Raw genomic sequence first — 72,089 nt, 5'->3', positions numbered from 1 at the left:
GGACAACTTAATTGTTTGATAGTGTCTAATATGCCGGTGTTCTCCCTACAACACCCAATTTTTAGATAAAAACACAATGTAAAAATAAACATAACACACAACTAATGCTGTGTGGCGTGCTTTATTTTTTTAGAAAAACATCTACCTCTTAGGCATATGACATCTTTCATATTTATCTCTCTTGACGTTTACCCTTCCTTGTAATAGTCTACATATCAGCTCATGCCATGGGAAACCAACCTCCAGCCTTCAGTTTGTGAGCAGTCGGTAAGAGAATTAAGGTCTGAATAGACTGAGTATCTCCACAAGTTAAATGTCTGAACTTGCTCCAGTTTCAGGTGAGGTACTTTACCATGATGATATACAGAAAGCACTATCCATGTTACATTTTTCTTCAGAAAAAATGGACTATTTTATTATTTTTTTTATGAAATAAAATTAAACATACCAGGCTAGTTAATTGTATGTTTTATAAATTTGCCATTTAGGTTTTCAGGAATTTTAGCTGGAACCTGGTAGATCAGACCTTTGGTTCTAGAAATTTATTTTTTTTTTAATTAAACTTTTTTTCCAGTATATAGCTTTGAAGTTTTTTTACTCAAACCACAAGACATTCGAGCTATTTTAAAGAAGAACTCTGTCTTCTGTTCACAAGCTGGTTGTCAAATAATTATAAATTTGTTTCCTTTTTGAAACACTCTGCGACTACATTTTGCTAATGAAACCTTCTCAGCTTACATTTTCAGAATGTGAAATCTCCTTGCATTTCACAAAAAGAAGAAAACCAAGAAGCCACCCCACCCCGCGAGTTCTCCGCGATCGATAGGGCACATTTCCTCCCACACACGGCGAATGGGGAGTTCACGCTGCATTACCAGCCGTCTGCTATCCTCACGCTATGCCTGCTGCTTCTTCAATAAGAATGCTCTCTGACGCCACCTGATACAAGCATCCTCTGGTAACATTTTCATAGCTTATCTCCTGCATCATTCTAGCTTTCCCCCTGTTAGAGGCCAGAGGCTGATGTATTTTGAATAAGCTTAAAGAATGGAACAGGCAAAGCTGAAGTTCAGCCTTTCACAAGACTTAAAATTTTGATCCGCTGATAGAAAAGCCTGGAGTGGTAGGGGTGCTGTAGCAGCTCCCACACCAAGCTTAACCAGGGGCACTGTCAGTGAGGCCAGTCCATCAATTGTACAGTGAAGAGTGAAGGTACAAAACAGTAGTCATCTGGGTTCTCTGCAAAAGGAGACAACAACGTCTCTCTGACAAATATTGGAGAAATAGAAATGAAAAGGCTTTGTAAGTTTGCTTATAAAAGTAAAAAATAAGCATGGTAACCTTTAGACGACTGAAAAATAAGCATACTCATGGTGGAAGGCAGATTATAGAAGAAAGCATTTAACAGGTGGGATTTAAAATATGAAAAATTACATGCTTAGAAAAATTAGCATGTAGTTATGTATCTTGAATCAGAAATACAACAATGGGTTGAGACCATACAAGTCAAAGCAAGAAATAAATATACACACGGTGCAAGGAACAAAGGGGTTCCCATGGAGCAAGGGAACCACTACCAAAACCTCAAATCCCCAAGGCTTCCTGAACTCCGGTGTGAAAAACACAGCATTGGAGGACACAAGGCAAATAACTCAGACCATCTTGTGAAAAAGCCTGCAGGGAATGCAAGACAGAAAAGATGGTGGAAACATATGTGGAACATTTTTTTGTTAAAGCGAATGAATTGAGGAGAAACCATATTCTGGGATGATTCTGAAGCACCCGGCAATGGCCTGGCTTCCAAGACAGCATTCAGCAGCAGCATGATCTGTGCACTGAAGGATGGGCATAGGGATGATTTCAAACAGATTCTGCAGTATAAGAAATTGACTGATAAATCTCCTGATCTCTGATCGGTACACTATGCAGTTCCTTTAACTTTTCTATCATTTTGCAAAAAGCTACGTTTTGACTTACAGTTTGGGTTTAACTTCACCAGAACTTTATTGGCAGGGCAGGAAAGAACCAACACACGGACATGCCAAAAACCCCGACAAAGGCATCAGTCTGACCCTTCAGAAGTGCTTAAATAAGATCTAGGAGACACTTAAAAAGAAAGGAAAATTTGAGCAAGGCAATTCTTGTTTTACTTTGTTCCTTCTGTACTATGGGAAACAGGATACAAACCCCAGAATTTCAGCTATCTGCAGATCAAAGGTGCTAATAACGTTACAAAGCTTTTCAGTTGTCGAGCTTGTTTGCCAGCTTGTGATGGAAGGAGTAAAGAATGAAAAATGCTTCACAACTTCGCCTTGCAATGCTCCACCTCAGAGTGAGGGACCTCACAGCTGCCTGTGCTCAGATCCTCCAGCATAACTGGACATGAAGCATCAGACACCTCTAGCAGTAAAGCCAGTAAATACATGATACCCTCTAGGGACTGAACTTCTGAGGTGCCCAGCAGAGATGAATGAGACTGTCAGGCACCTTCCCTGTGTAAGGTAATATTTTATTCTGCTTAATGACCAAACTGAGAAATCTGTCCCTGCATGGCTCCACAGCCACCAGCCTTTATCTTTGATACCATGCAGAGAGCTTGGCTTGCCCTGAGCAGAACTAGGTAGTTGAGAAGGTCAGTCTATCACCCTGCAGATGCCTATTACCACATTAAATATGTGGTAATAAATCAAGCCACTAACAAGAAATCAAAAAACTGATAGCACAGACAAGTAGGTTAAACACAGCTATGCTCATGTTGTATATTTAAAACAATTTAGGTTTATGAATCATCAACGTTCTTTATACTACCCACTTCTCTGAAAAGGAGCTGGAGACTGTGGCTACTTTCCACTTGTAAAGCAAAACTATTCTTGCAATCATTAAAAGTTGTTGCTCCAATCCCACGGGCTAGAATGAGAAAAATAAGTATTATTCTTCACGGTGACTGGACCTTTCCTAAAAACAAGGGTTAACACAGCTGAATTTTCAAAGCTCAAAACTCTGAAGTCAAAACCTTAACCTGGTTTCCTGTACAGCATCTTCAATACGAACCAAGTGCCCTATGAAACAGAATATAGATTTTTCTGTTCAAAGTTAAATTTTAACAAGGTAATTTATTCATTGACCAATGAAGAGTGTGATTAAAGCTATTTTCGGAACTTCTGAAATGGAAAGATGCATGAGGAGGACACAGCTTTAAGCAGTGACTGAATTTTTACTATTGCCATATTTGCTGCTTTAGTTCTTCTCATCTTCAGGTTAACGAGCCCATTGCTTGAACTGTTTCATCACAAATCAAGTTCTCTAGGTCTGTGGTATTCTTATTGCTCTTCTGCAGACTCAATCCTGTTGATCTTCATCTTTTCTTGAAGAGTAATGCTTAAACCTGGATACAATGCCCCAGTCAAAGCCTGCCTTTAGTCCATGCCTTACTTCTTGTGTCTTACAGGTGATAACCTTAGTTGTCTGCCCTTTTTTGCAGTTGCATGACAAATGTCTCACATTCAGCTTGTGATTCCCTGTAGCCTTGCGTGCATTTCTGCAGACATGCTACTTAGCCATCATCCATCATCTTGGAATTGTGCAGGTGTTTCAGACCTGTATCTTACTCTTTTCGCCATTGAGCTGAATCCCATGGTTTAGACTGTTCTGTCAGTGTTCATGTAACTTTGAATTTGGGTTAGAATCTGGACTGGAGTCCAAACTGCAGCCTAAGATGGTACATCTGTAATTCCTTCCAGTTTAGCCTCCTTGCAGGAGTCGCACAGTAAGCACACTCCATTTCACTTATTAGATGGACAGGCCTATGAACTCCTCAGAGACTTGTTTCAGGTTTTCTGCAGATACAAGGCAAGAATCTCTGCCACAGCGCACATTGATCATGTTTTCAGAGATAACTCCATAACCAGCTGGCTTCTAGAACTATAAAGGTTATAGTCTAAGGCGAGGGGAACAGCAGGGAAAGGAAGTCAACACCCAGCGACAGCAGCAACAGAGACTAACTAGATTATTTGAATTGTAAACAGAACAAAATGACACAGAGATTTTTAGTAATGTAAGAATGATCTTCACACACATACATCCACATCAAAACCAAGAGATAAAATTGTAGCATGTGCAAGAAAATTAATATAGAAGCAACGAGTATCAAAGACTAATACCCGCTTTACTGCAAAAGATGAGTCACAACCATGGAAGAAAATGTGCACGTAAATGCAGGTACCAGGAGAACATGGCAAAGAAGATTAAGGAGGACAAAATTACTGGACAGGGAGGCTACTCAAGCTTTCATTCTGTTCCATTGTGTTTCCTTAGATCCTGAACAGTAATAACTTGTACGAGATTTAAAGTAAACTGTCCAAAAAGTGTAACAGCAAAACATTCATTAAAAGTCACAGTAATATTTCCCTCCAAACCTGATACACTTTGGATAACCTGCTATAAAAGTGATAGCAAACACATAAGACAACTCCATTTCACATCACAAATGATAGCAAGAATGTGGAAAACTGGCAGGGATCTCAGTGTAATAACATAGAGCAACTACAGGTGGTCAGAACTTAATCTGAAAGCAACTCCGAAGTTTGGTGGACGAATAAGCTAAGGCACATGACGTGCCTTATAATCACTGGAGCCACAGAGGGGTTTAAAAGTCACAATACAGTCCTTTATGATGCCTCATGGTACCCACAGCCCTGAGTTAGATGCCAAGATTCCTCCTACAAACCATGAAAAGTCCTCAGCACCCATGAAAGGGATTTACACAATCCAGCATGCCAAGCAAGGAGCATGCACAGCTAACCGTCAGCTAAGCCTTGTCCTTCAGAGATAGTTATGCGTGTAACTCCAGGACAGAAGAAGATACCAGCTTCCACTTGAGGTTCTTGGCTGTAAACCCTCTCCTGTGGTTTGTTGCCTAAGCCATTTTGTTTCCTTCTCATGATCCTCTCTCCCAGCTGTTTCCCTACCCCAAACAACCAACTAGGGAGAGCTCCAAGTATGAAATGCAGCTAGGAAATGGGAGATGTATCTGAAAATGCTCCCTCCTCCCCCAAACTGGGGAAAGGACTTTGTTCTCCAGCAGTCATTCTCTCAGTCTCTGCAGAGGTGTTCCTTTTTAGGACTTATTGCACATAAAGATAAATGAGTCCATATCAGCCTCTCTCTCCTCCATTGAACCCCACTGAATACCACAGAATAGTTTGGGTTGGAAGGGACCTCATCATAAACAATTTCTTCCTTATACCTAGTTTAAAACTGTAAGAGGGGGGACTAAAACCATTAGCTCTTGTCCTATCCCAACAGGCCCTGCTAAAAAGTTTGTCCTCTTTCTTATAAGCCCCCTTGAAGTACTGAAAGGCTGCTGGGCTCCAGAGCTGAATGCAGGACTCCAGAGTAGAGGAGCAGAATCACTCTCCTCAACCTGCTGGCCACGCTTCTTGAGATGCGGTCCAGGATGTGGCTGGCTTTCTGGGCTGTGAATGCACATTGCTGGCTCACGTCCAGCTTTTTATCCCCAAGTCCTTCTGGGCAGGGCTGCTCTCAATCCCTTCATCCCCCAGTCTGTATTGATACCAGGGGTTGCCCCAACCCAGTGTAGGAACCTGCACTTGGCCTTGCGGAACCTTGTGAGGTTCACAGGAGCCCACTTACTGAGCTTGTCCAGGTCCCTCCGGATGGCATCCCGTTCCCTCAGGCGTATCAACCGCACCACCCAGTTCGGCGTCGTCTTGAAACCTGCTGAGGGTGCACTCGATCCTACTATGTCATTAACGAAGATACTAAAGGGTGCTGGTCCCAGCACAGACCTCTGAGGGGCACCACTCACCACTGATCTCCATCTGGACGTTGAGCTGTTGACCGCTACCCTCTGGATGCATCCATCCAACCGATTCCTCATCCACCCAACAGTCCCCCATCAAACCTGTATCTCTCCAATTTGAAGAAAAGGATGTGTGGGGGGCCATGTCAAATATTATTTGTCCAAAGTAGCCCCCTGAGGAAAGATTAGGGGGGTACTAGTACCCCCAAATATCCATGTGTAACCGAGGCACTCGGCTTTGCCAGCCTTTACCCTCCTATAAGCACGGGGGATCTTTAACGAAGTCACTGTGAAGGAGAGGTGGCACAAGTGGAAAGTCTAAAGCAGGTGTCACATCCCAGTCAGGCTTCATTACAGCAACATGGATCTGGCTGCACAAGGAAGGCCACGTTCCAGCTCCATTCTGCCGAGTGCTGTGCTGCCAAGCACTGGCCCAGGGGGTGGCTGGCACCAGCTGTCCCCGCACACCGGGACAGGCACTGCCCTGCCAGCGTCCGGGGGCCAGAGCCGGAGCTAGCCTCAGCCCGGCCAGCCTTGGGATAGCGGCCGTTCAGCTGCTGCACTGCACCCACCGCACCATGGTCTGGGGAGCTACCTCCACATCAGTGTAAATATACGGTATAAATATACAGGGGGGGATATGAGTGCATCTCTATATACATCCCAGTAATATTTCCAAAAGCTTCTACCAGCTCAGGGGACAGCGTGGACCTGCGCTGCAAGTGCCCAGGGCGAGGAGCATCTCTGTGGCACGGCGCTGGGCTCGGCACGCTGAGCAGGGACACGCTCTCCAGCTGCTGCAGGGACAGCGGGGAGCTGCTGGCAACCCGAGGGCTTGTTGTCTCCGAGCTCAGTAAGAGGGTCAGAGCAACGCGTAGTTTGCAACAGGTCTGCAAAGTACATCACCCCCCATGAAACTGAAGCACATGCAGGGTTTGAGATCCTAATTGCGACGGAAGGTTTCTGAAGCTGGTCTCTGATCTCCCATCCCCAGACGTGCAGTAACATAAAAAGCACGTCTATGTTCTCTTGAAACTTCCGGCGTTTTACTTGATTTTTTTAAAAAAACGCATCTTCCCTATATAGAAGCCTGTCTCCACGTTAACAAAAAATAACCACCCTAGCACAACCCACACCGGTATTTTACTTCCGAAATGAGAATCCCTTGTTGTGATCCAGCTCCATCAGCTGCAAGGGAGAACATCCCGGTCCTCGCCCCCCAGAACGCCCCCGCCGGGGGCTGCCCGCCCGGCACCCGGACCCCGCTCCCCCGCGATGGGTTTGCGGTACCGGCGTGCGGTATCCTGGGAGAAAGCGAGGGCTGTCGGGGGACCTGCCGCAAGCCGGTGCCGCCGGGACACGGAGCTCCCCGCGCCGTCCCCCCGCGGGCCGGGGAGGGGCGTCGGCGGGGGCAGCCCCCGGCATTGATAACCCCCGCGCCCGCCGCCCGAGAGCGCAGGCGGTCGCGCAGCGCGCCGTGAGTGCCTCGGGACGCAGCGGGAAGCAGCAGGGTGCGTTGAGGGGAAATCGGGGCGGGGGGAACCGGCGGGGCTCTGGGGGAAGCGCTTTGCCCGGGGCCGGGTCTGGCCGCTGCTTCGGTGCGGCGGGCTCCCGCCTCCCGCTGCCCTGCCCGGGGATCCACACGGCTTCCCGGCCGGGCCGGCCCCGGGGAGCCAGGGTGGGGGAACAAGCTGAAAGCCCCCGGGGTTGTGACCCTGGAGGGACGAGCCCGCCCTGCGCCCCTCCGCCGAGACGAGCCCCGCCGGCCCAGCCCCGGGGCGGGCAGCGGGCGGCGGCAGCACTGTCCGTGTCTCCGCAGGGCGCGGAGGATGCGGCCGGCCGGCGGGCCCGGCGCCGGGACGCTCCGTCGCTGAGGCACCGGAGGAGGCTCCCGCGGCGCCGAGGAGATGAGGCTGCCCCTGGCGCTGCTGGCCCTGGCCGCACTGGGGGCCGCCGCCGCCGGCGGGACGGGTCGGGAGGCGGCGCAGGCGGGCCGGTTCTCCACGCCGGAGCGGCACCGGTGCCGCTGGGAGCTGCGCTGGGCGGCGGGGGCCAGCGAGCTGCGGCTGAGCTGCTGGCCGCCGGCGGGCGGCGGGGCGGCGCGGAGCTGCGCCTACCGCGGGGAGCCGCGGCGCTGCCCCGCCTACGGCGCCCGCAGCCGCCAGTACTGGCGGCAGGTGCTGGGCAGGCTGCGGCGGCGGCGGCACCCCTGCGCGCCGGGCGGCCCGCTCAGCGCCCGCCTCTGCGGCCCGGGCCGGGCGCCCCCCGAGGCGCAGCTCCGCCTGCTGCCCGGCCCCGGCGCCTCCCCGCCGCCCGCCACCGCGGGGCCCGGCCAGCACCCGGCGGAGACCTACTGCGCCGAGCGGTGGCACTCGCTGTGCAGCTTCTTCGTCGGCTTCTGGGAGGGCTGAGCCTCCGCCGGCCGCCGCGCCCCGGCCCCCCAGCCCTCCCCCGCCCGCCTCGGTCCGCGCCCCTCTGTCCCCCTCCAATAAAGCGGTGACTTTTGTGACTGACAAGGAGCGCACGTACGTCTCTTCTCGTCCAAGCCCCGCCACACCTGCGGCGCCGTCACGCTGCCGGGCGCGACACCCGCCAGCCGGGCGACAGCACCCGGGAATGGTGCACCGCGCACCCAAGGTTCTCCAAGGGTGTAAACACCGGGGTACAGCTACTCCCTCCCAGATCAGGTCCTGTGAGACTTAAGGTTAAAGTGGCACTGACACTGCCCAGCTAGAAAACCAGGTATTTGTACCAAAACAAGGAACAACCAAGACTTCACTAAGCAGTAAGTCCTGGGGAAAACATCTCTCTGGCTTGCAAAGATTTCACCGGCCCAACAAGCCAGCCCAGGCTGTCCCCACAGAGCAGAGGGTCACTGGCTGACCTCAGGCACATACACACAGAGCACTGGGCAAGAAACCAGCTGTGGCAAGATTCAGAGTCTGGGGAGCAGCTGGGTACGCAGCCGGGTTCAGGGGACTTGGTGCTCCACCTAGCTAATGAGCCAAGGCCACAGTCACGCTCAGAGGGACATAGCGTTGAAGCAGGCACGCTGTTTTGCCAAGGGGGAAGGGGGCTTCGAGATGTTACCTACTTTATCCACTTACTGAAGCACAGTTCTGTGGTGCATTTTGGTACGGAAAGCTCAGGTTTTCCTCAGTTCAGATTTCTGTTCTTCAGACACAACCCACTCAGTTTCTAGGAAGAGGGGCTGCGATTCCTGCAGCCCACAGCTGGCTGCACGTCAGCTCCTCTGCCCCACTGCCTAGCACAGCTGTGCAGAAAGCAGGGGTGCACCAGAGGTGAGTGTGGTTAGGACCTAGCCCCCTTCTTTAAAAAAGCTTCTGGAGTCTCACTTGTGCAGAAACTGGAACAACACCTGTCTACAGAGGCATGTTTGGTTAAGGCTTACATTAATTTAATCATTCTGCAGAGAGACTTTGAAATTGCCCCTGCAGTCACTCAGAGGGCTGCTACTCATACGTTGTTCCAGAACCAGAACGCTTCAGTGCATCAGCAGACCAAGCACAGAGGAGCGGCATCCCAGCAGCAGCAGAGCACCCATCGTCCTCATACCAGTGATTAAACATCATTGTTTACACACCTGACGGGTGCAGTAAAAGAACGACATAAGCCACGGATAAAGCAGACAGGGTAACGTCAGAAAGAAAACCCAGTCCCCCTCAAACAGGAGGGTTCAAAGGAGCAGTCACATCAGGAGGCATTAGATGCTTCAAGTTAAAAAGAAAATATATCATTTGGGAAAGCTCCTGGATTAGAAGAGGACACTGGCACTATTTTCACAAGGCTAGCACTCGCTGCCTAACCAGCTCTCTGCCTTGGGAAAACACACCCCTGTCAGAGCTCCAGCATTACAGATGAGTTTAGCCATATATATTCTTACAGCAGCATTATTTACCTTGCTGGATTAGAGCACTTTACAGACCCAATGCAACTGAGCTAAACCAGAGCTTTAACTATTTCAAATTGAACTTAACCCAGAGAAGAGAGAAGAAATAGTTTCTGGCTTACAGTCCTTACAACCTGGATGCTCAAAATCTGGCAAGATAACAAGTAGTGTTCACTTTCCTTTATGTAAGTTCATAACTTCATAATTGATTGGAGTTGTTTGAGACTGATGAAATACCGCCCAGGGACAAATTCAGTATTACTTTAAAAATTATTTTTTAAAAGCTGAACTAAAGAGTGTTCAGAAAGGTTATGCAACAAGCGTTGCTTATTGCTAGTCCTAAATGCGCCCAACCTAGAATGTAACAAGCTTGAAGAAAGGCACAAGAAAAGGGGAAAAGCCAACAAAAGCACCAAACCAGAACTGTGACCTGCCTAGCTCTGTAAGTGCATGTGTACCTTCACAACTTCTCCTTTAGCCCTTCTTTTGCACCATTAACCCCCATGTTTAACAGAGTATTTGACTTGACCCTCTACTTTGCAGTCCCTGGACCTGGTTCGTGTGTCGAGTACGGTCCCAGTGTAGGTGAGAGGGGTGGAGGTCAGCCGTGAGCGTGCCCCACTGTGCAGCCCTCCTCCGCTGCCCGGGGCGCATGTAAGCGCCTCTGGTCCTACACAGCCCCAGACACCTGCCCATGACTGGGGGCACTCACGCTCTAGATGTTTTTAAGGATGGCTATGAGGAGGCCACCAAGAGGCAATAAGGATCTGCCCAGCGTTCTCAAGAGGATCTGGGCTGTTACATGCAACTTTTAGTGCCAAGGTGTATTTTCCTTTACGGCAAGTGGCTTGGGTAATCCTCAGCAGCACTATGCAAAAGCTCGATCATCAATATGTGTGACTTACACATGTGGGAAAAGCTAGCTGTCATTTTAAAAATGAATTTGTGTGTGTCCTACAAACAGCAGTTTTGTGCAGTGCCCTTAGAGCTTGCATTTCACACCATCAGATGCAAAGGTGGAACACCATGGCAACTGATCTGATTACCCACATCATCCTGCATTTAAAAGCCCAACTAGGAACTCTAAACAAATTCATTGTTTCACTCAAAAGGAATAAGAAAGAGAGAATCCCTCGCTCAGTGTTTCACCACATTATTCCCCTGCCTCTTTAAAAAAGCTTGAAGTCTTTCTTATGAGCACCACCAAGTAATGAAACACAACAATCTAAGAACCTGTATTCGTTGCATTTACTGTGGTTAATAACACCAGTGCCTACAGCTGAATAGTAACAAATTTCAGTTTTCATACTTGGGGTACTGCAGACCCCAAAGGCTGGAAAACCACAGTCAGATCATCAGATTTGTCTTTAAGGGTGAAGACCATGGCTTTTTGCTTGCTAACTCAACATTTTTATCCTCTTCCATGGCTAGGTGAGAGCTAACACCACCAGCTAAGCCAACCATGCACAGAAAGGCTTTGTAGCCAAGATCTTCACCTCCAACAGAATCTGTTCCTTTCCAGCCCCTGTGACAGCTCCACCACAACGCATATTTAGTTCAGCCACTCAAACCTGCCCACACACCCACTCTGCAGCCAGCCTTACCTCTGCTCTCCCACTGCAGCCGTAGTGGTCCTTCACCACTTCTCTGCTGGCTTACCTGGCTCCTGCCATCTCATCCTTCCCGTCTCAGCTCCGTCCTGGCCACCCAATGTCCTTAGCAAGAAGAGCCAGCTTAGCCAGCTACCAGGAGCAAACCCTAGGTGCCTGCCCCACCAGCCTGATAAGCTTTCCCAGCGCAGGGGCAGGTGTTCCCAGGCATGATTAGTGAGGAAGCACCTTTGCCAGGTGCAGCTGCAGGCTGGGTTATCATCATGTGTGCTGCCAGCTAAATGTATCCTATACTAGACCTATACTGGGTCTGTCTTGCAAGGAAATGCATGAGCTACCTTAAAAAACAAAAGAATCAATTGACTTTTTAGCGTCTGGGTTTTGAATTCTGGGAGCCCTAACTCCTTGGAAGTTTTCAGGGTTAAAAAAAAAATAAAATCAGCTTTGTGCCATATTACACACACATCATTGTTTTCTTTCCTTTAGCTCAGGGGTCCTCAAACTTTTTTAACCAGGGAGCCGGCGTGCGGATGAAGTGGCAGGCAGCCATCTGCGGCTGCTTGGTTTCCCCCCCAACCCCGGGCAGGGGGGTTCTGTAAATACCGGGGGTCGGACTGAGGACCCTGGGGGGCCGTATCCAGCCCGCGGGCCGCAGTTTGAGGACCCCTGGTGTAGCTGCTCAGTAGAGATGGTAGCCAGTTTGAACTGACATTTCAGCATGTATTTGTGAGACCACACAAACATTATCTCAGTGTCTGGTGGTTCCAACAGAATCTCTAGAGCTGGCAATACCATTTTGTGATTTCCCTTTGGAGAGAGATCAGTGATGCTGAATCTGGATATTTTTTCAGTGCAGCTCACATTAATCACTTTTTTTTTTATACATAGAAAACCCTTGACGTTAATAAATAGCAAATTAATAATCTCTCTTTCACCACGTTCTGATTTTGAAGGGATGATTACAAGATGTCACTAATCTGCAAGGCTAAAGCAGGCAGTAAGCTGTCTTGCTGTTTGCAACAATTCCTTCCTATAAAGTGACATGACAAAATAAATTAAATATTTTTTCACTATCTGAGCAGAGCTGAACTAGGAACAGAAATCTCCAAAGGTGCACCCTAGGAGCGATACAGTGACAGCAGCTTTAGACAGGCATGGCTGTCTTTATTTGAAAACATTTCCATTTCTGTAAGTCAGCTTAACGCCTGTGAGTTATGCTGGACTGAGGTGAGACAAAAGTCCAGCATCCACAAAAGGCTACTACACTCAGCCCTGTCCGGACAACAGGATTAGCTCTTGTCCTCTGAACGACCATCCATCCATTTATCCTTGGTTTGTAAAGGGAAACTGGAACTAAAATAAGCCAATGTATGCCAATATACTGCTACATATAGTACACCTATTGCAATTTAAGGTGCCACAGTGTTATTATCATAAACATATTCCAAATACTTACATTTTTGGCTTAATGGGCACTGGCTGTTGTACATCCTCGGTGGATTAATAATGCAGCAGTGCACACAAGTACTCTGGCACACACCTACGTTACTAATGCTGACCCCACAAATTACTTTCTCTGTCCTGTGTTCGTTTGTTACATGCTCAGGACCTGCAGGCAGAGTCCCCAGTGTTGCTTCTGCTTCTGCTCCTGCTCCCCTCTTCCCAGCCTATTTCAAGACATGCAGTTAGACACAGTGTCGAAAGGCAGCGAGGCTGTGCTGTCTCAGCGCTGACAAGTAAAGGATGATGCTCCTACAAGTGGTACTGGGTCGCTGCTAGCACGAGAATCGCAGTCTGTGGAGGTCTATTTAAAAAAAAAAACCACCCAAACCACCCTTGAAATGGCTGAGCCACAGAGAATGTCACCCAGAAATATTGGTGGACATGAAACTTAAAACAAAGTGGGGGACTGCCAGAGGAGGATGCCAGGAGAAGTGGCGTGGGGACCGGTGGCACACACATCCCTGGCACAGCTGCCAGCCCTGAGGTGGCTGCTCCTGGGAGGGCTCTGAGGTTGCAGACCCCAAACTTTGAGTGGGTCGGTCTTTTGTCCCAGCACACAACAAGAGTTACTCTTCCTGGGTTCTGCGCTAGGCACTTCCATGTGAGAATGCCCAATATTAGGGAAAAAAGCAGGAGGGTGGAGTAGGAGAGAGACACTTGAGCAAGATGTCATCGTTTAGATGTGCAGCAGTGCAAAAATACACTTAGTACTATATATTGTGACATGTTTGGTCCCAGCCAGACCGCAGACTGCCCCCAGCACCCCAATGCCCTGGCCAAGGGGTAGGTGCCGTGGGGTTCGGCACCCACGTGTCCCCCCATCTCTCTGTGGGAGCCCTTAGCGCTGCCCCCCAGCACCGGCACTCGAGGCCCTGTGCAACTAGTGAGGATACGTGTGTAAATCTGGCTTATTCCAAAAGCTGGTTAAACTGAGACCTCAGCTAGGCTGGAAAAGTCCTTTATTACATATATTTGTGAGAAATTGTTTTTTGGAGAAGGGCATGTGGTTAGTGTTTCGGGCTACTGGGATTTACACTTATTAGCCTGCCACCCGCACACACCACCCCCCCCACCCCCCCGTGAGGCTGAACATCACACAGGCTGTGAGAAAGTTCAGTTTCTTATGAGATAACAAGAGGTAAAGAGAGTCCAGCACAAACTGAGCTTACTTGTCAGGTGTTTGACACAAACTGGGATTTAACCTGCCTTCCTGCACTGCCGAGGGAAGAAGAGAGCTGGATTTCTGCCTCACTCATGCCTTCACATTCCTCGGAACACTTCACAGTTTCAGCAGGTGAGATCTGGCCAGGCAGTCTCAGTTCAGCCATCAGTTCCACTGGCTATACGTGCCTGTGTTTCCATATTTCATGTTTCCACATCTGATGGTTTGACATTGATGTTTTCCACCTGAGTTTACGACCAGCCTGTTCCAGGGGAGCCTACAAAGGGATGCTATGTTTTTGGAGATTTGTGGTGCATCTTAAAAGCCATCAGGCTATTAACAATTAAGAATAAGGTGGAGGTACACACACAAAAAAAGAGGAAACTATTCAATAAAGTGGGAACTGGTTGGATAACAGAACCTGAAATCTTTGGGAATTTCTCTTTAAGCACCTCTGACACGTTCTGGGCTCTCTCTTGGGCTGCGAGCCTTGTCTGAGAAGCACTGTAAAGCCAAGCAATGCCAGAGGTAAGTGAATGGCAGGCTTTGTCATTTTGCCAAACACCAAACCCCTTCCTCTGACATAATTTGGATTTTTAAGAATTCCAAGCTCAGTTCATGAATGCAGTTACATGAAAGAGGCTTTTAACTGTACAGTATTACAGAGTTTAGATTAACTCTCCCAGCCCTCATACTCCTTCCTGATGTGGAAGGGTTCCATTAAGTACCAGCACGTATAAAATATCTACGGCTTTAGAAACAATTCAGTGTTTTAGGGCTTAACCTTGTTCAGTATGTGCCATGCTTTGTGCCGTGTGTACAGTCTGCGCTGGCCTCTCGGAAGGCAAATATTTTGCCCAATTTATTTCAAGCACTCCAAAGGTTAATGATGCATATTTCTCTGAGGGGGGAGAGGGCGTGAGAGGGGCTGCAAGGTGCAGCCTGAGCTCAGCCCGCATTCCCGCAGGCTGAATAGCAGCATGGCCTGACCGCAGGGCTCTGATTTTACTGTTGGCTCCAGCCTTCCCATGGGAGAGACCCCCTCTGAGCCCTGAGCAGCCCTGGCCTCCCCTGGGCTCCCACGCAGCCCTGGCTGGCAGGGACAAACGCTGGTGGTCGGCCTGGGGGGTCTCAGTGCACCAGGGAAACACATGGATGCTTCACTGATGGGAAAAAAATAATAATCTATTTTAATATAAAAACTATACACATATGCATAATACATATTTATGTATAAAAGTTATATATATGTATATATTGGAACTCTGTCCCTGCTGCTGGCCCCTGCACCCTGGATGAGTACGCGCCTTTAGTAACAGCTCACTGTTGGCATGTGCCCTGGGCAGAGGGCTCTGCTGCCTGCTCCGGCAGTGCCACAGACACCCAGCACCATCGCCACGCTGGCACCTGTGTCATGTCATTTACTCACCTGATTTACACCCACTGTAGAGCTGCTGGATCAGCTGGAGAAGTTTTATGTTTATCTGTCAGAGGAAATCTAGGAGTAATTGATCCTTGTAAAATAAGTCTTCTTAGGATTAACTTGTAATTTCAGACCCTAACATGACATTATTTTCTATTTAAACTGTCATAAAATGAGAAAATACTTGATGAAAGTGTCACCGTGAACACAGAATGAAATAATTTCTTATTACACATTCACAAAGTACTGAAGTTAAAGTATCTATTTAACGAAGGAAATACATAGAACAAAACCTGGTCCAATAAAAGAAATCTAAATCCTAACATGTAAAATGGTATGTAATGTCTACTTTGGCACACATTGATAATTTAATAAGAAAGAACTTAAAGCATTTTATTCTGCAAATTATATCCCGAGCCCCTATTTAGTCCGTCTGCTGGATTCAGCAGACTTTCTTGCATGAGTAAGCAAAGGTCTTAGGTCCCAAAACGTCTATAGGGTTTGAATTCTTAGTTGAAAAAGAGCAAAAAAATCATGAGTAATTTCTTGGGTTTTTCAGACTATCCTTGTTAACTAGAAAATACATGTATCATCCTCAGAGTTAGTTTAGTGAAATGCAAGAGAAGAAAACCTAGTGGCTGACTTGTCAGAGCTGTGCTTCTTTTCAAATAAAAAAAGTACTGCGCACTTCCCGAAGTCGCTGCCCTTAGCAGCAGCATGATTTGTGCTAACAGGAATAAATATAACCTCGGCCCCATGCATTTGCTGCTGCTTTTTTGATTTTAAGAGCAAACTCTTTCAAAATTATGAATAAATTTATCACTAGTATCCTTTTGACAGGAAAAGTGTAACAAGACAGCCACACAAGAGAGTATTATTTCATGTTAGTCGAGACAAGATGTTGGGGATTTAGAACTGATCTTTTGTCTCTGCTCAAAGACAAATGGTATAAAATTTATATGCATGCTTCTGTCCTGACAGCAAAGGGCTTCGGCAGGACTCTTGCTGGGAACTAATGGCTCTTGGGGATGCTGCGCTCTGAAGTCCCTCGGCATGAAATGGTCTCTTGCGATTCATCTCCTGTTAATAGTAGCTCCAAGACTACAGTCTCCCTCTTTTTGTTTTTGTGGTTTTTTTTTTTTTTTTTAAGTTCTTTTATCCCGAGCTGAAGCTGCCTCTGTTCTCATTGGAGCAGCGAGGGTGTAGTGTGAAGGTTTTCTCCCCTCAGCTCTATTCTCTCGCAGCCCTCAGCAGACGTCGGGGCAAGCTGGGGGCCCTATGGAGAGCAGGGCCTGATGTCATCCCACCCAGCACGGGGCCAATGAACGTCCCCCGGCCCCACCACACATGTACACATCAACGGCATCTGAATAGCTTCTGGGGGCTTGTAAAGCTTTACTAGTCCACGGTAAATAGCAGTGGTAACATGACGGTTTGTTTCAATGGATGCCTCTGAGCCAGGAACTTTACAGTGCCATAGTCATGTAGGAAAACAGCACTGGGAAGCAAAAAGTAGGTTGAAGAATTTGTTATAGTTCTAAGGGAGAAAAAGGCTCCCATTTTCATCATTGGGAGATGAGACGGCCCTGGGGCAGGGGTCAGCCATGTGCAGGGGGCACCCATGGGGACAAAACATTGCTGGGCCACCAAGAGGCTCTGTTGACCCTTTCTGCCCATGCCGGGATGGTCAGGGGAGCCCACATCACCTGGCGCCGGCTGCCTTCTCCCTTTCAATGTGCCCACGTGGCACATGTGTCTTAGGGATGAAACAACATCACAAAATCAGGACTACGCACCCATGCCACCAGAATATAATCTGTCACAGCTTGCTCTGCCTTTTACACGGTCCTCACCTGCCATGGTGGCAGAGCTGTTTCATTGCTGCTTTTGCACTCTTTGCTGCCCAAGGAAATTAGACTCAGATGATGGTGTACATCTCTGCCTCTGTAGCTCCTCTGTCCACAAGCTGACGGCATGGTGGGTCTCTCACAGATGCTAAATCCTTTCAAGTTATTTAAACTGATTGCAGAGCAGCGCAGGCTTCTTGTTGGAAATTTTCAGCTAACTCCTAAATGAGGTTAATGAAAATATTTCCATCAGCAGCACTCGCAGCAAAAGTAATGGGCTCTAGAGAGAAGGCACCGCCAACTTTAAATCCGAGTGGAAGTGAATGTAAAAAACTGGAGTAGAGAAAGCAGAAGCTAAGCTGGAAAAGTCATCGTTTCCCGAGGAAGAAAAGCTTATTTATTTTTTAGTATTTCCTAGTCTAGGTAAAGGACAAAGTATATATGTACTCTGTAAATTTTAAAGAGCGATTTGCTGGACATCCTTTCTTTTCTCTGCACCTTGGAAATGCCACTCACCACATGCTTGTGCAGTTAACGCGGTTATCTCATGCTGGCACCCCAAGGCTGGGGAGCATTGCTTACGCCATCAGCTTCAGTCAGCAGGAGCTGGCCTTGCAGCTGGAAGAGGCAGCCTTGTCCTTCTACTTTTTTTTGGTATTGCCCATGTTTTTATGTCAGTGCAAGTGTTTATGCAGCCACACTGCAAATGAAATCAGGGAAGCAGTCTGGGTTGAAGCATTCTGGGGCAGGAGAGGATTCAGCTGGATCAGACTCCCCAGATGGTCATATAGGCATCAGAGAAGGGATGACACAGGAGCTGAAGGGAGTGTCCGAAGCCAGGCAAGCCCAGCTCTTTCGAGGACGGGACAGCCAAAATCTCATTTGAAACGTCTGTAAGTCTGCAGCGTAAGCTGCCCGTTTCTTGCAACTGAATGCAAGTCCACAAAGATTCATTTATTTACGTTTTCCTGTATCTGGTCTGCAGAAATGGTGATTTCAAACTAGCTACCAGCTAGCTAACGTTGTGCACTGTGAATTACACAGCAGAGTTAAGGTGACAGTGCAACTGCCAAACTCCCCCCACTTATTGGCCAGGGCATTTAGAGCGTGCCAGGCTGTGCCAGCAGCAGCATAGAGAAGCCACGATCTCCGGCTCTAAGGATCACCAAGACCATAAAATCCATGTGGTTACACAGAACTAACTGCAGTTCTGTTTGCCTTCTATCTGTAAATCCTCCAAGTTGTATTTTCTGGGCTTGGGCCAGCCACTTGCAAACTGGAACAACCTCCAGCCCAGTGACAAGTACAGGCTGTAATTTAGCAGCACTGGATGACCAGCACTGAAAACAAAACCAAACCAAACCACCAAAACCCACAGCGTCCAAGTCTTGTGTGGGGAGGGGGTGAAGGGAAAGAAACAGGCATTTAATGCTAACAGGGGTTTTAGTTAAGTTTTTGTTGATGAAATTAAGCTTTCTAAGACCTTCAATAATTGCTTGAGGCTGAGGAAAGGTAGCTTGGGTCAGATCTTATCTTTAACTCCTACAGACAACTTCTGTGCACTCTCACAGAAGTGCATTAATCATTCAACTTTGTGTGTGTGTGAGCTCATCCCTCGTGAAAAGCATCCTTCCCTGAGTGAAAGAGCTTACTACAACCACTGCTGCTCTAGATTTGCATTAAGACTGTAACTGGATCAAGCACAAGAAGTATGATTTCTGCTAGTAAACCAACACAGCTGTATCACTGCCAAGAGTGACTGAACAATGGCAGGATGTAAAGGCAGAAAGCCCTCCCCTGCCCGCCAAATCTATTAAAATGAGCCACGAACACAATACTAATGTGGTAAGTCAGGGCAATATGCAAATGGCTGCATGTCCCAGAAACCCTAATCCTATCAAGAATGCAGAAGATGTTAATTTGACCATCTTTCACAGCTCATAAATCTATCCGTAGCAAAGCCAGGCTGCCAGATGTCATCAAGCAGCACTTCTTTGAGGCTGCAGTCTCAGCACAGACGCCCGATCATGCCTCAGTAAAGACCAATAAAGAGCATTGTTTGTGTGGCCTGAGAGCAGCTTCTCACATTTTGCTACAATAGAGGAAAACAGTGGGAAATGTGAATGACTGATTGGCAGAACTGGTGGTCTCGCTGGCCCCACTTTCCACATACGCAGATATAGATTTCACATGCATTTTACATCATTAGTACGCAGATTAATCTATCTTGCTCTTAACAATTAGTGGTATATGTTCCTTAACTTAATTTCTTGAATCCTGAACTATAAATACAAGCTGGACATAGTTCCACTTCTCTCAGGCAGATACTCCTTATTTACTTGAAACTACTTAAAAACAGCACAGCTTTTATTATGATGTGATCTTACTGCTACGATTTAACTCTCAGAATAGAAATATCCTACTTCAAAGCAAGCAGAGTTCTCTAAATCAAAGACCTCTAGAAATATATACTCATTTTTTCCTTCTCACATTCAAGGTTTAAAAATACCAGTTGCAATTTAGGTTCTTTAGTACTGACCAGAATGAATCTTAATTTTTACAGTGAGGGCGGTGAAACACTGGAACAGGTTGCCCAGAGGAGCTGTAGATGCCCCATCCCTGCAAACATTCAAGGTCAGGTCAGATGGGGCTCTGAGCAACCTGATCTAGTTGAAGATGTCCCTGCTCACTGCAGGGGGGCTGGACTAGGTGACCTTTAAAAGTCCCTTCCCACCCAAACCATTCTATGATAGTTTGCTTTTACCAGGTGTACTTTAAAGCACCACAGCAGATGATATTTTTGTATGAAGTTACCTGGAGCACGCTGGATAAACCTCACTTTTATCTAAACTGAAGTGCCTTTCAGCTTCTCAGTGGCCACTGTGACTACCACAGAACTCTGGGTCAAATTCCCTTGTTCAGAGTTGAGCTGAAAAAAGAAACCAGGCAAAATTATAGAAAATGCTTAGAGAAACATCTGTAGAAAAATGGGAACTTTCAGCAATAAAAATTATGTGGGGCTGTCTGCTATCTATCGCTACAGAGATCCCCATGGAAACTGCTGTTCATTTAGGATGTGCGTATTCCTGTCACATGCCATCCACATCGCTCAAACATTTTAGAACATAAAGCTCCAGCCACACAGAACAGACGTCTAGTGCTTCTCTGACCAGGCCCAGAGCCTCTAGCAGGGCAGACGCCGAATCCGGGAGCTGAGGTCTTTAACGCCAGCAAGTCCCATGCTCTGTAACCAGGGAGAAGGTGCAAAAGGCCACTGATAACAGCCCCAGCCTTTCAGGTGACCGCAGGCTGCCACGCTACTTGTTTAGCGACACCTCTGACAGCAGGGTCTCTGGAGCCACCGGTAGCAGTGGTGATGGAGAACGCAATGGGGACCCCTCAGTGTTGCTCAGGGAAGAGAGGCAGATGGTCTGGCTGCCAGAACCTTCCTGAACGACCTGCAAGCCCCTCCTGATGTAAACAAGCAAAAGCTTAGTTCAGGGAGTTAATTTCAGAGATTTGTATCCACCCTTTTCCCTACAGCATTACCTGCCAAAAACCATTCTGATCTCAGTATAAGGGAGAACCGGTGCTAATGAAGCGAGGCTTTATTTTAGGTAGCCACAAGTAAATAAGTCAAGTAATTCCACTGGGTCAAAAGAGGCAAAATGCTAAGAAAAAGAAGGAACCAGAATAATGTAAGTTTTAAAACTAAAGGGCATACTTCGTGAATTTGCTTGGGAAATCCTGGTTACGTTTTACCTCCAGAATTAGATTCAACAGGGGAGAATTAATGGTGTCTGAGTTTGAGAAGCCAACTGTTCTGGTTAATAACCTTAAAATACTTGTATTGCTAAATCAGGGTATGTATAAATCTAGTTCTGATTAATTTTTCAGAGAATAACAGAATTCTGAAGCAAATATATGCAATTTCATTGTGTTTACAAATACAAAAAAATTCATTATGCTACAGCTAGTAGGTCAGTGACTCCAAACCCACTATTTCATTTCAAGTAGGTTAAAGATGCTGAACCACAAACTCCCCAAAACGTCTACTGTAAAATCAGTCCAGTGAAAGAGACATATTAAACATTATTTTTTAAAGCTTTTCTTTTTTTTTTTAAAAGGAAAATATGTTATTTATTGATATTGCAATAAAACATCTGTAATACATAACAATGCACCTATTACACAATATTTACGCTATTAATTGTACATTGCATTATTACTCTATCTTCTTTAAAAAAAAAAAACCAAAACCAACCCCCCCCCCCCCAATTTGATATATGAAATATTTAACTCACACATTTTGTTAAACTCCTTTACTGAAAAGCTGGCATCTTCTGGGAATGGGGAGGGAAGTCTCAGAAGACAGAAAGCTGGTATACCTAAATCCGTAACTATTTGTTTACAGACCATTTTGTACGAGTCCTTGGCTATTAAAAGTTGCCATACGTACAAGGTTCTCATCTCTCTTGCCAATTATTGTAATGATTTCAGTATTTCTGCTGGACTATTTCCTTACAGCAGACAAACATTACTTATATATGTAAAACAATCCAAACCTGGCTTTAAAGCATGTCCCTGAATAAATAATACCATTTACAGTAAGTGTGAAATATTCCTTTTAATAGGCCCAGGCCTGAAATTACTATTATTTCTTTCTTGCATTTTACAAACATCTGTTCTTTTTATTAGGTTTTCCTGAAATTATAATTGATTAAGTGCACTCTTAATAGCAGGTGATAATTCACAAGAAGTGCCTTGGAATCTAGTCTAATACATAATTACAAAAAAAAGAGCAGGTTTCCATATTATTTTGTCTAACCCTATCCATAACTGGTTATTCCCATTAAAATTCCACCCTGGGACGAGTCTGCCCTGTTGAGGACTGCTTGAAACGTGCTAGCACCATCTCATCATTCTGCCACTCTGCCTCATTACCAGTATGATTATACAAAGGCTCAGAAGCTTTTAAAGATATTTAAACTGTTTAGGTGGCACAGATAAATAGGACATTGGATAGAAGGTTCATTTTAAAAGCTTTTTATTTCAGGAATTCAGCAATCTGACTCCACCACAGGTATGACCAGCGCTTTTCTCTGGTTTTGTCTCCTTATCAAGACACTCGGTGCCTTTCATTCCAATTTTGCGTAGGCGATTTCAGATCTTCTGGTATACCACTGACCAGATTTTCTCTGTTAACGTGTCTGCTACATCTCTGAGATACCCAATCAATCCCTCCCATCCCCTTTTTTTAAGTCCATTTTTTTCTTCAAGTGCTGTCCCTTTAGAAATCCATCTCACTAGCAACATGCTAACCCATTCATCATTTGTAGAGCTCTAGTCCAAACAGCAGAACATTTTCTTCTCTTAAAACCCATGTTTTTGCAGCTTCTAGTGAATTTTCATATTCCTAATCTTTTCAAATAAACTTAGCATTAGTCCCTTTATTTTGAAGTCAAATTTCTTTGTCTGATCACTGGTTTTAGAATCTTTGCATTAAATAGCATTTTCTATACTACCTGCTTCAGGGGCCTCCTTACTACCGGACTATGCTATCTGCAAAACTGCCCTTATTTATATCGTTCTTCAATTATTTATATATCTTTTAGTAACTTACTCTTATGTATGTTCTTTCCCTAAAGTAGTTCTTTCCACAGATCTTGAATTAGACTTTGTTTTATGAAAAGTGGCATTCTAATGATTATTTATTGTTCAAGGTGAAGCCCTTTAATACCAACCCAAAACTAATTTATTTTATTGCATATTTGCAATGCTTCAAAAAAATACTTCCAAATAGAGAACCACTATCTATCAGGCACTGGTCATCATATACAGATTTATTTATTTAAAGATGACATTTTTGGACTGTTTGGTAGTTCAGTCTATTGTTAATTATAACAATACTTAACGTAACGGCTGTCAGCTTCCAATTTGACTACTTCAATAATTAAAAACTATTAGAGACAATATCCCACTCAATTAGGTCACAAATACTATATAGGGCTGATTGATTTACTGCTACTCATCTTCACAACAAAATTAACTTTTCTTTTGTTTTTATTTGTTTTACTTACATGGCAATCCTATTTACTCACTTCATTTATTTACCTGCTTGCTTTATCTACCCGCTTATTTATCAGACCAATAAGATCTTCTAGACATGTCTGTTGAGCTGTGACACCCATTGCCTCAAAAAACTGAATAATTTTCTTGTTGTGAAATAAGCCTCCAAATATATTGCTGGACAATGTCACCTTTTTGAAGAGCACCTAGACAACACAAAACCACACACCAGCAGCCCAGAATCAAGTCCGTTTCTCTGGCTGTTCCTATTAGCTTAACGAATCAGTATTAATCCTTTCACACAGGTACCAACCTAGATCTGTAAAGTGTAGTATCAGCTGACATGAAGCTACTGTTCCAGCTATAAAAAGTGTCAATCCTATGTTCTGAGGCACTAGGGCATTTTCCTCTGCTCCTTAAACAATTTAAATCTATTTTGAATATTAAGTTTTCTAAATACTACTACTATGATCCTTTGAAAACTCTTCATGGTCCTAACTTCAAAACTTGGCACGCAAGCGCTCTCGCAGCCGTGTCACTGCACGCACATTGTGCAATGGCATCGTGCACACTGCGACTGTATCCTGTGAGAAACCACCCCGATTCCCTTCACCATCACCCATTAAGATCCCAGCTGAAACATACTTGAGTTGCAGCTGAATAAACTTAGCAGTTTTACCAAGATTACAGTTAGAGAGATGGATCTGACCTCTACTTCCTTACTTGAATTTTCTGGCTGCAACAAAACCCCCACAACCACCTCCCCATATACATCCTACCACTAGACGGAATCCAGGTAGATGATTTGATGTGACATACTTTAATTTACCAGTATGCTGTCTACTGTGGTTTTTCATCTTGTTTCTGCTTCAAAACCAATGCTTTTACGAACTATTGTATAGGACGTTTGCCTTCAGTTTTTAAATCCCATTTCTTTTTCTTGCACACATCATTTGCCCGGGCTAACATTAATGTTTTGAATTGGCTGCAACTTCCACCTTCCCAACATGTCTGATGTTCTCAAGAGGAGCTATTCTGAAATCCCTGTAACTGGCTACACATCATGCTGTTTTAACTCAAACAGAAGTTGGGAAGTTGATGTATCATGATTATATTTGCCATCCCTAATAATTATATTAGGTATTTGTACCGTAACTTCTCAGTGCTTGTGGAACCTGCCTGCCTTTCTTTACAGGTTGTTATTAGCTCTCTTACCATCTCTCCCCTCCCATGTGTCTTCTCTCAGTTACCAACCTTGCCCATTGTTAGGGCAGAACATGTTAACTTCAAACCAGTCATCTACATGCTTTTTTCTTTTTTTTTTTTTTTTTTTTTTTAAACTTGCATTCTGTTCTGGCTGCCTGCAGCTTTTTCTGATCTAGTGAGCCACAGGCAAAGGGAAGAAACCCTTCTGATACTCTCAGCCATACCACTGCTTATGCTTGCTGGAAAGGGGCAAAAAGAGGCACACGCCTCCCTCTACCTGCTCAGCTGTAGCGCTTCCCTTGCTGACACTACCTCTACCTCCTCCTGCAACTTCAGCGGGCGCAGGAAAAGCACAGCTCCAAGAACCGCAGAGGGGCAGACCTCAGTCTGATTTGCCAGTTCACTGAAGGTGAGAAAGCAGTCTTTGCTGTGTTGTTGCATTCGATGAGTACAAATCAAGCCTTTATATTTTTTTTACTGGAAGGCAGAACGCAAGCCACCCATGGGATTCTGTTGTTGTTTCTGCCAAAACAGAAAAACCTGTTTCATTACATTAAGTTCAGGCGGTAGGCAGGAGAAGGGGAAATGGCTCCTAGGCTGCAGCACCCTAACTGACAATGGTGCTCTGCTGGAAAAGCCACTTTAACTTTTCCTCAGCTTCTTGGTAAATGGAGTGAGAGTGAGCAAGTGTGTGTGTAGTCGTGTACACACACAGCGGGGTGTTTAACAAGCAAGTTCATGGTAGAAAAGGCAACAACTCCTTTTATACACAAGTTACTTCCATTAAAAATTAGTGCCCAGATACCTCTTGAACATACACTGTACAGATAATCTTAAGTTTTTAAGTTATATATGACAGAAGAGTCTGGTTAAATTACTAATTTCTAAGAACTAAGGTCTAAGTTATGACTAAAGTTTTTAAGAAGAAACCCTAACATTTTCAATTTGCTTAGTTGCAGCACGCACTTTTATACTAATTGCTTAGTTTAAAAAAAAATAATGCAAATTGAAAGTTAATTTTGATTTTTTACAACCCCAGATAGGTGGAATTTTCAGAAGCAACTTTATGGGAAATTGTAGTCCCAAGATACTTTAATGATTTTCATTATCCTTGATCTTACTAAACATTTGCTTTCCTGCCCTCTAGTGCTCATTTCTATTTAAATCTTGTATACTATACAAGTCTGGTTTTGGAAACCTCCTACCATACACGTGGGTCCTACCGAAATAAAATTATTTCCTTACTGCAATACTACAACTGATCTAAGCAGCACTTCTGCTGTTTCTCATGTATGTATCAAACCTATGCAGTTACCTGAAAGGTAAGACTTTTCAGGTTACTCTTCATTTTACAAAACCAACGTAAGGCAGTTTTCTTTTTCAGTTTTGGACCATATAGTGGAGTTTTAAATACATAAATCAAAGCTTACTTCTGGATTTATTATTAAAATATTTTCAGTGATAGCTAGAGCTGTTTGTTAGCCATGTACCAAACTACAAGTTTCCACAGTATTTACAGTTTTTAATCCACATTAAAAGCTTTTCTATTTAAAGCAATTAATGTTTCCTCTAATGATGTAGTTTGTTATATTATTGTGCATGCGTGCATTTAAAACAATGGGTTGATGTACTACATCTGCAATTACTCCCATGCTACTAGAAAACCAGTGAATTAAATTTATTTAGTGTTAAATGGATATGGAATGTCATACAGTACATGTAAAGACACTTCAAGATGAGTAAAGCAGAACTAATTGCACAAAAGATTAAAGGTTCATCTCAATAGTCAGTATTATCAAATCATTACAGCTTCCATCTTCAGAGTGCAAGGTATGTCATGCAAAAAAACAGCTCAAAAATCCCCAAACATACAAAACCAGCGTTGTGGTACCACTTAAAATGCTATCATACCACAATATTTTACAAGACATTAAGTGATCATTCATAGAGAATGAAGCATTTTAGCAATAACAAAAAAGTTTTAAACATACTTAACAGATTTTGCATGAACACCAATTCCAGCATTACTATACCTAAGGAACAGGCAACATGCTGGGAGAAATAGCTAAAAATCAAAGCCTTGTTTATTCGTAGCCAGTATTACTTTCTGCAAGAGTTATGCAATCCTACTCTTCAGATTCCCCACATAACTGGGTAAGGTTCAATACATTTTTACATAGAGCATAATCACATAACCACCACATCAGCAAGACAATTTCATTATCTTGACCAGTTACTACATTTAAAACCATGGTATGATAACATGCCCTGCAAATAAATTGTCTTCTGGGACAGTTTCCTGTATGTAGAAATAGAAAACAACTAAAATATACTCCTAACCACTTTAACCCCAAATGAACTATAATTTGTATTTACATATTTTTAAAATATGTAGGTAAAAACCGCAGATGGAAGAGAAACAAAATACACAAGAGAGGTATGATAGGGCTGACTGAACTGACCGGTGCATTCAGGAACCCTGAATGAGACTCGAATGGAGGGTTGTACCTTTTGTACTCTTCCCCCATCCAAGCAGACTTACCAGGGCTACCAAAGGCAGCTGCTGTTACGGAAGAGCTGCTCATCCCACTTCAACACTCCTTGCCCAGCTGGCTGAGCACAGGGAGCAGAACCTTGCACCCCAACCAGTTCCACTCAGCCAAAAGCACTGCAGATAAGCACACTTCTAGGCACCTGCTTCAACTACTGCTTGAACGTTAACATGGAAGAAACACAGGAGATGATAGGATGATTTTTAACATTTCCACCTTGCAATACTCATATCCTGAGGGCACCAACAGGTAGATTAATTTACCAAAATAAGCATATAAAAAAGGCCAGTTGTTTGCCCCCATATTAGGAATAAACTATTTAACTTCCTGGCTTAAATGTAAGCAAGAGGAACTCAAGAAAGACCTCCTTGAGGTTAATTTTCCAACTACATTCAAAGAAAATAATTTACTAAAACTGTAACTTACAAGGTCTACTAGCCTTGAAGTGAGGATACAGGTTAACTATACCTATAGTTAAATAACAATTTCAGAAGACATTTTACAGAAATAAAATATGGAACTCTAGAAAGTAGGTGGAAAAACACTTTAGTATTCAGCTGGAACGTTCTATTTTCATAGCCCATCATTCTCAGGAATGTATATTTCATAAATAAAAACACAGAACAAAAATTTGCGTATTCAGTCTGAAGTTGGCTATCTCTAAACCTCTTCAGATAAAATTTGCTTTCTCCCTCACAAAAGAGTGATAAACCCTGAAAGAAATTGGCTTTTCAAATCTGTCGTGCATGAGAAAACACAAATGAACAAACCAACATCTGGAAAAAACATTTTGTACAAGGTTGCAGTTCTAAAACACTTATATTACAAAGCAATGTAAATAAATACCAGGCTAGTACAAAAGCTCTTATTTACAGTTTTACAAATGAAAATGTTTTCAGTGTAAATGCAGTGTTTTAAAGAACACAATATTAGTAAAACGAGTTCCTGTATAGAGATTACAATTTCTGCTAAATTTCAATGCAGTATTGTATAAAACCATAGTTTCAAGTTAATTTTTGTTTATAATTTAGTACAGCCAAACCCCAGTTTATGCCTGGAATGGTATCTGTTAAAGTGCTGAAAAAGAGAACATTTCTGAAATTTTAGAAAAACATACTGTACATTATTAAAGCTTTAATCAAGTCAAATATGGTGTATTTTGTTCACATTTGCTACCACATCACCTGTAGATGAAATTTTTTTATCAACTCATTGTAATTAACAGGATGGCAGCCACTGGTATCTTCCTATCCAAAGTCTGATGGTTTCCCACAAGTAATTTGTCTTAAGCTTCAGTGGTAGCTTCAGGTTTCATGATCTGGTAAGTAATCAAGTATTCTGGATAAGCCTGAAAGAGCAACACACACTTTCTTTATTATGATTTCATTTTCTGGATAGACTCAGAGTGTTTGCTAGAGAGAGGAAAAAAAGCATTTATGCCAAAGAAGAAAAGGCAAAACATCAAAGGTAAATGCCTGGAGCATTCAGGAAACATGGATCCTTTCACCTGCAACCACAGCTGGAGTTTGTTTTAAGACAAAAGCAAGTCCTAGCACCTTGAATGTAAAAAAAAACCCCAACACATTACATGCCTTCAAAACAAGTCTGAAAAACTAAACCAAAAAGCTATTTACCTGCTCCCCTCTGTAAATGACATATTCTGCCAATGCCAATCCATTTACACTGGGTCGCCCAGTAACTGAATGATGACCGGGGGGAGAATGAGCCATTTTCATAGCACTGAACTGCAGGAAAGACTTGCCCAGCGTTACACGACAAAACAGCAATTGCCTGTGTTAAAAGGGAAAAAGGACCATGATTACACAATGCTTGTGAAGTTCCAGAAAGATTATCTTCATAATTTTAAACTTTTACTTGAGGAGAACAGAGAACTTTAAAGCCACTTCAGTCTCTCTTTTGTAGTTCACAAAATTCTAAAGTTCTGTTTTGACCAACAAAAGTTATGCTCCCTTCGGACAAGCTCTTTAGCCTGAGGAAGGGGTTGGAAGTAACATCAAAAAATATTTATTTTAATTACTAAAACCAGCATGCCTAACATACTTAAAGATTGTCACTACCTTTTCATGGTCTATTTATTTATTTATTTTTCTGAGGGTGTCGCCCCCATCACTCATACTAACAATGTAATTCACTGGTGTTCTAACACTAGATTCATATCCAACAGCCAAATCAGCATCAAGGCCAAGTGCAAACTCTAGGTCAACACAAAATACCTCATACTAGCATTTGTCAGTATGTTATGTTGTTTTCATTATAAAAAGACAGAACAAGGATACTTAATTCTTTACATATGTACTACTGCAATAGCAATGGAATCTCAGCATTTTTGTAGACTGATGTTATGTACCATTTTGCTCAGCCAAAACTTTTTCTTTCCTAATTCTTCATACAAGACAAATTTTTCAAAACCTCAGAAAGCATGAAAAGACTGACATCCTCTATAACTCTGGATGATTATTCTCTTTAAGAGTGTCAGAAAAGAGTAAACAATATGAAAAAGGGCAGAGGGTCAAGGAAGGATACTAGAAGAATGACCTTATCTATGTCATAGCAATGCAAAAAAAAAAAAGCACAGAAACACACAAATCATTGTCATATTTGAAATGATGGCCACTACCACAATTAACTCTGTGAAGCAAGAATAACTCTATTCTGAACTGATGGTGTCAGTAAGATAAAAAAGGTGTTCTGCAGGAAAGTGGATTTAAGAACTCAATTAGTGGTGGAGTCTCCACAAATCCACATCTATATTTCAGAGTGTGAAGCAGAAGGGACATGGGGGCTGACTGTTATAAAGTACGTTCTCCTCAAAGAAGTACAGCATCTGAATATCACTGAATTTCTCCTTTCTCTGTAATAGGCAATGGACTAAACCCTCACATTTCACAGAAGCATCTAGTGCCGGGGTCCTCAAACTTTTTAACCAGGCGCTTCGATGAAGTGGCAGGCAGCCATCTGCGGCTGCTTGGTTTCCCCCCGCTGGGGGTGGGGGGGTTCTGTAAATACCGGGGGCCGGATTGAGGACCCCGGGGGGCCGTATCCAGCCCACAGGCCTAGTTTGAGGACCCCTGATCTAGTGGAACCTCTTCACTCTCTGGCTACCCAAGTGACTTCTACAGTAAGTTAAGGGCAAAGGTTTGGTTGAGCACACTGAAGATGGTTAAAGGTTAAGACTTAAATATCAAAGTTTTCTGAAAGTCTCTTAAGCCCAGCATATAGAGTGCTGAGAAGGTTTGGTTACCAAGCAAATATTTCTTTAGAGAGAGGTTCTGCTTACTTGATGGTCTGTAACACAATGTACAAATGTAAAATCAGATTCTTTTGCAGAACTTACCTGTGGCAAACATAACAAGATCTATCTTTGTGAACTGGACATCCAGTGCCACCTCCAATTCCATACACATATTGATTGCTTTTGGAAGAATTTTCAGCAAAATAAATCCCAGCTCCAAACATGCCGCCTATATAGGCATGTCGCTCATCAAAGCCTTTGTGAATGATTGCATTCACAAATGGGGAGCCTAAGAGAAAGGAAGTAAAACATAGAAAATACAGTATACAGAAATTTTTGTGTGTGTCACAATTCAATCATCCATTCCCAAATTTTTTTTATACATTTTTCTACACATACAAGGAAATCAATCTCCAGAAATTCTAACCTCAGAATTACACAGCTGATTTGTTAGAGGTATTAAGAAAGAACAGTAGCTGGAAAGTGTACAATTTTAGCAAAGATTTATAAAGGACAGTATCTGAGACAAGTCTTGCTGCAAGAGAAGGCTCTGTGAATCTGCACTCCCTTTGGCAGGGCTTCATTCTAACCAAGATTCACTGAATGCATCACTACGCAAATTCTGTCTTACTCCTAGCACTGAGTAGATTGCATTAAAAAAAGCAATAAATGTAAACCTTTATTTATTTGCACTGGTCATAAAATTTGGCCTTAAAGAATAATCTGTTCACAGGAGTTGCATTCTGCATCTCAGGACACTTGATACCCATTAAATTTCAAAAAAAGCATGGGGTTTTTTAGGAAGGATTTTTATAATAGAACAAGTCCTATGAGGAATGGCTGAGGGAACCGGGGTTGTTTAATTTGGAGAAAAGGAGGCTGGAGGGAGACTTATCACTCTCTAGAACTACCTGAAAGGCGGCTATAACGAGATGGGTGTTGGTTTCTTTTCCCCAGGTAAAAAGTGATAGGACAAGAGGAAACAGCTTCAAGTTGCACCAGGGGAGGTGTAGATTGGATGTGAGGAAAAATTTCTTCACTGAAGGGGTTGTCCAGCATTGTAACAGGCTGCCCAGGGAAGTGGCTGAGACCCCATCCTTTGAGGTATTTAAGAGACATGGTGCTTAGGGACATGGTTTAGTGGTGGACTTGGCAGTGTTAGGTTTACAAGTTGGACTTAATGATCTTAAAGGTCTTTTTCAACCTAAATGATTCTATGAAGCAGAAGATTCCAGATGAGGACAAAAAGATTGCTCTTCACCTTCTGCAAGTGGTGTATGTGGTTAAAGACATATGTTAATTCTTAAAAAAAGCTAGAAAAACTAAAGGTTTAAAAAAATAAATAGAAACGCATAAAGCATTAATTGTTTTGTTGCAGGAATAATTCTGTTATTATCTAACTAATTTAAGATTTTCCTTTAAAGACAGGTTATTCCATTAAGAGCCCATTTCCTCTTACAGAGGTACAGACCACAGTCAAAACCCCAGGATTTAGGTATCTACAAGTTTGGGCAAGCAGTTAATTACAGTGTTAGGGCTGCTTCCAACAGTAGTGTACTACATTGGGAACTATGTAGCATTCATTGTAAGGATGTACTGTGAATTTGCTTCATTTGCTCATCAGGAAAAAACAAGTACCTGTGCACAGTAGAGCTTTCAATTGGCTATAATTTGCTAGTTATAAGCTATCTTTTCTGGAATGATTAACAAGAACTAACTTACCAAATTATAAAAACAAGAAAACAAAAAAATCCCACCCCAAAACAACCCATAGTAGAATAAAGTTTGACCCTTAATTATTTTGGTCATACAGCTGATAAAACAGAATTAGTAACTTAACAGAACTAGTAACTTAACCAAGGAGGAGGCCCACTCCTTAATCTCCATTCATAATTGCTAAAATGTCTTCACTTAGACCTCCGAAGTCTTCTTTGGGCAGAGACAAGGACATGCAAATTTCAGAAGAAAGATGCAGTGCAATATATATGCCATCGTGACATATACAAACACCTGCTCGTATAAAACTTACACAAAACCTAGAACCTATTTCTGCTGAGAAAATTTACTTTGAGCCAGTAGAAGCCCTCCAGTAAAGGTGAAGTTATGATGGTGAAATGAATTCATAAGGTGTATTTCAGTATCTCACCATGAAACAGCATCCTTTCATTAGCATGGTTATGATTCTCTTCAGAGACCTCTTTCCTCCTGTGAGTGTACCTTTCCCATAGTTTCTTGTTGCACACTTTCTGAATCTGAAACAGTCAATACGTAAGTTCCACCCTGAAACTGAAACCTTCCATTTGCTTTACTTGACAGATGTTTAACCTTAGCAGTTACACCGCAGTACATTTAAACTGCTACTTAAACATGAATATTTTCCTTAGAACTCAATGGAACACAAATTCTCTAATTTATCCTGCAGAAGCTGACTCTTGTAGCATAACTTAAGTAAATCATGATTACATGCTTAATTAAGAATCAATTAATTTTAAACATCTGTTGAGCAACACTCCTTAATTTAAATTTAGCAGGTTTAGTCACAATTCTACTTGAGTATCACTCCAAACATAGCTTGATGCCAAACCACTAGTAAAAAGATCATCTAGTAAATTAAGAAGTGTCTTCCATGAAGACTTTTAGAACACTTCTACAAGAAAGTAAATTATGTACTCTCTTCAGAGGTATGCTGGACATTGACAAAACCTTATGTGTGTAGATATATCAGTTCTACTGGGGAAACCAAAACGTCAATTCACAATAAAACTTCATAGTACTTACTTGCAAATCAAAATCTTTATCATTTTAATGAAAATGACCCATTTCTTCTGGGTGAAAAAAAAAAATGAATACAAACCAAAATTCCACTAAATTATTTAAAGCAAGGTTGTCTACTGCCTGGTGTTTTAAGCTTCTTTAGCATTATATCAAGCCAAAATAGGTACCCTTACTTCCATGCTTCAAGAGCTTTGCTTTTACTTCTTGATGTTTTTTCCTCTGCCATTCCCTCAACAGAAACCTTCTTTTGTTTCCTATAAAACTTTCTGCAGTTTTCTGTGAGGTCCTTCTATGTCAATTTCTCATGAAATTTCTTAACAACTATGAACCCATAAGCAGTTTTTCCATATAATCTTACTCTTTGAATTTCCCTGGAAGATAATCTTTTTCCTCTATGTCACAGAACAGCACATTTTATCACATCATGGAACTCAACAAACAAACGCAGAACATTTTGTGGACATTTTTAGTTTCAACCAAACTCTAAAGCTGTAACCATCGACCATAAAAATGCAACAGTTACCTTTAAGATGTTGTATCTGTTGAACACTCCACCAGCATGCCCTCCGTCTCTGTGCTCTCGGACAGTACTCTGCATCTGAAGATTGAGAATTTTAAGAAGGATCACTTTGTTTCAGAACACATTCAAAACACATATCCTTCATTCAGTCAAATAATCAAAAGAACAACTCTTGTCTTAGAAATATAAAAAAAATAATAAAAAAATAAACTAAAAAAATCACACAAGAAGTTTTTAGGCAGTGACAGTATATTAAGTAAAGCCAAATTTTGTGGATGCACATGGACAGGTTTAATGATTTTTTTTTTTTTTAAAATATCTTGAGTAGTCTATGGTGAAGTTTTCAAATTGAGCAAGATTGTCACTAACCTATTTAGAATATTGTTTCTTCAGAATTTTGTCCTGTGTGATTATGACACTTCGGAAGAAGTGACTTAAAACTGTGTATAACAGACAAGCAACAGGTAGCATAGAATACACATTTTGTTACATTATGTGAAAGAGCTTTTCTATAGAGCAGAGGTTTTAAAAATACTACAAACAGTAATAACCTAAGTGAAAAGTTACGGACATCACCAGCACAGATTGTAAATGGTGCAATTAAAGTTGAAATCTGAAGTACCCTTAATGCAAGTTTTTATTAGGCTTAGTGACGTTTATTGCACTATTAAATTGCCTAGCAATACTACTTCATCTTCTTCAGTAAAAATTACAAAAATACTGAGAGGCATACCTCTTCTTCTACTGATTGAAATTCCTTATCTTCAGTGGAAAGATCTATGAGAATAGTTCCACTACCAGAAGTATTTAGAGTCAGGTATGGGTTAAGTCCTGTGAATATAAAAACACAACAGCTTCAGAAACTGCTTTAAGACTTGCAGATTTAGAATGTTAACCAGCAAGAGATTTTTCTTTTTAAAAGGACCATTTTCTGAAAACCTAGTTTACAAGATGAAGAGGTTAGCAGCTAAAGAAGGCAGAGATTACCAATTACTTTATTTGCCTCCCATCAGACACATTTTTGTAGATGTCAAAGTACGTTCCTTCAAATCATTTCATTAGTTTCAAGAATACTTTTTCAGCATCTCTGTTTATAACTCCTACCCATACATTACCATGCATACATGTAATATACATGTAATATAAATGAAAAGCACAGCAGTGGGGTCTGGATATTGATCAATCATTCTCTCAACAAGAATAAACATTCCAGACACAGTAACCTATTTGTCTGTGCTTAGCTCGGTATTTTAATGTACGTCAGGGAAAGTTTAAGTAAGCAACTGCTTATCTATGAGTTCATTTCAAGTCTAGACAGTGAAACAGTGAGCAACCTGTCCAGTACAGGGTCCATGACTACTGATGGCAATGGCATCATGAACAAGAGAACTGACTTGGAAGTGCTAATTCAGTAGGAATGTTTTTTCCAATGGTCGTGCAGAAAGAGCTGACAAAAGAACTAAGATCATCCGGCAACCTCAAAGGCCTAGCCTGACACGGATAGAGAAGTTTCTTTTAAGTATTCATTCCAAATATGCCAAAAAAACCCCCTTGGAATTTTATCAGAATCCATTGTCAATTTACACAAAGACTTCAATCACAACTGGCAAGAAATGGTAATGTAATTACTGGACATAAGAATACAAAGACTGTCTATCAGGTGTCTTTCTGTCCATGGCCTTCCCAGACAACTAGCAGGTGACCAGTTAGATGCTGGGTCTGTCTTAATTATTCTCTAGAAAGGAATAATGCGGGGAAAAGGGGAACTACATATTCATGCACAGTGAGGAGCCTCATATTAGCAGTGTGCAACTGTAACAGTGTCCAGGAACAGCAAACTCTGGCAAGAACGAACCACAATAAAGCTCCTTCACAAAAGCCTGACTAACCTTGAAATAAATGGCTATACTGTGTTCGGGAAAAGATGTCAAAATACCAACAAAACCATATTTGAGTGTATGAGCCCAAAAGGACATGATATAGAAAGTTGACCTAACAACCAAATGACAACAAACCTCCCCACCCCAAAACCACACCCTCGAAAAAAAAAATAAATCAGCTGTTGAAACATTCAGTTTAAGTATTTATGCTTGTGGTTAATGTAACAAATGAAAATGCCAGACTCTTGCTATCTTGCCATAAAAGGCCTAGAAAGAATGGGGGTGGGAATGGTGAAGGATTTAGATGTTTGACATCCTGTCTATATACAGACTAACTAAAATATGTACAAATATACATATGTTCAAAAATACCTCAGGCCTACTTGGAAGGCAAAACCAGCATATGACTACTGGTTGTGTAAATTCAAGAGCTCAAACAAGACATGAGGCTGAAATGACACCTTGAAGTAACTTTTATTCAAAATACTTAATGAATCTGTCAAAAAAACATCTGACAATTAAGAGAAAACGATAAAGATTTACTTAAACACTTCGTTACTAGAAAAAGGATTATCTTAAGGGTTGGTTAATACTGTTTTAAGAAGCAAAAAATAATCTAAATCTTGGGATAGTGATCATCTCATCACTGTGGAGTGCAGATTTGAGTATGAGAATTTGCAGATGGTGTCTCCAGATGGAAAAAAATCCTACCAATTCTAATGAATTTATTACCTTCCTATGAAAAACATCAAAACAATAATAAGTGATGTTTTAATGAGACAAGGAGGAAAAAAAAGTTTGATTTTTTTTTTTTTTTGTCTCTTATGCAGTCATAGTTAAATGAAGCATACTGTTCCCAGAATTGTGGTGGTATCAACAGTGCTGCACAACTAGAGAGGCTTTAGCTTAAACTTTAAATACAAGTTGAAGCTGTTAAACAAAGCAATTATGTTAATTTGGCTTCACTGGAAGCACACCAACTGTATTTTTAAAGAAAAGCATAAAAAAAGATTTTCAGCTAGCTTCCCGAGAGAGCAAACATAGTATTCTTCTGCAGAACCCAATGGAAGAGGACATCACAGCCCCTAACCCATCAATAGAGAATGTGCCCTGCTCTCCAGAGTACTCCAAAGTAGATAAATCCTCCCTATCACAAAAAGCTTACTATCATTTTGCACTGTACCTAAGTAAACACGGAACAGTGAGCACAAAGAAAAAATTAGAGAACTGAAATGCAAGATTCACAGTAATTCACAGCACAAATAAAAGCGCTCATGTTTCAAGTCAGAAGACATTCTTACAATTTGAAGTGCCATTTTCTAGGACAAGTTTAATTATCAGTTCTTTCTAATGAGACACCATTTTGAATAATCCAACATTCACAAAAATGGATTCTATAAAGACAGTGTTACGTAATCTCAAATATATACCTTGTTGTCCAGAAATGAGTCTTTCAACTCCTTTAATGATTTTATGCCTATGGCCATAAGCATTAATTCCAATTTCCTTCAATTCTTTATGTCCCATTTCAACCAATACATCCAGCGTTATCTATAATGAAAGCAACACCTTCTTTTTGTACAACACAGTAAACAAACCAGAACAGCTGTCAATGACAGTGAAAATATATCTCACAGTAGCCGAGATAAAAAGTCTGAAAAGAACATGAACACTGGAGACTTTAGCATTATTATTTGTGTACTTTGCTTCTACCCAGTTGTTTTCTTCAACCTTTTGTCTTCAAATGAATACACTACGAACTACAACTGTGTAACTTGTATTGCTTGCAAAGGTCATGTTTCTGATTGAGAAATACAATTTTCTAGATGTATTCAAGCCAACAGAAACAAAACCAGAAATTACCAATCAACAGTGACTACTTATTTACTCCACCCTTTTATACCACTGAAAGAAAACATACCTACACTCTCAAAGCAATATAGACATTATTGCCCCCAGTTTTTTATATATACTTGTATTTGAGCATGTATTTATATTATATATCAATTTAAAAAATCCAGTTACCTTCCTTTCCTTCATTCCACTCACTTTGAATTTGCTCATTTTAAGTCTCATTACATTACTCTAAACACTCAGTATTTATTCCCTTGCTTTCTAGCAGAGTATGTGGAAATAAATGTAGTGCTTACCTGTTCTCTCTCAAATATGTCAATCAGATGTTCAAGGCCAAGGTTCCGTACAAACTGATTTATGCTAAAATCTACACCTGAAACTGTAAGAAAAACTCAAAATGAACATTCATACCTGTATTATAAAGTAAAGCACACACATCTCACACTGTCCGCGGCAACAAGAAGTGACAGAAATTCCTGGCCTTCTGAAGATGGGGAATTACTAACCAGTGGCAACTATTACTTAATGTACCCTAGTATTGTAAGATTTCCACATCCCCAAAAGCAGTCTTTGTGCTTCCACAAAATAACCAACTAGCTACCAGAAATGCATGTTCAAACAGAAGGTATTTTGACAACTAAAACATCATATAGAAGTAACCTTTTCAAGATCTGATCTAAGAATAGCCTCTTAGAAAAAAGTTTGTAGTAAAATACTGTTTGGTATGGAGCTGAATTTCATTTGACTTCTCTTTTAAAAAAAAAATTACCATCTTGGTTCTGTACACCAAAAAAGCAGTATTTTAAAGAATCTGTAAAGGGAAAGTACTAAGATCTTATACAAGACTTCTGTTTCTTGTTACTGCCAGCATAAGGAACAGGGATACTGCATATGTCATAGTAATTGTGTGCATGTGTGGGAAACTTTACATTTATGTATTCTTTTTACCATATGGTAGAAAATATTAGTCGTTCCTAACTGAGAACGTCTCACCTTCTTTTTTCTCCAGAACAGCAGCTCCCTCTGCACTGTTTGTACCAACAACAGAAGGAAGTTCAGAAAAACTACCAGACAAGTTGTCAAGACTACTTGCAGCAGACAGACTGGATGGACTGGATGGAACAGAAGACAGGGAATCAGCTGTAGAACCTGTAGTCTGGGACACACTTATAACCTGAGGTTTGTAGCAAGTTGGTAATGCAGAGGGAGGCATTGCTGCTGTCAATAATGCGCTGACGTCATCTGCCTAAAGAGCAGAAAACAACTTATTAAAACAGAGGAACACTTTTACATGTTCTTTCCTAGAATGCATCATCATTCTTCCAGACTTCTTAAGTATAATGCAAAATAGAATAAATGCATATTGGGAACATATGCATTTTACAATGCAGTTTACAAATGGCCTTTTGTGCCAACAGCGTACATGAAACTAAAAAAAGTTTATAAATAAAAACTGTAATAAAAACAAAACCTAAAACCTCTGGGGACAGTTAAACAGAATCCACTTCCTAGAAAAACAAACAAAAGCTTCTACTGGCAACAAGAATTTAGGAAACAGAACAGTTACTCTGAGTGTAGCTTTGAATTTTATTATGATACTTAGAAAAAAAAAAAAAACCACCCCAAAACTTTATGCTGCTATGAAGGCTGCTTACATTTTATTGCCACAGTTTTTGTCTTAGTCAAACTCTAAGTACTGAATTAAAAGCATCAAATTACAAGTCTGAATTTCTTTTGTTGGTGTGCGTTTTTTTCCACTCCATCTTGAAACAGGAAGTCTTGAGCAAGAAAATATTTCAAGAAGGTTTATAAAGGTTCTACTGACTTTCTTTACCAGACACATATAAACACCAGAGAAACCACAGTATTTTAATTTTTGCAGAAGTTGCTGTATTACTTTTTGTTTTTAAAGGATAGTTTTTAGATGAGCTGCCACAAATGGTAGGTAAACACAGATTTCCCAAGAAGAACCCCAACACTTACAGTGACCAGGTCCAATGGCGTTTGTCCTTCTTGGTTTTTCAGAGTAGGATCAGCCCCATGTGCCAGTAACAAGGCACAAAGCTGTGTCCTTCCTTTCTGGGCTGCTTCATGCAGAGGTGTGAAAGCCCATTTGTCTGTAGCATTCACACATGCATTATACTTTATAAGTAAAGCTGCTACATCAACGTGCTGGAAAATAAAAACACCCATTAAATTCCAGGGCACCACAATGTATTAAACTGAGAACTATTACTGATACTTGTCTGTAATCCCCATTCTGAATTTTCTTAAAACAATTTACTTCTTAATTATGATAAAAAAGTATTAAAACAAGGTGTTTTCTTCCTCACCTATAACATACCAGTAAAAAGTTAAGATTTCTTGTCTTGTGAAAAAAGGACAGACAACAACAGAATCCCAAATCCAGAGGAATCTGAAGGAAAAAAAGCCTGAATTTGAACTTCCAGTTTGGAAAGTACTCCAACTGTTTTGATTAAAGACTTGATCCAAGCACAAAGATCCAGAAAAGTTCACAAAAAAAGTTAGTGTCTCAACACTAGCCAAATCAGTGAAAATGAGATCTCACTGGTTAAATTTGACTGGCACAGGGCTGCTGACTTTTTATGCATTTGTGTTCAGAAAGCTCAATATGTTAAACTCCAACCATGATTTTATAAATTCAAGAGTCTTCGCATGTATCATGAGCTAACTATGATATCGTGGGGGTTTTTGTTTTGGTTGGTTTTTTTTGTTTGTTTGTTTTGTTTTTTTACATTTTACAAATAACATTACAAGTCAATGGCAAAGGCTTTCTAGAGGGTACTGGCTCACAATGCTGTCAATGAAATGTATCACATTTACTTACTTATTTTTTAAATTAATAAACAAAGCCTCAGAGAGTTTGGAAGAGATTTACCCCATAAGATGCCGCATTATGCAAAGGAATCAGCCCTCCTTTATCCTGTGCATTCACATCTGCTCCGTGCTGTAACAGGTACTCTGCAACCTCCAAATTGTTGTAACCAGCTGGAAGGTTGCAAAAGGACAGAATAAATAGAACACATTAAAAAAAAGTCTGTAGAGAAGTAATTCCCTTAAATTACTTGAAAGTTAAGGTGTCAATCCCAGTGAAGACAGTGCATTACCTATTAGTGAGGACAGCTTCAACCTATTTAAGAGTCTTTGGTTTTAAAACCTCTGTCAATAAACAATAAAAGATCATCTTTGGCTAGAGACAGTAGGAAGTTAAATTCAGAGTTAACAGTTTAGAAGATAAGTATGTATAAAATACTGACTATTACTCTTTTTATTAAAAGAGAAAATATGGAATCCTCTAGTTGAGGCTATACTTTAAACTTGCTTAGACATAGAAAGTTCAGCCACAGTGTCTAGAGATTTTGAGCAAACCCGTTAGTTAAAACACCGACCTGCTAAATGCAATGGTGTTGAATGCCGTCCTTGTGTGTCCCGACAGTTGACATTGTCAGGTGAACACAGCTTTTTCACTCGGGCCAAACAGCCTTTCTTTGCAGCATCTAGTAGAGCTGCATCTCCTCTGAGAAGGTCTTGAATATCAGTATCACCATCTTTAACAAGGTCTAGAGGAGTATTTCCATCTCTGTTTTTCTTTGTAGGGTCAGCTCCATGCTGTGCACATAAAAAACAGGTGGTAGAGTATGTAAGTAGAATAAACACACTGCATCTCATGCATCTTATGCCTTATTGAGCAAATATTCTGACACTTATTAGAATCCTTCAGGGAGTGCCTTCCATTTACTGTGTGAGAAAGGACAATACAGTTGCTAGTAGCATCTCTTTTACTGAAAACATACATTTAACCACGATAATTTAAAACCCACAAAACACAAATCAATTTCTCAAAGAAGTCCAATCACATTTCAAACTGAATAAGAAAGAAAAGAAAGTAACCTCTCTCCAGCATATGTAATACCTGTAACAGGAGTTTGCAAATCTCGTATTTTCCTTTTGCTGCAGCTTCATGCAAGGGAGTGAACTTCCACAAGTCAGCAACATTAACAACTGCACCATGTTTAACCAGCAGTTCTGCAACTTCATAGTGACCGTATGAACAAGCATTATGTAAAGGGACCAGTCCTCTGGAAACAATCAAAAAAAAAAAGAAAAATTCTCTTTTAAAAGTTGGGTCTTTTTTCAAAGTGATATAAACTTAAAACCCAACCACCTTCAATAATCAAACCGTAACAAAGACTTTATATAGTAGGAATATCTACTGCCAAAGTGGTAAAAATGCCATCAGCAGTGGCACTGAAGAGAATTAAAAACACAGGGCCAGAGAAATTCTTGATGCTCTAGTTTCAAATGCTGCAGAATGCTTTTGTGGATATTCTGAACATTTTCGTTCTAACAGAACGTTCCATAAAAATAAAAAAAAAATAAAATTGAATGTCTGAAGAAAGCTGGGATGCTTATCAGCTAGCAATATTCAAGAGCTGACAGATATCAGCAATTGCAATTGCCAAGAAAATACACATTTGAGTATTTACCCCTTATCTTTTGCATGCACATCAGCTCCATGCTGAAGAAGATACTCGACAACAGATACCCTATTATATCCCGCTGCAAAATGAAGAGGTGTAGACTGACGTCCTTCAATATCTCTGCAGTTCACACTTTGAACTGTACATAGTTTCTGTAAAATCACCACAACAAAACATACATCACTATACACAGTGTTGGCACACTTAATTTAGTCATAGAATGTTGTTATACACATCTGATTTTGAAAAACTGCTTTCATTGAAGTTTTATTTCTTTAGTTATTTTCACATAAAATCTTTACTTTTCCCAGATTGTGTCCCAAGAAAAAAAATAATTAAATACACCCCCCCTCCCAAATCCACACCTCTGACTCATTTACACTTTTTGTGTAAGACAAACTTCTGGAGGTGGTGAACATTACATTTTGTCATCTGTAACATCTGTGCAATACAAAGGTTTTACGACAGGGATCACAATTCCAAAGCAGCCAGTGAAGGGCTGTTTGATTGCTTGTTTTGAGAAATTATAATTTGTGATAGAATTCTCTCTTATTTTTAGGACAAGTTTAAGCTTACTTTTACAGTATCCACATCTCCAGCCTTTGCAGCCTCCAGCAACTGTCTATCTGCATCAGAATTACCTAATGGGATACCTTCTGGAAAATAAATGAGGTTACATGACAGGTAAGTGCGTGCAGTTGAAAGAATTTGTCAAGACAGGAAATCATTTGAGTATTTCAAGGATGTCCCTTAAAAAAAGGGTAACCAATTACAGACAAGTTTTGTCTTTTCTTACTGTCTACAACTGTAGCTATTAGCTCCAACAGTGTTTGCAAAGTTGCCTTCAGCAACACGCTTCCTATCTATTTTGAAGTACTGTGGGACCAACTAAACATTCTTATTTCAGTTTCAGAATACATCAAGAAGCTTACCAATCTGTATGATGTCCAAGCCATACTTTTGAAAATCCAGATACCGTGTTGTCTCTGCTCACAAATGCAAAGCAGCTATCTTTGCTTTTAAAACTAATTTTCTACTTAAAAGATTCCCCGCCCCTCCACATCAGGATTTTTCCAGAATTAGTCCAGATGGCTAAAAAGATTCCCCGCCCCTCCACATCAGGATTTTTCCAGAATTAGTCCAGATGGCTAACAGCATGAACGTTCCGAGCATCTCTGACAACCTGTGTAGCTGAACACTAGAAAGTAAATGATACTGTTAACTACACCTAGAGCAGGCACTCTCCTTGTGCATGTGGTTGAAGAGTAAGAATTGCACAACCCAGTACGGCCTTTTGTAGAAAGTACCTTTTTTTTTTTTTTTGGACTTGTGTTCACTATTATTTCTTGACACCACTTGAAATAGCAAGTACAATGAAGCACATCACTTAAGAAGTGGATCTTGAATAAATCCGTTTTACCTTGCAGTAGCTGCTGCACACTTTCTGTCCCCATTTGTAAGGCTGTAAAGCCCTGCAGAGACACAATGGAAGGATCACATCCAGAACTCAACAGCAACCGGCAAGTCTGAAGATGACCACAATGTGCTGCTCTATGAAGAGAGGTCTGGCCAAGATTATCCAGCGCGTTAACCTAAAAATAATAACAACACAGACAAGAAACGCTACCATCAAAACTTAATATTAAAGCTGTTTTCATTGCTGACTGGGAGTATTTCACAAGTATTCTTACTTTCATTAAAACAAGATATTCAGCATGTTTCCCAAGGTCATGCCATTTCAAAAGACCAAATTTTAACAAAAGCAGTTCATAAAGTTGTAACTCCATTTACTGAGGAAGAATTGCCCCCTTTTAGAGGCATGTGAATAATCCAGCATAACAAACAAGTTACAGCAATTTTGCCACATACAGAAGCAGGCCATTACTTTGCTCATGGCAGCACAAACAGTGCCAACACATAGTACAGCTTCTACCTGCATTGACTTTTTGTGGTTTTTTGGATTGAGGAGTTCCTATGCGTTTCAGTCAAGGCGTATTTAATTTGTAACTCTGCACCCAAAGGTTATTTGTATTCCCTACTGCTCCGCTGGTTCTGATCACTGATTTGAAAACTTTACGGCAGTCAGGCTGTAAACAAATTTCCGCAAGAGAGAGAGATATGAAACTTTGAGTTTTGGAGGATTCAAGCATTACAGAGAGTATATCCTTTCCACTTTTTGTTTGGTGGAAATTCGAACTAAACACTGTGTAACGATTTAACATTTTGCCTTCATTGTAATTTTTACTGCATGGAAGATCACACAAAGTCTACCTGTTATATAGTTCATTCTAGCTTCCTGCTTTTTGTATATAACCCCTACTTTTTTTCCTTAAGCATTTCATTACTACTGCTGGGCAATGAAGCGCCAAATAAGACACGCTACAAGCTTTCAGTTAACCGCAAGAGGAGCTACGTCAACATTTCTTATAAAATAGGGCCAAAACAACAATGATGCCTCAATGTATAGGGCTGTACTGATGAATTGATGGCCTATGTCTTAAGTATATAAACCTACAACCTTCCAAAATGAATTAATATAGAAAAGTCTGTCTACTCAGCTGTTCATTCTCACAGCATGAAAACCTATATAGCAGGCAAAGCTCAACACACACAAAAGTATAAATAGTAACTCATACCTTAGCTTCATGTTTTACAACTACTTCAACAACATCATTATGAGCCTTTTCTGATGCCACATGCAGAGGAGTCAAGAAGCTTAAAAAAAAAAAAAACCAAAAAACAAACTCACAATGTATTTTGCAAAATCTTCTAAACACTTAAAAGAGTATTCCTTTGTAACCACTTACTCTTTTGTTTTTTCATTGATGTTGGCTCCTTTCCTCAGCAGCAATTCACATACTTGTTTTCTCTTAGGATATGGAGATGCAGCAGCACAGTGCTGAGAATATTAAACATCGTAGCGTTAACAACTAGCTAGCAATATATACAGGTTTTGGTGCTTGCTAATCAGCTGGCAGTTAAGAGCTGATTGTGTGCAAAGCCCACAGGAAAAAGAAAAAAAACCACCTCACAAGTAGAAGATTATTAATTTGGGAGATTCCACATGGGCTTTTGGATTGGGCTCTGGTATCTTCCAGAGCTCCCTCTCCACTAATTGCTGGAAACCTTCAAGCTTTACAAACAAAGCTAACATATGTAGCTCGCTGTTGCTTAAAACTAGACTATCCTACAGAAAAACAGTCATATAGACAACCTAAATTAAACAAGTGATTTAGACTAGTCTTAACATAAACCTTAAGAACAAAATATTAGTGTTATTTGTTTAGCTAAAAACTGGATATTCCAGGCTGGTCTTAATTACACTGTTTGACACTGAAATTTTTAGTTCTAAAGTATTAGCTAGTAAGTTTAGGTCAGCCACAATATATGCAAAATAATGACAAAATCCTGAGATATTACCAATGCTGTCTCATGTGTTTGAGGATGTTTGAAGTTCACTGTCTCCAAAGAAAGGTGTTTCTTTATACGAGCCACATCTGATTCTCTTGCAGCCTGCAGCAGTGAGTGACCTTTGAATTCATCTTTAAAAATAAATAAATACATACCAGAAAGTTACACTCCTTCAGTTGAGAAGACGCAAGAGGATTGTTTCTTTCAGTTACATAAAAATACTCATTTTATTCAGTAGACCACGGTGCAGACATTTCCAACTCTGACTTAAGCTTTTACATCACTTGACAGAACTTTTTACCTAAGCCAAAACACTAAAGAAATACACTTTTGTTTCAAAACCAAAGCCAGAGACATCCAAACTGGTTGAAGACCTGTTTCACTCACCACTGTTCTAGGTTCCACTCCTCACGTATGAACCAATTCAAGTATATACACGTCTCTATTTCTGACCTCTTTAGTAAAACCATTTCTAGATGCTAGCATGAAGCCTAATGTAGTATTTACTGATAATTTTTGTACATATCCCAGAAAGTTATTGTTGGACCACTCAAGGTCAGAATTTGATGGCATTCTTTTCAACTACTTGAGTTTTCTGGACAAAAAAAAAAAATCAAAGCCTTTCATTAATTTCTTTGAACTTTCAGCGACTATGGCATACTCAAACATACTCAGCATTCTAAACAGTTACGTTTTTTCTTTTCTTCAAACAAAATACAGCGGAATAAAAATGAGTATTTCAACAGTCTTGATGCAGTGACAGGAGCAAGTATGGAAAATGAAAGTGTACTGGCAAGGTTGTGAGGGAAAGCATGTCTATTTAGCAAAGAAAAGCTACAAAACCCATCACAACCACATGACTATAAAACTGACAATAAAATTATTTTAAATGCCTATATTCAGAAAAATTAGCAATCTCAAATTATAAACAGTGAAATGTACTGTCCAACATTGCACAATTGCTTGGAAAGTGTAAGCAATTTCCAAATCTGGCTTCTGGCAGGTCACTGTCTAGGGAACCTAAGCACACATTACAATCTATAACTGTAGAACTGATCTCACTTTATACTCACATGCTAATCGCTCTTTTAACTGGGGTGTTGGAGCCAAATCAATGGTGCTTTTGTTGTGACAGTTCAACAGTGTTGGGTCAGCACCATAACTTAACAAAAGTGAACATACTTCCACCCTGTTCTTAGAAGCTGCTTCATGCAGAGGGGTGAACTGCCACAGGTCCATCGCATTCACACATGCTCCATGCTTGAAAGGGAAAGCGGTAAAAAAAGTGCAATATCAAAACCAGATCATTAGAAAAAAGACTTCTGTCATTAGTTTCAATGCAGTAGACTTAAAATAATTAAAAAAAAAATAATAAATCAATGCGTGTATGCAATCTGTATCCAAGACATTCTCTAGATGTTCATTTTCAATATAACACAACATTTCAGCACGCTGCAGTTTTTAATCCTCTAGCATCTCACAGGTACATTCAAAGAACCCAAAGGCCGGCTAGTCTCTTCAGGCTTTCCCCAGCATCTCTAAAAGGAGAGTAGCTCTGCTACAGGTCAGATCAGAGAAAGAGCCTAATTCATACACTCTGAATCACCTTTGATCAAGCTCCTGTTTCTTGTCACTCTAGAGAAAGTCTAGAGTTAACAGTTGCACTAAGATAAACACACGTTCTATCAACACTCTCCAAGATACGAATGCTAGAAAGAGACAGGCACGCAAAAGTTGACTTCAATTCAGAATATGTAATTACAAGGTTCTGCAAGTAATATTCTTGGATGATTAATATCTGCGTAATTATTCTCCAGTAACATTCTGTATGCATCTTGAGTTCTGTCTGTAAGCAATTCTGATAAGACATGCTCCTTCCCATTGCTCCTGTTAAATCCATAGTGCTTTGCAAAAAATAAGTCAAGGTTCACAGAAATATAACAGTTAAGATACACAGTAGTGTCTAGTCAAAAGGCAGAATTTCTTTTACCTAGTACCACAACTGTAAAGATTCACTTTACAATTGGCCTCTCAAGTAACAGAAAAAAAAATATTAACCCCCTGACTATTTATACTTACTATATATGCTTCTTCCAATGATTTTTAAATTTTTGCTAAACAAATAGACACATGGGATCAGTAGGGAGTGAGACATACAGGACAGAACAACAACAGCTATTCTCTGAACATCCAAACATCTAGAGCAGGGGTCCTCAAACTTTTTAAACAGGGGGCCGGCGCGTGGACGAAGTCATCTGCGGCTGCTTGGTTTCCCCCACGAACCCCCAGCGGGGGGTGTGTGTGTGTGTTCTGTAAATACTGGGGGCCAGACTGAGGACCCTGGGGGGCTGTATCTGGCCCGCGGGCCCTAAGTTTGAGGACCCCTGATCTAGAGTTACCTAACAGAACACCCTCAGCTGTTATAATGACCATGTTCTGCTGTAACAGCGAAGAATAGGCATAGTTCAAAAGTCCCCTGCTGCACAACACTCACAGATATATGCAGGCTACACCTTTGAGCCACTACCGTAATATGCATCATATTCTATCTTAAAGATTAACATAACCCAGGTAAGCCACTTCAGTTCTGTGAGCTCGCTTATGTTAGAAAAACTGACACATTTTTCTTTCTTTGGAGTTAAGGCTACAATTCAGGGCCAGAATTGATGTTGTAAAGTTCACTCCCTCAAAAGACTGATTACTCTTTCATTTTATAACATTTACAATCTTTACCAGCATTCTTTTCAAAAACCTTTTAATATGCTGTCTTCTGAAATGCTTTTCTATTGTCAAACTCACAATATTGCTGGTTTTGGTGGATTTTGGGTGAGGGGGGAAGGCTGAGATAAGAAGTACTTACTTGGCAATATAAAAACATTCAACTTTGGAGCAGAAAGAGTTAAAACCAGAAAGCACATTTATAAAGAAAAAGCTTCCTTGCAAGCAGAAGATTCTGTAGCTCCATCTTAATAATCATTAACCAAGATGTACAGCAAAAGCAATCTATCATTCTTTAAGTTTTGTAATTTCAGTACAATATAAAAAAAATATGCCACTTGCATTACTCTATTATAAACTGTTCTTATTTAGTAATATGCAATTTAATCTCTTCAAAGACCAACCTTTACTAGAAGCTCTGTTACTTCATAATGACCATAGGAACAGGCATTGTGAAGTGGCACCAAATCTCTACATAGGAGAGAAAGGGGAAGAATGATTGTCTTAGTATGTGTATTTCAGTTCCAAATGCTTCTTGCAACATTGCAAATGGTACTGTGCTGCACCTTGAACATTTTACACAAATAGTGTCAGAGATGTTCAAATTAAGTTGAGAGGAAACACTAAGCTGGAGAAGAACCCAGAAAATCCTGTCATCATTTTTCAGAACAGTGAATGTTTAAAATAATCGGAAGATGAGAAATTAACTGCACTTACTGCAACAAAATGGTTCCGCTCAGACTTGAAACCCTAAGCAGGAAGAACTATCTGCAGGGGATTTTCAGGACTGACAGTAATTATTTCCTTTTTCACAAGAACACTGCCATAAGATTATCTCCTCCCTTGGAAACTAAACAAGTCTTACTGGCTAATGGTTAAGTAACTGTAAGATATTCTACAGTAACAGCAGAGCTGCAGAGGTTTTAAAGCCAGCTTCATACTCTCTCAAACTTGGAACTTGGGAGCAAGCGAGAAATTGCCCCAAGTGAATTCTTTCACTGGGCTAGTAAGGGAGAAAAGACAAAAGTGAATTCCAACCCCAAGGGGACAATTAAAACTGTCTGATCAGGCAGCTATTTATGTAGCTGTGAAGTGATCCTAGGAAAAAGGAGGAGTAAGATTTTGCTTTCCATAATCTTTCATGTGCCTAAATACATATTTTAAAAATAGGGTTTTCATTATATTTTATGTAACTAAACAAACTTAGTGCATCTGTATTTCACTACACTTCCTGACATAATAACCAAATAAAACCTCTGGGAAACAGATCTTCATTTTTTATCACATTCTTTGCAACAGAAACTTAAAAGTAGAAAGAAAATTAAGACTGCTTCAATCATCAAAATAATGCTGACTTCACAGTGGTGTATGAACATACCTTATTAAACAAGAGATAATAATTTGGCTAGTGATACCTAAAAGGCACATGTTCTATGTTCAGCTCAATTTGGACTCACAAGTCTTAAGCCTTTACACTTTACATTTTTGTCCCAACGGAAAGGTTAAAGATGACGTAATTGTCTCAGGTTAGAAATTCTTCAGCGTTAAAATAGTATTACTATCCTTTACTTCATCTCAATTTTAAACAAATTATGTTTATTCCAAACAAAGGAAAAATGAACCTACCCTTTATCCTTTGCATGTACATCAGCCCCATGTTGCAGCAAGAGCTGTACTATTTTTACACGGTTATACCCAGCTGCTAAATGTAAAGGAGTAGACTGAAATGACAGAATGTAGAAGTAATCAGTAACACAAAATCAAGGGTTGATTTTATTTTTTTTTTCAAAACTTGTTAATGGTACTAATTACTGAAATCCTTAAAACACTTGCAACATTAAAAGAGAGTGCTTGAACCAAACATTTGATAACTATGTTCATTGTTTACTGACTACTCTCACAATCATCATAAACACAAATCCTGAATTTACACCATCACCAATACATTCTGGCAACAAAGACCCTCTTAAAGGATTTTTGATGCCTGCAGTCCATTTTTGTCTTTTAGCTTACCATACCTATACTAGCATACTAGCATATTTTGCTAGGACAAACTATGTCCTTCGTGAAAGGGGAAATAAGATGGCTATTAGAAACAATGACTGCTAAATTATAAAGAGGTCTCCCTACCAATAAGTTAGGAAATTATCAAGAGAGATTGTTACGCACATCTGTGAGTGTAGTAAGTTAGTGGGGCATGGGGGAAACAATCTTCTAAATTCTCACACTCTACAGAGCAGTCAGATAATTGCTTTATGATCTTTTCTAGAAAACCCACTCCAGCATTCCCATCAGCAGCATCAAGAGCAGAGCTACAAATTAGTGAAGAGAAATCTTATCCTCTTCATTTAAAAACCCGTCAACTGAACCGGGTCTGTACAGTTCCTAGAGGATGAGTCTCAGAGCTAGAAGATAAGAAAACAGAAATGCATAGGTGTTTTGGAGATCCCAATATCTTACCACAAAATCCTGGACAGGGAAAGTAATTTGAAAAAGAAACTTAAGTGACTGAGTAAATATACTTAATGAGAACAACAAGGACACCACAAACTGATATTCAGTAATATGAACCTTTGGTAGGCTAGGGGCTGAACCCAGGAGACAATCATGATTTTTTAGAATAGAGATTTTGAATATTTTTCACATAGTTTTTTACCAATACTTATAGGAATGAATAGCTCATTCTTGAAACAGCTACGATAACTTGCCTAAGGTATATGGCAAATAAGGGGCCTGTGTGCACCTCTTTGCATTTGCAACAATAATCTATGAAAAGGCTTCCTTCTTCATCACTGCAGATATGAAGGTCAAGCATTAGATCCAACTGAAAAGGTGTCTGTTTATTGCTCCTAGATGGAAATACCTAATTAGTCCTTTTATGATTAAAAACAAACAAAAACCATCAGCCAGCTGCTAGAAAGCTACAATCTTATTTTCTCACATATATTAAAGAAAATAGATAGATTCTATGTTTAACATTCTTAAAAACTGGTCAAACAGTGACGGTAAAACATGTAAGAATGAACTCATTTTAAATGAGGTTTCAAACAAAAATACCTTTCTGCCATCACTTGCATGACAGTTAACATTTAATGGTGTAAGAAGAGACATCATCTTTTCTTCATTTCCACTCCTGAAAAACAAGATATGAAATAAGCAGAAATATTTTTATTCCAGTTTTTAGTAGCTTGTTATGTTTTTATATTTTTCCTTGCTATAATGTTCAGCAGATCTGAAGTAACACATTCACTTCCGTATTGCCAGCATTAAAGGGAAAGCAAAAATGCATTTATGTAACTGGTTTTGTAACTTTATTCACAGATAACAGCCAAAGCTTAGCATCTAGATGGAATGCCAGCTCAGAAGCCTATATATATATACACACACATATACACACATTACATACCATTCTGAAAATATAACTAAATTCCAGATATTTTCCAAACATGCATACCTGGCACTTTCTAAGAGTTCATCTTTCTTGTATTCACCTGGAAGACAAAAGGGAGTTGTTAAATGAGTACCTACATATGTAGTCTGCTACTTATGCTCCTCTTCTAAAATTTTAGAGAACATAAGTGTTAAAAATCTCACAGTCCATTACTGAACTAGCACAATAAACTATTTAATCAGAACACATCCCACAGCTGAGATGATGAAGGCCATATGGGAATTTCTATTTAGAATTACAAAAGACAGAAGCAATATCAGAAAGACAAAAACTAAAATAAAGTGTTACATTAATTTGACTGTTATTAGTCATAATGTAATCTAAAGATTATCGCTTACCAGTCAGCACTGCTTTTGCAGACGGGTCTGCTAAATCCAAAGCTGTTCTTCCATCTGTGTTCCGGATGGTTGGTTCAGCACCATGCTGCAGCAGTACTATAAAATGCCAAAGTTTTCCATGAGACAACAATTCTACAAGACAAGGCTTATGAAATGTATCATTACTGTAAATTGCAAGCAACAAAAGAAACATCCAGTTACTGATCCTAACTTCCCCTCTCAAATTTTTACTGTCAGAATTCCTTAATGTCACCTGCGAACAGTTTAACTAGTGAAACATGCCCAGACACATTTTACAAGAAAAAAGCAGAGCAGAAATCACAGACTGGCAGGAGGCAATCTCAATATCAGTTGAAAGACTGACAGACACTACAAAAACCAGTAGCTACTTCACATCAGCTTCAGAGCATGCTGCCTCAAACCCACGAGTGACTAAGCCCTGAACTGCACACAGCAGTAACAGGCCCTGCATTTTGCACTCATTTTGGGGCCAATCAGACAGTGCTACATATACAACTTTCCAGATCTGCTCCTTAAGAAAGGAGAGCAAACCACGCAATCAAAAAATTATTCTTGACATATCTAACTTTCTGCCTTTTCCTAACTCTTAAGAACTGTGTAGACAAAACAGGTGGTCAATATAATTAAGTTTAGCTCCTATCCTTAACTAATTTAACATGGCTCCTACACATAGAGACAGAATGAATCCATTACTGAAACCAGTTTTGTTCTTTCCACTACACTGTGAGCAGCGGCAGAAGGCAGCAGAAGAATCTAGGCTGAAGTAGAAGAGCATCTAGTTCCATCACATCACTCTAAAGCTCCTTCCTCATTATGTCAATATGAATCTTTATACTTGGGCAATTATCAAAAACAGATCTAAAACCTTGTTTCTTCTAAATCTGGCATATGAATTCAAGTTTATGAAAGATGTGTACATTTAATCCTTATACCAGCCATAGCTTCACAGAGTATAAATGGTCTTTAAAAAGTTTTTGATTTTTCACAGTGAGAAGAGATGTTGGTCACAGGATGAGTGGTAGAAAATTACCAATGCAGACATCTGTCTTGCCCTTAATAGCAGCTTCATGAAGGGGAGTGTAATTCCAGTTATCCCGAGCATTAGGATCTGCACCGTGCCGCAAGAGAAGATTGACAACTTCAGCATGACCAAAAGAGCAAGCATTGTGAAGGGGAATAAGGCCTCCATCATCTCGTGCGTGGACATTGGCACCACTTTGAAGTAAATATTCAACTACATCTTTCCGACCAAAACCTGGAAGAGATAAAGGAAGGAAAGGTGTCAGAGTGGGGTAAGAGAATTCCCTGTCCCACATACAGAGATTAAAACAACAAACTTCTCTTTTTTAGTAATTTTATATGGCTATTAATCTGAACAATATTTTGTATGATACTCTGCCAACTCACAGCCAGTTTGTGGATGGACCAATAGATGATCCCTGGGAGGAGTAAGGATGAGACTGGCTACAAACCAATGCATATGCAATTTATGTCCTAAGCTTTTTAAAAAAGATTCACGGAACACAAATTGCATTTTACAGAAACAAGTTGCTTGTTTTTTTACAAAAAAATCAAGTAAGCAGCACTGCTCTCAAGTTAAAACTAGAAGCATGGCTATTTGTTTTCTAAGGAATAATTAATGTAATACGCACACAGTTTCCACCTTTGAAATGTTCACTTAAGAAAACACTTAGGGACATAAGAAGTTTATCTGAAACCATTCTCTACTAAAGAAATTTATTATATGAGTATGCACAACCATAACTTAAAAGATATTCATAAAGCCTATTTTCAGTGATGTCTAAAATGATTATAAATATTTGATCACAACTGAAGCACAAAAATGCTCTTACATATTCTGTGGCACTTTTTTTAACAAACCTATCATTCAAGTTAGCAGACAGTTAAAAAATATGCCCACTTGTACATCTGGGGCTAGACATACCGTTAATAAGGCAACTGCTCTTATAAAACAATTATATAGCTACTATTATTTAATTTCAGCTGTATCTTGCACATTTCTACAACAGCAAATGAACCAGGACAACAAACTGTATCTGTGTTTTCTCCAATACCTTCACAAGGCCAGAATGACTTCAGACTTCTGCTTGTAGCCATGACGCCCTTATGTTCCAAAGGCCACTGCCCACAGAAATCCCTCAAGGGTTTCACGTAGGTCTCTTTGGGTCTCAGGGATTAGTAGGGCAGGTAAGACCCATGTGTTGGTATTTATCAGACTTGGGCCAAGTACCTTCTGGGAAATAACATGTGTGTGCAGGACTTGGCCTTCCTGGCTTGAAACATCTGAGTTGCAAACCACTTTGCTGAAGAGATCAAGAACTGGGCGGGGATGAAGTCTTGAACTTTTCCCTCAGACTGAATCATCCCACAGTAGTCAGCATCAGCCATACTCAGATGGTAGGAAATTTAAACTTAGTTACAAATCATCCATGGAACACCCCCAGGTAGGTATAAGTCCCTGCAACTGTAACCTAGAAATTATGTTTATTCCTGATAACTACCCAGCATCTGAGTGACCACAGCAGAAGTGTCAGCATTTTAGTTACAACTTTGTAGTTTTAGCTTAGTTGCAACTGAACTTTTTCACAGCATGTTCTGCACTAAACCCGACTGTTCAGTAAATCCCCCCAGCCTGACACCAACCGAAATCCTGAAGCAAGCACTTTCACCTTTGCTATTTTTCAAAATTCAAAATTGAAAACTGCCATTATTAAGTAATTTCTGGATGCTACTTGCTGAGAAATCTCATATACAAGCTGTACATGCCAAAGATGAAGAGGCCAGGAAACTTACTCAGAAAAGCCTTTTTTCAAATTCTATCTTCCCTCAGAAGTCTGGTAAGGAACCACATTCCCCACAGATTTCTGATTATTATAAAAATAATTTTCTGTGAAACTTTTTAGTCCCAGAATGAACTTCAAGGTATTTGCAAGTAACAGCCACAAGACTATACTGGTGATGTATTTCAATTCTTCAAAATACATTACTAATAACAAATCTTGCTCGCTAGCACCTTGACTATGATAGAACCACATGCTGTACAGCAAATTCACTTTTGAGTCTCAGCATTAGTTACCCACCTTACAACTAAATAGAAGGCACTTTGCCTATCCTGACAGAGAACACGAACATCTCACACTTGAGATGAGAACTGGATCATATGTATTTATGTGTACAGACACAGTAAGCCATATTCACTGTGCATGCATATTTCTGCTGCCAAAAAAAAAAAAAAAACAACCAGTACCCACCTACACAACATATACCCATGCAGCCATATTGTCTATATAGTAAATTACATGCAGCATATTTCTCATTCTTAAATAAATTTAGCTTTCATAACTATATATTATTAATAGTTATTTTTCTTCAATGTGGCCTCCTGATTTTTTCTTTCTTCTTCAAACTTTCAAAAATTTCTGCTTCTAGTTTGAATGTATACTCAAAATTTGCTAAATTCTTTGAGGATCTACTCAGATGACTCTTTTCACAAGTGCCACAGTCCTGCAAATGCATCAACAAAGCTGTTACTTGATGACAGGCTGTTTGGTATCTTCCAGTACCAAAAAATGTTTTCAAGAACTGCATTAGTTATGTTAGAAAGCCTCTGACCAAATTCTCTGTCCAGAGGTTACAGGTCTGGTAGGTAAACCACTCATTCTTGTACATAATGCATTCCTGTCCCGCAAAGCTTTGATGTACAGCCCTGATTTTGAACGTAAACCACCAGCCTTAGCAGGAATCAATAGTGTAATTGGAAATCAGCTGTAGTAAACCTCATTATAGGTGTTAGAGGGCATCCAGGTGAATTCTGTTTATTACATAGGTTCAATCAGATAAAGTTCATGAACAACCCGTAGCTTCTCTCTGTGCAAAGCCTGCATCTGTTTGGAAAAGACCCTAAGTACAGCAACACCACTAAACTGTCTGTAGTTATTTTAATGTTGAGCTCATTTGCATCACACCAGTTTTTGTAATTTCTCTTCACGCTGACTGCACAGCAGGGATTCCTTACTTCCTTGTGGAACCATGTGTAAAAGAGGGCACCATATATGAAAAGAAGTATTGTCTCATCATTTTTTTAAGGATGTATGTGTACCTAGAGTAACAGTTCCTCTTTGCTGTCAGTTCACTGCTGCAAAAACTATTCCAGCACCTTTAAAAAAACCACACATACCTGTCATTTTTAAGGGGTGGTGGGTTATTCTGGCTCTTGAGTTTCCACCAAAAGACCAACTAGCTGGTATCACAGCTTGCAACTGTGCAAGGTAAAATGTCTCAACATCGTGAACATTTACTTCTTACAGCAAAGTAGAAGGGCTACTCGTGGCCTCCAGACTCTTCTATCATCTATGACAGATGAGCAGCTCACTGTACTTGTTCCCCAAAAAGTCACAATCTTTCAGCTGACAAATCTTGAATATTAATCATAATAGAAACTTGTAACTGTGTATCTTTATTAAAAATATTTATTTCTTTACAGTCACTGTTGTATCATCATTGACCTTAACCTAATTTTGATGGGATAAAAAGCTAACAGAAACAACTGAGCTCCAATTCCTCCCCCCTACTCCGGGTGTTTGTATTTTCAAACAATTTTAGTTTGTAGGAAGGGCATTTTGGTTCCTGCCAAGTCCCTAAACCTTTGTGATATTTTCAAGTTTGACATACACTGTGATGAAAGGGATTGACTTGAGGAAGTCTATGCAGCTTATGGTGAGAGAGGACTTAAGCTTCAGAACAACTTATACACACAAACATAACTGTGTACTACAAAATCCAAAGAACAACCTTTACCAAGATCCCAATATGTACTACTTCTGATAATGACACATGCCCAAGGAGAACATTCAGTTCTTTGGGGTTTTTTTTTTTAATAAATTAAAATATATTTTAAAATCCACCTTTACAAAATGACACATGGAAAGACGGGAATTTTTTTATTTCTTTAAATTGCTAGGTAAGATCTGGGAAAAGACTTAAAAAATAGAACCCAAGTTCAGAACCCAGAATGCCACTAGAAAAAGAAGGGCAATATGAAACCTATCTTCATGTTTCGGCTCCACCTCTTCCATAAACAAGTCTTAAAACTGAATGAAACTAGTCAGAGAAGTTTTGTAATGTAATTTTCGAAGAGCACCTAGCCACCTAGGCTAAACAAAGCAAGAATACAACAGACTTTTGCTTTTACTTCCTGGAATGTAATACCTTTAGAGACAGAAGACAAAAGATGTTAGTATTACTCCAGTTGTGAATAATGGGGAAAAAGCAAAGCAAAACAAAACAAAAACCCCCAAATCCAGGAGTTAACTTATGTCCATCTTTCACACCACACCTATCGCAGGTAGGCTGACAGCAGCAGTTCTACCTGGAGCAGTGGAAGAGTGTTAAATCAAGAAATTACACAAGTATTTTATGTCACATGTTAACCAGAAACTTGTGGCATCTCCTACAGTCTTGTGACAGGAACAATTAATTTCTCTGTATCAAGCCTGAAGTAGATGTAAGCATGGCAATGGCCTCTCCCATTTACACACCAACCTGTTTAACATTAAAAGTCTAACAACTACATGAAGTTATTACTATGCATTTTTTTAAGAATAAGCTTTCTACAGATCAGGAGTCCTTTAAAGTCAAGATGGATCACTCCTGTCCACAGAGATAAACTAGATCACTACATCACACAAGGAGCTCAAGCACACACACAAAAAAACTAAAAAAAAAAAAAAAAAAAGGAAAAAGAAGAAACCCCCTCACTCCTCCAACATGCTGTAAAATGTACTCATTTATTTAGAAGTTCAGAGTTTATTAGTGAACAGGCAGGACTGCTGCATGTAAAAAGACAGCTGCTATACTGTATTCCTCTGACAGGGTATTTTAAGTTGTCTCCAGGGCTCTCTTGTTAATGAAGTTTCTTAAATCTGTGAAATGCATCTGTCCTGAAGAGGCTTTCAAAAACTCAGACCTGTTAAGTCTACCGAATGCAAGGAAAGGACACCTTAAGTAGAAACCTCTTCCAAAACAAGTGAAGAAACAAAACATCTTTACTGATATCCATATTGTTTATCTGAAAAGAGGCTGCTGTCTTTTGCAGCTTGCCAGCCTTGGGGTCCTACATCTAACGTGGTAATGAAATCAAAACACACAACATGAAAACAACTGCCACAGTCAGGTCTTTGTCTGAAAAGGTGGGATACAATCCTCTGGCCTGCTGCCAGTGAGAGCAGTTGTTCTGCGATGTCAGTTGTTTGCGTATCTCGGTCCCGAATTAACAAAGTCTATTTGTCAAGTAAGGCAAAGAGCTTTGAGACGGTGTTATCTGACAGGCACCCTTCACGGGTGAAATTCTAAAACAAGCAGGCCTGCCGACATCAACGGCAGCAAAACCTGGGCCCCCTGTCACCTGCCAGAGCTCACAGGCCACAACAGGGACAGCCCAAACCCCAGTCCCGAATGTCCTCCACACCAGCTGAGGTTTACTGAAACAAAACCCACAGCAACAAGACACCACCTGCACCGCTCGGCAGCAGCCACCGCCGCGTGGGTGACACCCACGCAGCCACGCCAGAGCGGGCGTCGCGCCCACAGGCGGCCCCAGACGCGGGACGGGCGGCGGCGAAGCGCCCCGGGCCCCCCGCTGCGGCGGCCGCACACCCGGTGCTGCTCCGCGGCCCGGCCCTGCCCGCGCCCCGCGGGAGGCGGACGTACGCGGCCCGGCAGCGGGCGCGGCGCGGCTGCCCCCCGGCCTCCCCCTTCCCCACGGGCGCGGTAATGGCGGCCTCAGGCCCGTACCTGCGGCGAAGTGCAGCGGGCTGGACTTCCTGCCCGCCGTGTCCCGGCTGTTCACGTTCTCGGGCCGCACCAGCCGCTTGACCCGCTCCACGTCCCCGTTCCTGCAGGCCTCGAAGAGCTCCCGAGCCGGCTCCGCCGCCCCGCCGCAGCCCGGCGCCTCGGCCAAGGCGGCCGCCCCACCGGCACACCGCCGCCCCGCCATGCCGGCCGAGCAGCCCCCGCCGCCCCGCTCACAGGCCGCGGCCCGGCGCGGCGGCAGCCCTCACCACGCTCCGCTGGGCGGAGCGCTGGGCCCGGCGCATCGCGGCGGAGGGATCCGGGCGGAGCGCCCGCGGCGGCACCGCTGCCGGACTCGCTGCGCAGGCGCCCCCTCACAGGCTGGGCAGGCGCGGCGCGCGCAGGCGCGGCGGGCGCTCCCGGGCTGGTGGCGGCGGCGTGGCGCGGCCTCCGCCGCGGGCTGAGTGCGGGGGCCGAGGGGGCGGCGGGCCGTACGGCACTACCCGGCCGGCGCTGCTGGGCCCCGGGGCCCTTGAACCCAGGGAGCTCCCGCTCTGGCGGCCATTTCCAGTGCACGAAACTTGTCTCGCAGTGCTGCCTTTCTTCTCCGCCCCCAAGGCGCTTGCTACTGAGGAAACGGCCTGAAACTGGATTTTTCTTAAAGCGAAACAGTTTCTCAGTACACTTTTCAGTGTGTTTGTTTCAAAGCTGGGGAGGAAGGATGACGAGATACTACATTGTAACCTGCAGCCAACTTATTTTTAAGGGAAGATGTGTAACACAAAAACTCAAATGCAGTGATAGTGATTTGTCCCGGAAGAATAGAACTGTTCCTTTAGTGCTTACAGTAATCAAATGTAGATTAGGAGGTGGCAACTACTGAGGGATTTGCCCCCACCCCCCACCCCATGTAAGAAGACTGCATCTTGGTGCTAACGACTTCATGATCTTTACATAGCAAAATATGTCACTTAAAAGGAAGTGCTTGCATAATACCTATAAAATGAAACTTAAGCAATATAATTTACATAGTTTGCTTTCTCAATCTCACAAAACTGATATTAGAAAATACTATTAGTTGACCTAGCCGGTTCAGGGGTTTGGAGGAGAAGGCATCTCTTTTCCCCTTGTGAGCCCAACAAGTGCGATGGGGAAGCTTGAGCTTAGATGGGACTAACTAGAAATAATTTTGAAAAGGGGTTTCCCACTCATGCCATAATAAAACACTTAAATTTGGAAAAGGTAGTTGAATAGGGTCAGTGGCTTCCTGTTCCAAAGGCAGGAAGTGCCTCCAAACTCAATTGAACTCGCAGACTACTGTTACACCAGTAAATTAAATGGCCTAAGAACCAGGAAAGAGATCTGGCTGCTAATTTGTACAGTTTAGTTCCTCTTGCCTCTGAAACAAGGCAGTTACATCCAAGTTGCCTGTCCCCGGTCCATGCTAATGCCTAAACTGTACCTAGGTGTTTTTTGTTTTTTTTTTGCGGGGGAGACTACTAGCTGTAGTAGGCTAAAACCATGCTACAGTAAGGGGTCAAGGTCCAATGCCTTTGCCTATGTCCTCACACTGTTTCATTTACTAATTTACACTAATCCACAGTAGAAGTTTAACAGAAGAATGCAGCCAGCACAGGGAAACCACATGCTTTGACACCCACGCAATGCCTTGGTCACATCCATTTTCTGTAATCCCACTGGCTTTTCTCCCCATCACCACTTAAATGACAAGCTGTGGTTGGCAGGCAGGCAAAAGCCAGGCTACAACCAGAGTCCCTCTATCCATCAGCTTTGTCACACATAACTAGTTCATCCACTGCTTTGCATTTGGCTGTAACGTTCTGGCATAAACTTGTCATGGGATGTGGCTCATAGGCCTGCAGCCATCTCAGACCTTCCCACTTCTCCCAAGTACACACGATGAAAACCACCCTTTCTACGTGCGGGCTCCTCAGACTGAAAACAAGACCTGCAGTGCTGCCATCTGTATCTTTTATTAGCCCCATTAGCATAGCTGGCAAAAGTATACAAGCTTTCCAGTTTGTAAACCTTTCTTCAGGCCTGCAGCAGAAGTGGCAAATGCATTAACATGGCTGCTTCCATTTTAAAACTCAGTAAAAGAATGTGTATCTAAAAGTCTGTGGAAGTGTAAATATCTGTGTACGTAAAACACATCTTGCTCCCCAGGTCGTCTAAAGAAGTTTAAACTAGAAAAATTCTTCACTAGTTTACTATAAACTCTGTATTTCTTTCCTTGGCAAAAGCAATTATCAAATGCCAATAAAAAAAAAAATAACCGAGTGAGAAAAAGAGCAGGGTGACAAACTCCCAGTTCTTTCCATGTAATTATATCAAAAAGATACTATTATTCTAAATTACCTACGGCCTGACTTCCTTTTCCAGTATGGCTTCCTGATAGCTTGAATGTGAAATAGTGGCACATTCACAGATCTCTTTGAAGGAAAACAACTTTTTAAAAATATTATACTGTATGGGCAGGATTCAATTAACCTTGAATTCAATGAGTCACAAACTCAGCATATTTTAGCATTGATATATTAATAGCCTTCACACTGACTTTTGAGATTCATGCCACATAAAATGAATCTACTTTTTTTTTTTAATATGTTTAATTATTTTATGAGAAAATAATCTGTAAAAGCTAGTGCTTTCATTCAGTCTTCTGTACCATAGTATGGTTAGAAAACCATAGCTGAAATATATGCCAAATCCCAACTAAGATATGTGTAAGGGATTTTTCAAGAGGAAGCAGAGGGGCTATAACCTACCTGTTACTAGCACCACTTGAGAGACTCAGCTATTAACAGCTTGGAAACATTTGACTGCTACTTTTTTTTTAAGTGTAAATTGTGATATATCAATAACCTCTACCTTTGCAGCATATTTATGTTAGTGGCATGACCTGCCCTAAGAGATACTTAGAAGTATTTTTGGAGTGCTTGAACACTCTATTTAGAAACATGCTTAGTTGGTCGCTAGAGGGCAGAAAGGAAAAGAAAAAAGAAAAAAAGGAATAAGAGGGACTGTTGGGTATGGACACACTGAGGCAGCCTTAAAACTAAACCCTTTTCCTTTCTGCTTCGGAGATTAAAGTTTGTTTATGGGCAGAGACATCATCCATGCCAATCTACAAGGCAGCCCATCAGATTTAGGATATTCAGCTGCCAGTCCTTCATTTCGTGAGGATTTCTTAACTCTTTCTAATTTGTCCTTGCAGTGGTTTGCCTTGCTCTTGGAAGTAAAATGCCAGAATTAATAGGACATTGCAAGTGTTCAGAAATTTAGGTTATTCCAAAAGGATAATTATTTAAAATTTATTCCATTTGAGGTATTTCCAGATGAGACTTGAGGGGGGGGGGGGGGAACCCCAACCAACAATAATTAATGCTGTACATCAGGAAATAATAAAGCATGCCTATAAAGAAAAAAAATAATTTTGGAGAGCAACAGAAGCAGTCTATTGTTTAGTTACTAAATTTTTAAAACTATAAACAGAAACTCGCAGTGCAAGCTATTCTTCTAAATGAAAAGAGAGGCTGATCAATTTAAGAAATAAGAGCTCACTGCAAAATTGAAGCAGCACAAGTTGTACAACAGTGAATGTGTGTACAACTGGATCTTTAAAAGAACTTAATTTCTACCTTCCCTTTCCCCTTCTTATTCCATCTACCAAGTACTTTGGCCACTCATCTTGAACAAGCAGGAGCTCGTTCCTTTTCTCTGCCAGTCGCTCACCGATAATTAGTGGCGTATTACATGTGCCAGCTTTGTTTTACCAGCAGATGGGGGTAAAGTGAAATAAATATAAAATGTTGTTCTGGAATAATAAAGGGATTTTTAAAAAATTGACAAAAATGAAAGGGAACTTGGAGACAGTGAAACACTGAGAGACTGAGCATTGCAGAGAGAAGCAAACACAGAGCCAAGTGGTCCCTCTAGAAGATGGGGATACACTCTGAATTGTTGACAAGCTGTAATGGTAAGCGACTGAGTTATCAAAATACTGTATCTGTGTATGCAGCAACCAAGATAACTGTTCAGCAGCTTGGTGACTGGCTGTGGAGATGGCAGTTCACATGATACATTTCGAGAAGATTCTTTTTAGTGGTAGGGAGAAGCTTGTGATCCTGACAGCAGAAGCACAGATAAGTGTACAAGAGTTCATGGAAACTAGATTACACAGAAAAAAGCCTTTAGTCCAGGACCCTTGTGATTTCTTTAAAATTATTCCAGTTTCCATGTCAAAGACTGCTAGACAGAAACATGTCTAGAGGGCTTAAAGAGAGCCTCTGTTTGTTTTCCTGTAGTGCCTGGAGCATGTCTGGGAGGACAGAGAGTTTTTTTTAAAAGCATAGACTCCACAAATGCAAAGCAGAATTATGTGGGCTACCATTATGGGAACATGACAGATGCCTGGGAAATTGTTATTTCTTATTAGGAAGAAATAGCAGAGGAGCAGTAGGGCCAAAGGTCAGCATTGACTAGGGATGCCAGCAAAACAGATTAATTGTATCTTAAACAGGTACAATAATATGAAAAAGCTGAAAGCAAATAAATGCAAACTGGAATGTCTGTACAGCCATGACATATTCAGCTTTTCTGAAGCTGACTGATTAAAAAAAAAAAAAAAGTGGGCTACTTAGGTTATAATCTGTCTAGAACTGACTGAGATGGGAAACAATAATTATCTTGGGAAAATCATCTTAGAGGGAGAAAATTTCAGAAGAGCAATAACTAGTGAGAGACTCACCATAGACTCACCGTGCATTTAAATTGCAGTTCAAGTGACATTACTTAAACAAATTTCAGTATTAGTGTCCTGTCCCAGTTGGGGTGGGGGTGGGGTTCGGGGTGGGGGGGAGCTTTGGGGAGGTCCAGGCATCTTCACAATCTATCCTGGGTATTTAACAGAAGCATCCAGGTCCTCTGAGTAATTAACAAAGCAGGCAGGTTTCTCATCGATGCACTCTTAATTGCCCTCTGAAGCACTTCACCTCTTTCCATTGATGGTGTAAGAAGCCTGTGCTTCTAATTTGGATAAATTGGTTGTCTATAGTATGGAATGTAAATACCATACAGAGTACACAGTGTAAAGGAAAGCAAAAAAGCAAGTAAATGTAATGTGTTTTTTTTTAAAAAAAGTGGTAGTGTACTACCCCAACTACTTGCACAGATTGGCAAGATGTTATTTCAGGACAGACCTTTGAGAGGCAATTTCTCAACAATTCAAATGATGGCCTCCTGGAACAGCTAGTTCCACAGTCTAGGGGAGAGGGGGCCAGGAAAGAACAGGCTATTCTTGACTTAAGCCTAAGAAACAGTTACTTGGTTTCAGAAGTAATTATAGTTTCCCCATGAAGTAACGATGATCAAATTAAATGAATTTTGATATTTCTAATGGAAGGCTCCTACTGAAAAATAGTCCATGGCACTGATTCAGAAGAGGAATTCTGATGAAAAGAAGGAATGTCATTACAGTGATATTAAAATCAGACATGAAAACATTAAAATTCTAAGACTTACTGTGAAGAATATATTTAAGCAGATTTTTAGCTGAGTGACAGAAAGTAGAAAACAGGTTCAAAAAGTTATTGAAGTCACAATGTAAAGTCACAAATTCTCAATAAAAGCAATACAAATAAAAAGCATTTTTTTTAAAAAAAAAAGGAGGATTATGAGAAGTGAACACAGTTACATTTATGTCCTGCTAAGCATAAGGAATCACGGAGCTAAACCAACACATGACAACCAGAAACGTCTCCTTTGGGATGGTTTTCCCAGTGTCTTGCAATACACTGTGACCAGTAATAATATCTCAAGAAAGGTAGAGTATATTTTGTGAGGGATATTCTTTGAGAAAAAAACTTTTGCGATCCATTAAAACAATTTTTGTGTTCCTGCAAGCAAGGTTTAAAATCTCCATCCAAAGATACTGCTCAGTGTCACAGATAAATCTCCAAAGTCTCAGACATTTGGCAGGGTAAACATATTTGCATTCTTACTGAATGGAGAGTAGGCAGCCACACTGCATTTGAGGGACTAATCCTCACTTAAAGGACATCTTCTGTTTCATTTATTTGTTCCATGAGCAAATTGACGAAGAGCTGTATTTATCAGACCTGTCAGATCAAAGCAAAGCAACACGGCAGCTGGTTATACCTTAAATGTAATGTAGAATTGAGCCTAAGAAAACTTGGAGAACTTTGGGTGGTCAAAAACTTCTAAAATAATTGTATGTTTGAACTGTATTAAGAACAAACTAAATTGCAAAACTGAATTAAAAGTCATTAATTTGGCTTCATTTCTGCCATATAGGTCTCTACTTTTGTATGTATTACCCTGGCTAAATGTGTGCAAGAAAAAAATCCTTCCGTTAGCTTCACTGATTCTGTACAAAGGATTTATTGGATTTTACACTAGAGTATATCACTAAAAAGATTCAGTGACTATTTGGCATAAGGATAGCAACTGAAAGACAATAGCAGACTAACTCCTTATCTATAGCAGGGATTTTTGTATTGTGTCTACACAGACTATAACAAAAGAATCATCCTTATTTTCCATTCATTCATTGACAGATTATTAATGTTATGTTCAAAGAGGTCTTCCCTGCTACAAATGCTAATAACATTACCAAAGTTCAAACTGTTTCACTGTTGTGATCTTTATATTTTCTCTTGGGTTACCTTTTACATGCTGGTTCATAGAATTATCAAATAGACAAGTGAATTACTTCCCTTTCAACTGCTTACTAAAAATAGCTATTAAAACATTTTAAAAGTAAAATGTCTTGGGTGTCAGTGTGACACACACAAAAACCATGTGTAAAGCAATTTATAAATTGATTTCTTAATTGAAAGAAGAGTTAGTATATTGGTAGGCTTTGTTTATTGCCAATACTATACATTTAAAGGATGGGAAACTATTAACAAATTAAATATTGTTGCTTTCTACCATAGTTGAGTGATATAAACAAATAGCAATGTGCCATTCCATTTATGTACGTACAAAACCTTTTTCTGGATTTTGTATTTTCTAGCAAGAGAGGGAAAATTTTAAGCACTTTATTCAAACAGTTTGTTTTAGGATAATTTCTGTGATGCACTTGTTTCTGTAATTCTTTATAAGCAACTGAAACAGTAATTTATGTCTTTATTGATCCATGGAAAAGAATTTTTCCATTCTTTCAAGAAAATTACTGGTTTTCTTCTTGTATCAAACATACCTTGATTGTTGAAATTTTGCCTTATGGTCACTGTCAAGATCATGATTACACAGTGATATAATCCAGCTGCCTAAAAATAGTAAATAGTAGTGCTTGTATTTCACCTGGGACTGATTATTTTGCATAGCATGTACCCGCTGTGTACTTGGCCAGGACAGCCAGTGCCTAACACCTGATAAATTCCTCTTTAGATGGCAACATTTTTGAGTGTATAGGGTAATCCTGTGTTGTGGGGTTTTTTTTAGTTATCCAGAAAATATATTTAAAAGTTATCCTTCTTGTATTTTAGCAGTGACCATATCCATTTCTATGAAATTAAAAAATAGGCTCTTTTTACTTTATAGAGTTACATAAATGCTAACTATGGCTGTTAAGATGAAGTTACACAGGATGTCATTTCAAGAACAAGGTTACTTGGGGTTAAAACTAAATATATCTCAAGTTCTATCATTCTGGAGTCCCTCCAGGAGAGTGAATGGTTGTCCTTCTCGCTTTCCTTTTCACTTCTTTGCCTCATCTGGCCAGGCCTTCTGGTCTTCAAGATGGGGTCTCAAAGTACTTACCTGAAGGAGTCTCCTACCTCACACTTCACCAGTACGTGCCCACTGGGAGCCTATTTTCTTTCCAGATCTAGTAACTTGAACAATTCCCAAACTGGAAACAGAACAGCTGAATGGAAGATTAGATTGGTGTGGAGGTAGTGGACATGATTAGGATCTTAAAACCTTAAAGACATCTGAAATACTATCACTGCACACAGTATACACGCACACAAAATAAATGCCCCATAGGCACGTAACAGTGAAATAGCTTTCTCCTGGTAGGTTAGTAACTGTTGGGGTTTTTTTTCAGAAATAATTTCACTGATGATCCTTTCTTTGTTGTCTGGACAGCTCATGCAGCAGAGCTACTGCTGTCTTTCTTGGTAACTGTTGTGTACAGAAACTCTTCAGTGTGGACCAGAATAGCTCTTGCAGTGTAGATGAGGACATAGCACCCAGCCATTTTTGTGTCCCTCAGCTTGTAAACAAAAGTCCTATGGAACAGATAAGTACTGTACAGAAGTTGGCCTCATTTGTATTTATTTCAAGATATGTGATATTTGAGAAAAATATATGGAATGCATGCTAGTTACTAGGGGTCTTTAATCGTAGGCAAACAAATTCTTTTTATCATTTGAATTAATTTGACACAACCAGAAAAGCCCCTAACGTCAGCTACATATTCAAAGGGATGCAGAGCACTGTAGAATTTATGACAGTATATTCAGGAGAGTACATGAATGACTCGGGGACTTTCTTCTCTATTCAGGCACTTTAGATTGGAACCGTATCTAATAATTTTATTAGGAATATTGATTTCCCATTTTACAGCTAGATCGAGTGATCTGAAAGCAGTCTGCTTGCTCTACCCGAGATCTGAATGACCAAAGTGTGGACTTTCCTTACCAGAACATCTGATACATGCCTGCCCTCAATGCTACTGGCATTTTGTCAGAAACAGAGCAATCACAGTAAGGAAACATCAGGAGGTCTTAGGAATCCTGCAACTTAGCCAAAAAAGCTTTTAGCAAAACAAACTTGGAACTAAATAAAATCATACTTTTTTTGAGCTAGGCTCATTTGGCATCTGCTCAGCAGAGAGGGCAGCTCTGGAAAGCTGAATTCATCTTACAGAGTATGAAGTAGAAACTGTCCCTTGCATCCAACAGGACAGCAACACCAACTTCTGGGGGAGAATTGCTTTGCTTTTGGTAGAGACCTCATGGAGTCCTGTAGGTGTAGCCCACCTTGGCTAAAATCTAGATCAGTTGTTTTTTTCCCCAGGTGGCCTTGCTCTGGTTAGCAAAGTATTGTAATATTTGAGTAGTCATGTTGACTTACATAGAGAGACCTGGGTATGGGAAGTTCAGTAACATACCAGAATGCTTTGTTAAATAAGCAAGCCAGCTGCCAGTCCCTTTAGGATAGGAAAGGAAACTGCAGGCTTTGCTTCTGGGCCAGGCAGTTTTTCTGGGGGAGGCCTGAAGTTCTGCACTGGCAGAAGGGATGGAGAAATAAATAAATCTTACTATAGATTCCCTTAGCTACCATTCCTCAATACTGTTTTATTTATCTATGGACAGATTTGTAATGTTCTTTGATGCTAAGCTCATAACATTCTTAAAAGGAATATTCAATAAGCCCCTGAAGAGAAGAACCAGTTCTAATATGAAATTGGAGACATTATGCTTCAATAGAATAAGAAATCAAGCAAGTATTCATGCTACGTACATTGCTGGAAAAAGCTATGGGAAACCATATTGTCTAAACCTAAATCATGCATCAATGGCTGCCCCGAGACCACTCTCTAAAGCACCAGTCTTGTCGGTCAGATGCCAACTTGGAAGCACAGGCTAAGAGGTGGCATAAGCTGGCCCCTCACAGTGCTGAGACTGCAGCACCTCAGGCCACCAAGGCTGCAAGCAACTTGTGAGGCAGCAGGATAGATGGAAGGTGGACGGGGAGTATGGCACTGCTGTGTGGACTCTTTCAAAGCAGCATATTTACAGCTGTTTGGGCTTTTTTTATGGAGGTGGTTCACCAGCAGAGGTGGTAGAAGAGTTCTCTGTAGATATGGTAAAAGAGTTAACTCAAGAATGAAAGAGGGGTTAAGTAAAAGCAGGTGTGCTGCAAAGCGATACTAGAACCACCCAAACAGTTACGCTGGCAGAATGGAGTAGTCACAACCTTGCTGTTATTATTGGTCTGAGCATCAGGAATGCATGAACTCCAAGCTATGCTCTCACGCAGGCCAAGCTCATAGTGTTAGTCAGGCTGGAGATCTGTATGTATGGACAGAGTCAGCTGGGGACAACACTGAAAGTCATAATTTAGGAAAGAGAAGCCCAAGTAACCAGATGTGACCTTTAGTTACTGAACTACTTCAGAAGCATATATCATCTTTACAAAGAAACAAGGAATCCGAGATTGTCTATGTTTGTATTTTGAAATTGCCCGGTTACTGATTTTTTTAATTTTTAAGTTACACTTTGTCCAAATACTTTAGACAGAGGATTTATTGGCAGTTATTTTTTCTTAGGCAAACTGCCATTGTCCTCTTTTAACCTGCTGCTTCTGCTGCAGCTGATCCCAGCACAAATGTGAAGGCTTAGGTGACTTCATACTCCCCAGACAGAGCTTCCAAACTTACATTGTGTAAAAGCCTGATATAGCACCTCTGTATCTATATTGAGAGGAGTTGTGTAAAGCAGTTAGATAGGTGGTTATTGTGAGTACTGGCAAATTCTACTCTTTTTTTACTTCTGATGCCAAGCATTCTGATATATCTTGGAACACAGTCGGTGCCATTTGGAAACCCTGCCTTCTGCCCACTGTTCAGGGAAAACAAAGCTGTGTGAAGAGAAACCACCATGAACATGATATGCATTATGTGTCAAAAAAATCTCAAACCAGAAATTTAAAAGCCGTGAAAGACCTTCAGCTTTCAAGGCCAAAATGGTGCTTTCATTTTGATAACAGCTACCTTAGAAACATGGCTAACAAATTACCTTATAATTCTACACACAGGCTATTTTGTACCTTGATCTTTTGCAAAACACTGGGACACGTAAAATTAATGGATGGAAACATTAGCATAAATGTTAACCAAGAATCACAAACAATAAAAAACAGTGAATATATAAAGTCTCAGAATTATGGGGTTTTTTGGGGGTAGGGGGGTAATATTTTCACCATCGTGTGAAAATTACCTGCACTTTGTGGCTGATTAATAGAAAAATTTACATTGCTTCTCTTACAAGAAAAAAGGATGTTCGTAAAATGACAATAAAACCTTTTCCAGGGACTAATCACAGAAAAGAGAAAGACCTTCCATAATTTCTTGGTATCTTGACTGGTATTCATTTCAAGTTCTGCCTTTCAATTCAGGGATCTCTAAACAGCTTATTAACAAGCAATTTTTCCATTGGCTATCAGAAGGCTTTAAATCATCAAGTGATTTACAAAGAAAAATAGGACAGAACAGGGGAACTGGCTTTTGCAGCTTAGTTTGGGCAGGTTGTGTTGTGCTGCATTCAAACAGTGACTTGACTTAGCATTGACATTCCAGGCTAAACCCAGAAGGAATTCAAAGCAAGGGCACAGTGACCTGCAGGGACTTAATTGTATGTCCTTTTCCTTTGCTATGTACCTTTTACCACCTTATATCACTTTCCCATGTTTATCTATGTGAAACTAACACCCTCCTATTTTAAAATTGCTTCTGAATGTAATCTAGACCCTTCCCTTTAAAAGACATGCTCATGACTGTGCATTTGAGCTGCTGAATTGGAGCTTGGTCACAGCAGACCCACTGACATGCAAACCTTGTTTTTGCATTTGTCATGTTAGCATATTTTAAGTCTAATAGCACAGTTACAGTGAGGCACCACTTTCGAGCTGACAGGCTGATAACTTTAAGCTGCCTTTCAGCTGTAACTGAGAACATAACAGCTCTTAGTCATTTTTCAGGGCAAAGAAATTCATCTGCAGTCCTGCTGTGGCTTCATCAAACCTCTTTGACGTGACCCAAAATGAATTGGAAAGAATCATTGAATCAATTCTTGGCTGCTTTCTGTTATCTATGAGTGAGAGGAGGCAAAGATGGATCTGATCCCATCACATCCTCAGGGCAAGAATGGCAGGTTGAGTCCCCTGTTATATTCCCTCCAGCAACCCGCTTTGCCTCAATGCAGCAATGAGTTTCCCACTGTGGAATGTTTGTTGTGGGAATGTGTGAGCCCAGCCCTGGGGCTAGCACCCACAGCAGCCAGACACACTGGGAACTGGCACAGTTCCTCTAACTGCAAGCACAAAAAAAGAGCAGCAGGAGGAGGAGGAATGGGATGGCAGGAAAATGTGCCTCTTAAAACATCACACACCATTTTAGCTGTCACCTTTTCCTAACATTTGTGTTGCACCATTTGAGGCCCAGGGTAAAGGGAACAAAGCAAAGGAAAGGCAGTGGCCAACACCATCTCTAATTTAGGGCCCTTATGCTTAGTGCTGCTCAAGGGCACTTTTTAAAAAATAAAACCCAAGAGGGAATTTCTGCCAGCATAGTGATGTTTGGATAAAATCAGATATGCCTACAAAATGCTTACCTACAGTGAAAATACAGAATTTATGGAGACATAACATTTCCCTTCATATTTAGGCACTGTATCTAAGTAAAAAAATTTTTACTTCTTTCTTTGCACGTTACATTAAATTATGACATATGTGATGGGAGAAAAATGACCAACGTGAACGAGCAGTGCTCTCTTCCTGCTCCCCTTTGAGGAAAGTGTAGGACACCATAGCAAAGTGCCACATCAGTACCCATTCTGGGACACTGCTCAGAAACAGAACAAAGCCTCTGAGATATGGAGCCTCTAACTCATTTCCTTGTCTGGCATCCATTTTTTCCATCACCATTTCCTCCTGCTCTTTGTATCCTGCTCCCTGTTAGACCCAATTTAATAAATAATTCAAGACACTTCTCTTCAAAAGTGTCCCCTAGCAGGAAGTCATCACCCCATTTTTCAGGTGGGGGTGTGGGGGGAAGCAAACTAAGCATTTTCTCAGAATGTGTGCTCATATCTCTCTTATCCACTCTGAATCCATGCATACAATTTTTGCATCAGCCATCCTAACACCTGCCTTCTGAGCCAGGCTACCACAGACAAATTTAAGATGGATGAGTAGTCAACTTTTCTGCAAGAATGAATTCTCAGTGAATAATTGAACTCATCTACTCATAAGACTTAAAAAGGAAGAAAACTGGTTTTAGGTATGATGTTATGTATCAGCAATGGAGTCTAACACATTTCTTACCCTGTAGTCTTACCCTGCTAAAAGTATGCTGACTCAACAGTTAAAATATTGTAGGATGTAACAGTGGCTCAAAGAATACTGCAATAGTTTGGCTATAGGTTGTTGGAGTGTATATAGTATGGTATATCTGTCAGTCTCCGTTCCATCCTGTTAGAAAGTCTTGCTCTGGTTCCTTGTTTCAGATCTTTGACTTTATGACTCTTTTGCTAATGCATGAAAACATCATCATTCAGCTGTGAAACTTATACCAATATTAATCTGCAGGGAAAGTAGGGTATTTGCTCAGCTAGTCTGCTGAACCACTTCTTCCATAAACAATACAGACAGATGAAATAGATATTAGGCAACACTT

General features: G+C 40.8%; 2 protein-coding genes across 2 annotated transcripts; one reads left to right on the top strand and one right to left on the bottom strand.

Annotated features, from left to right (window-relative positions):
* The first annotated feature begins 7,264 nt into the window (after positions 1-7,264).
* FGFBP3 (fibroblast growth factor binding protein 3) lies at positions 7,265-8,337 on the top strand. Its single transcript, XM_037400084.1, has 2 exons — positions 7,265-7,332; positions 7,641-8,337. The coding sequence occupies exon 2, from the start codon at positions 7,729-7,731 to the stop codon at positions 8,230-8,232; it is 504 nt and encodes a 167-aa protein (XP_037255981.1). The 5' UTR covers positions 7,265-7,332; positions 7,641-7,728; the 3' UTR covers positions 8,233-8,337.
* A 16,682-nt stretch (positions 8,338-25,019) lies between these two features.
* On the bottom strand, positions 25,020-58,989 carry TNKS2 (tankyrase 2). The gene is made up of 27 exons (XM_037399403.1): positions 58,640-58,989; positions 52,857-53,081; positions 51,806-51,901; positions 51,471-51,507; positions 51,074-51,149; positions 49,643-49,737; positions 48,421-48,487; positions 46,372-46,558; positions 45,308-45,429; positions 44,695-44,786; positions 44,524-44,602; positions 43,308-43,479; positions 42,464-42,543; positions 41,894-42,039; positions 41,320-41,485; positions 40,796-41,015; positions 40,285-40,394; positions 39,369-39,557; positions 38,379-38,631; positions 37,682-37,764; positions 36,962-37,082; positions 34,385-34,482; positions 33,655-33,729; positions 32,503-32,608; positions 30,459-30,645; positions 28,738-28,894; positions 25,020-28,451 (listed from the first exon to the last, which is right to left on the bottom strand). Exons 1-27 carry the CDS (start codon positions 58,839-58,841, stop codon positions 28,389-28,391), a joined length of 3,504 nt encoding a protein of 1,167 aa, XP_037255300.1. The 5' UTR covers positions 58,842-58,989; the 3' UTR covers positions 25,020-28,388.
* Positions 58,990-72,089: the final 13,100 nt, after the last annotated feature.

The sequence above is a fragment of the Falco rusticolus genome, chromosome 9 (assembly GCF_015220075.1).
Source record: "Falco rusticolus isolate bFalRus1 chromosome 9, bFalRus1.pri, whole genome shotgun sequence".
Lineage (NCBI taxonomy): Eukaryota > Metazoa > Chordata > Aves > Falconiformes > Falconidae > Falco > Falco rusticolus.
Note: the sequence above shows the minus strand (reverse complement) of the source record. Positions and strands in the feature narration are given on the sequence as shown.

Coding starts and splice junctions, on each gene's coding strand:
- FGFBP3 (XM_037400084.1), top strand. CDS start 7,729: ATGAGGCTGCCCCTGGCGCTGCTGGCCCTGGCCGCACTGGGGGCCGCC.
- TNKS2 (XM_037399403.1), bottom strand. CDS start 58,841: ATGGCGGGGCGGCGGTGTGCCGGTGGGGCGGCCGCCTTGGCCGAGGCG. Junction 49,738..51,073: donor ATGCAAGTGATGGCAGAAAG/GTATTTTTGTTT, acceptor CTGTCATTTCAG/TCTACTCCTTTACATTTAGC. Junction 44,603..44,694: donor ATCAATGAAAAAACAAAAGA/GTAAGTGGTTAC, acceptor TTTTTTTTTAAG/CTTCTTGACTCCTCTGCATG.